Below are 70,611 nucleotides of genomic sequence, written 5' to 3'. Positions count from 1 at the left end.
ATCTTAGAGGTTATTATGATAAAGCTCGACCGCCAGCTATAAGCACAACTCGCTGAATGTAACATTAAGTGGCTAACTCAAAATAAGAATAGACTAGAGAGGGAAGCAATATGCGTAGCGTTTAAGATTAATAAATAATAACGGATTAATTTGTAATTGTTTCATGATTTCTGATAAGCACAGTTATTTTCACTGTTTTTTTAGTTCGTTAACTGCAGTTGTAGGGTTTTAAATCAAGGTTAACTTCGAGGTTATTATTGCGTAGAGAGTGCTGTATTTGAATTGACCTACTTTTCGCGTGTCCCTACTTGTTGTAAAAATATATTTTTGAAAATAAAGACAAGATTAAGATCTTTTAAGAAAAGTAAGTTTCGTCTGCCTTTACCTGCCTTTTTCCTTAATACAACCTATTTTTTTCATGCATTTTTAACAGAATGTGTTCAAATAGAGAGCTTTTTGAGGTATGGTTGACTGCACCATCAATCAAAGTACTCCATGTTTTCCAGTTTGTACTAACAAAATTAAATGTAGAAGGTATTTTGGAGCCCCAATAATGAAAATTTTTGAAATACCAATGGGACAAATGTCCGAAGATGCTCTAGAAGGCTTACACAAAACTTTTCGTCGACTTTCGTGGTCAAGTCTAGACCACGCTAGAAAGTCTTCAAGGTCAAACAATTGTAAAGACGTTATGAATCATTAAATTTTGATGTCGGACCCATTTCTTTCCTCTCAAAGAAAAATTAAACGAACAGAAAAGAAATATGATCCTGTAGTTAAAAAATATCTAATTTGTGATAAACACTTATCCTCATCAGATAAGGAAAATTAAGTGTTTTTATTTTTATATTTACAGATTTTGTTAAAAAAAAAATTAAAATATGTATATATTCATAACAAATAAAAAAAAACACACTTTAAACCTATTTTTCATTTTTTTCCTGGTGGCCCCTACACTCAACACACTGTGCGCCGTCTGGATAAGGACACGGGCAGGGCCGGAGTTAGAGGTTCAGAGGCCTCGGGGTAGTAAAAAAGCGGAGGCCTCCTAGGCCCAAATTTTGTTTTAAATAAATTTTTTTCACTTGAGTTCTTCATTCGAGTTTTTCAATAAATAATTTATTGTGAAACCAAGTAGATACCTTTAGTATTGCAACAAACACATATTCATATATATACGGAAAAAAGAATTATATAAAATTAAATTTTAGGGTTAACGAACGGACCCTTTCGAGCTTGTTTGGCCTAAAAGTAGTTAATGATTTCATTGAAATCCAGTTCTCGGAGTAAATCGCTTTCAATGCTTAGGAGCGAAAGCTTCGATAGACAGTTTTGTACCATCGTGTTTCAAAGCCTATTTTTTATAATTTTCATTTTTGCAATTTGTTACCATCAAAACCAAATGCATTCTCAATGCAATTTCGAGGTTTGGGAATGTAGCTCTGAAATTTAGATTTTCGAGAATTTAGTAATAAAATAGTTCCGGCAATTGATCTGTTCCATAGTCCTTTAAATTTTTCTTTGAGTCAATGAAAGACACAAATTAAACCAACTCCATACCAAGACTAGGCTCTAAATCATCCGAATACACTCTGTTACAGCGTGCAAATTTTCAGCATCCATCTTCTCGATGTGATTCAGGAATTCAAATCTCGAACGTACAGCTTCATAGGGGTGCAATCTTGCAGTAAGAGATAGCTGGTCAATAACTGGTATGAGGGCGGATACTTTGTATTTTTCCTTGTGTGACAGACTTACGTCTTGGGTTTTCACGTAATCGATTGGATTCAACCTCACATTTCCGCTTCTGGTGCGGGTGTGTGATTGTACATATTCATTAGTATGGGATATTTTTTTTGCTGCTTCCTCGTATTTATAAAAATATATCAAAATCATTTCGTTTGGATTCCACGAATGATTTCAATGATTCTAGTGCACGCATTGCCGATTGAAGCATTATTTTCGGGTCTTGCAATTTCTTGTTTTTAGCGTTGAATCGCTCCAAAATATCGCTGGAAAATGTTGCAAACAAAGCTGTTTCGAGACCACTCATATTCAATAGAAGGTGCGTTGCTTCATTCTTGGAGATGTCTTTCTGCTCTTAATTGGAAGGCATGCTGGTTAAAACTTCTTCGATTTCCGAATAGCCGTTGACTTAGGCTTTCGTACCATTAGCTTGACAAGACCAATGAGTGTCGCTGAGCTTTTCCAAAACTAAAAACTGGCCGCTTTTCTTCTCCGATAAATTCTCAATCAGAATTCGGTGCCGCTCTGTACTGGCTGTGAAAAACGTGCACAAATTCTGCACGACATCAACAGTCAAATTACCAATTAGTCAATAATAATTGATTTTTCCAAGAATTGAAGAACAATGATTCTTCATATACAGCAATTAATGTGTATCCACATATATATATAAAAAAAATGTCCAGGCACGGAATCAAATGAACAACCTCCGAGGTTATGGGCAAGTACTACCCCACTAAGCCATTAAGCGATTGCGACTGAAGTACTCCCTCATTATGGTTAGTGAATTGGAAGTGCTTCTTATCAGGGCCATTTTAAATGTTGATATTTGACTGATTGCCTGATTGGTGTGAACAAATATAGATCAATGATTTCTGTCATTTAAGATTAATATAATTAAGTATTCATGTACAAAGTGCTGTAGGTAAAGGTAAAAGAACAAACGAAAAATATATATCAAAGGAAAAGATCTTTACTAGTATTTACTAGTTTGAATTTAAAACAAAAATTTTCCGAAGTATCTATTGTGGAGGCCCCGTTTGTGGAGGCCAAGGGCTTCCACCCTGGTTGCCTTCCTCTGAATCAGGCCCTGGAGACATGCTTTAGTGAAAACACCTCACCTGATCCACTAGTTGATATCTTATCCGGAAGAATACAAATAACAATTTAATGTATCAAACGAGCTCGATGCAGAATTGTCAAATACATGAAAATGTCTGTATACCACGCATACATATTATATTACAATGCTTAGATTTCATTATTCTTAATACTATAAAGTAATAACTTTACCTTGTTATCACGCCCTGATTTTTCGATTTGTAACTTGAAGTTATAGTAATTACTTTTGTTAATTGAAAATTTTAAGAAATTTCGACGTTTCGAGGTCAGTAGAGTCTAAATCGAAGGTTGTTAGAAAGCTGTCAAAATTAATTAAGTAACAATAAAAGATAGAAAAGCAAATCGTGATTGTAAACATAACTTTTACAACTTTAAAAGTTTGGTGAACAAATAAAAAACAAAAAAGAATAAAAGAGAGCGAAAAATCAAAGTCGATCTTTCAATAAAAACGATAGTGTTCAAGTGCAAATCGAATCTATTTCAAAGGAATTATTTAAGTAGTTCAGGCCAATTAAAATGGCACATTTTTTAGGAAAAACTACCGGCTCACATGCAAACTATTTTATATTCTTTAAGTCCCCAAGTATGGAGTCAGCACTTCATGAACACTCACAAGCAGGACTTGTTAGTTATAATTCTTATACATGTGAGAAAAGGAAACAAGAAATAAAAAAAAATAGATGAAACCAAATCGATTAAATCATAATAATAACAAAAAAGCTATTAACTGACAACCTATACCATTCCAAAATTCCTCAAACTATAAACAGTATAATCAAAATTATCAAAGACCAAAATGAAATATGAAAATAGACATCAAAATAAACAATATCCACAAAAATTCTAACCAATGGACATAGATCCAAGTTTATCAAAAATTAGGCTGTTGAATACTTCAAAAATTTAGTTTTTTAATCAAGAACCTGACAAATTTTCAATATGTAGCCTCGGAGATACCAAACAAGGTTAACCCGATATAAAATTAAAAAATAAAACTCAGATATTAGATTACCAATAGATACTGCTGCAACAACTACACATTTTAGAAAAGTTGTTATTGCACAATGTACAGAAATATGATAAGTTTAATTTATCCTACAACAAACAATTTTGAATTTAACTGAAATTGTTGGTCACAAAATATGCTTGGAGGAAAAATATGGAGTAAAAACACCTTCATATATGTAAATAAATACCTTATATTTTATCAAACCAAGTTTTTTCAATATATACAAACAGATTTATATAAATAATAAGAAAAATCGAAAAAATAATTATTTTTAATAATTAAATTAGTGAAAAAATAAATAGATTAATCAATAAATAAATACATATATGAAAAATATGAATACAAAATAAATTAATAAATAAATCAATTGAACAATTAACAGTTAAATAAATAAACAATAATATAAGTTAATAAACAAATAAGACACATTTTTAACAAAAATATGTAAAAACTAAATATTAACAATGAACTGAAATAATAAACACATTTATTACAACCTCAAAGTTATCACGGTCGGGCATTGACCAGACCCAAAAAAGTGCATACGCGGCACACGAGCGACGGATGTCGTCGAACATTGCCACCGGGAAATCTGAGGCGAAGATATGCATGGGAACTGCATATCGGCAGAATAAAAGTAAAATCAAGTCAATGTAATGTAATTTAGAATTTAAGTTGTGCATTCGAATTTGGTACCTTGAGCAGTGCGGTAGCGCTGAAATAAATATTGTAAAGTTATTAGAAAAAGTTACGTTTCATTTATATTCGGACCATTGGAGGTCAGAAGAAATAATATTTTTGGACTTCGAATATTGAAAATTCGTTAATGGCGCCCGAGCAGGGACATTCCATGATTAACAAAAAACAGTGAATAGCTTAAACAAGTAAATAAAACCGCATAACAGTTATTAATAAGAAACAGCGAACCGCAAAACAGTTATTAATAAAAAACAGTGAATGCAAAACAGTTTTTACAAAAGAAAAGCTATTAATAAAAAAAAAGTGAACAAACCACAAGACAGTAAATAACTTGTGAAAGAACAAATCGAAAATTAATGAAACTAAAACTCATTAAGTGACAACAGAAGAAGGCTGTTACCCAATTGAGATAAGAAGGAGCATCTGTAATCCTGCAACCTCTTGTTAATAGAAGGAAGAACCTTAGACAACAGACATCAACTTTAAAATATGAAATGATGTGGCTGATTATATCTATGTAAGAATACTTAAAGAATTTGATGGTCGTGAATTGACTTCTAGCATACATGCGTATATAAATACTTTTACAAACATTTTTTTACTTTTATGATTGATAATTTCCTTCTTTTCTCGTATATCCTATAACATATTTGACAACGAGTGAAAAGAAATAAAAAGGGTTCTTTCGCTGCACTATGCAGACAAACGGGACATAAGAACTCTCTAACACCAACTTAATCAGCTCAAGCAGGGAGCATCCAGGGTGGACGACTTTTATGCCACAGTTAACCACCAATTTTCGCTCATAATAAATAAGGTCAGAGCGGAGACATATTCAAATGAAACGATTAATGCCTTGGTAGATACCTATCGGAATCGAGCATTGGACGTTTTCGTGAGGGGTCTGAATAGTGAACTTTCGTAGCTTTTGATGATTCGAAAGCCTAGAACATTCCACGAGGCCTATTCCGCCTACCTTGAAATACAAAATCTCAACTTCAGAAATAGTTCGGTTCATGTTCAAGGACCGAACGCAATATCCACACCTGTGCACTATCCCTTCCATATTTTATTTATTTATTTTATTTTATTTCGTGATTGCTAAATAACTGTAAGATACAATATCTTATAAGATAGTTATAAGCTAATTTTACAGAGTTGAGCAAGCAATTAGTTAAATTAATATTAAAATTGAATCAAATATAATTAAACGATAATGAGAGAGAGAAAAGAATATATATTTATGTATAATACAATTTTTAAATTTCATTTAAGTATTTACTGAAAAATTACTTTTTAAAGCCTTTTTAATTCTTGTTGTGTTTTGAATTTCTTTAATATTGCGTGGTAAGGAATTCCAAAGATGGACTGAATTTACAAAAAATTGGCGCTCGGATGTTAAAAACGAATAGCGAGGATGAATCAGTTGACGAGATCTATGCGAGGTAGAAAAACTAATTTTGTCAAAACAGTATTGTGGTTGGCGTATAAGCAGTATGTCAGAGAGCAAGATCAAACTGCAAAGTTCAAGATAATTTTTAAACGGCATATCCAGCAGTAGCGTAGCAAAATCAGATATTCTATCGTATCTTCATAGGCCAAAGACGTAACGAACAGTACTATTAAAGGCAACATTGAGTTTACGTTTGCTTACGTAATTGCAGTTGCAGTATATTTCGCAGCCATATGTCAAAATCGGTAATATTAAAGTTTTGTCAAGAAGTAAACGTGTTTTTACCGGCGTAAAAGAATGAGTAACCCATAATGCACGTAGAACACCATATACTTTGCCGACAATTCTATTTATATGATTGTCCCAAGTCAAAAAGCGGTTAAAAGTCACTCCGAGATTTTTGGCAGTTTCAACATATTCGATTGGAGCATTGCTCAACATAATCGGCGGAAAATAATCAAGATCTAGACTCTTTCTAGATATAACTACACTTTTTGATTTTTTTGGGTTCAAAATAAGACCATTTAATTGGGACCAATTTAAAATTTTTTCAAGGTCTTCATTGACACAGAAAGCTCCATGCTCAATGAGTCCAAGTGGGCAGCTTAGGTACAGCTGAACGTCATCAGCATACATTTGACAAGAACAATTATCAACCAAGGATGGAAGTTCATTGACGTAAATAGAGAACAACAGAGGACCCAATATGGAGCCCTGAGGAACACCAGAAGCAAGCGGCAAAAAATTAGACAAGGTGTCACCAACTTGAACTGCTTGTGTTCTATTAGTCAAATAAGAATAAATAAGCTTCGTAGCACATGGTGAAAAATCAAACTTCTGGATAAGCTTTTTACGTAAATTGAGATGGTTAACTGTGTCGAAAGCCTTTGAGAAATCAAGCAGAACCAAAAATGTTACCTCATCCTTATCCAACGCTTGCCTTATGTCTTCAGTGACGTTCAAAAGTGCTGTGATGCAGCTGTGCTTTTTACGAAAACCAGACTGTTTAGGTGTAAGCATAGAACTCGCCGTAAGATAAATATTGATTTGTTTCTGCAAAATTTTCTCAAAGACTTTCGACAAGTAGGAAAGGACTGAGATAGGCCTGAATTCAACGCCTTTTGCGTTTTTTGGGAGTGGTATGATTTTGGCTACCTTCCACAGGTCAGGATACACTCCCGACATTAAAATCGTATTGAAAGCGAACGTAAGATATGGCAACACGATAGGCAAAATCATACACAAAAATTTAGGGTAAATAGAATCCAGTCCAACAGCGTTTGACTTAACAGACAGCAGACCTTCAATAACATCAGCAGTATCTACAGAGCAAAAACCAAAACCAAGATTATCTGACTTATCCGTAAATGGTAAAATTTCTGATGTACTCGACGAAGACACCAGTGTCGATGGCAAAGAGGCAAAGGTTTGGTTGAGTGTATTAACATCTACAACCTCAGCTGCCACGTTTCTTGACTTTCCAATACCAATATTGCGTAAGTTCTTTCACAATTGTCGCCCGTTCGATGAAGTACTAAGCTGATGAGAGAAAGTTTGTGATTTGGCTAATCGTATTTCAGCAACAACTTTGTTACCAAGCAAACAATACGTACGTCGCAACTCAATCAACCGATAACGCTTCCAATTGTTGTACGCATCATCCCGTTGTTGCATTAAGACTCGTATGTTACTCGTAAACCATTATTATTTGGTTTTAAAATTTTAGTTTTTAACGGTACGTGAGTGTCATACAGTAGTTGAAAATTTTGAGTTAAGAACTCCATCTGTTCATTTGAAGATGGCATATAAAGAATACGATCCCAACTAACGGCCCTAGTGTGCTCTTCTAAAAGCTGACCATTTACGTTGTTAAAATCACGAAAAGTGATTTTTTTGACAGAATAATCAAAGCTAAATTTTATCGTCAAAAAAATTAAATCATGCTTTGAGAAAGCAGGTGCGGAAAGCTGATCATACAAGGCTACGTCGTCTAAGTCACTAACAAAAAACAAGTCTAACAGTGAAGCATACCCACCGAGGTAATGAGTTGGTGTGCTAGAGTTTACTGGCCTTAAATTAAACATACGCATGCTATCAGACAAAATATTGTGCTTCAAAATGTTGCAATTAAAGTCTCCACATAGGACAATATTAGGAGAACCCAGCGATATTTCTTCTAAAGCCTAGTACATACTTCCACGTGAAGTGAACGTTCGCCAGTGGAGAAAGTGAACTTTTGACATTGCTCACTGGTACACACTTGTGAGTACACGTTGTGAACATGCGGAAACCAAATGTCAAAGCTTCACCGACAGTTCCCGTACATTTTGCACGTGAATTGCCCGTGAACGAAAACTCTCCACTTTGTTCTCCACTCAGCTTCACGAGCAAGTTCACGGGTGAACCAAAAACTGAAATTTGTATGGGTTCACGAGATGGTTCACAAGTATGTACTAGGCTTAAAAGTGAAAACAGGGGTGAAAAGTCAATATGTCGATTTGGCCTATAGATTGCCCCTAAAAGTAGGTTACCTTAATTTCCCACCAGATCAACGAAAAGATATTTCAACATTACTACCTGCCTCATATGATAGCTTAAGTTTGCATTTTATAGTCGCTTTAACATAAACACCGCCCCAATACGATCCTTTCTATTTAAGCGAAAAACGCGGTAACCCTCTAAGCAACACACCTCATCACTAAATTCATCCCTTAAACATGTTTCAGTAACACAAACAACATCTACATCCGACTCGACAAAGATATCACGAAATTCATCAATTTTCGGAGGCAAGCTCTGTGCATTGATGTGACAAACCCTGAGACCACATTTCTGCTTGCTCAGAACTCTGACCATAACGCAAAGTTCCTACCGTATTCATCACTGGTACAACAACAAGAAGAAAAAAGGCAAAGAAAAATAATTTCAATCGAAAAAATAAAAGAAACAAAAATATAATTTGTAAAGAAATAAATTTAAATCAAAAAGAAAAAAAACAAAATAAAAGTAAATAATTTAAATTTAAATCAAAAAGAAAAGAAAGAAAACAAAATTAAAGTATTAATTATAAAGAGATTGAAAAACTAAATATTATTTAATTGGTATAATTTAATTAATTGAAAATAATATCAAGATTCATATGAAATTGCTGATCTGTCAACGTCCTCAAGTCCCTCGATGCAGTCAACAAGCACAGCTGTGTCATCAGTTTGACGTTTAACATAAAGAAGCTGGAATCCCTTCGCATTCAAGTAATATAGACAGGTTCAACACCGACAGGAACCTCCGACGCCCGTACTCATCTTGGAACTCAGGTAACCGAAGCCGACAGTATCCACCACCGAGACCAACCGGCCCGAAGCCTCCGGTCAAAATGGAGCAAATGGAGCTAGGTAGCGTCCAAACCGGCAACGTTAATTACATAAACCGCACAAACAACCCGTTTAAGAGGGAAGCAAATTCGGACAGTTTCCCGAGGAAACAACAGCGGCTATTCAATATGATTGAAGACACACCTGAAAACAATATTACCACCGATACATATGTGGATACTGGGGAGCCAAACAGTTCTAATGTTCTCAATATCGAAGGAAACCAGGATGAGGCGAATTTTATGATAAGTGCCTCGATTCCAGCGTACCATGTATAGAATATGGTACGCGGGACGGGAAAACATTACAATTTTTCGTGCTTCCGAGTCTTACATCGTTCGATGGAATAATTGGCGATGAAACTCTGAAGGAATTAAAAGCAATCATAGGCAGAGATAGGAATGAGTTAACCATTAACTCAAAGGTAGTAATCCCACTTAAAAATAAATCCTCTAGTATAGTAAATAACCTTATTAAAATTGACCAGAACATTTTTGAATCCTCAAAGACAGGGGTTGAATCTTTATGTACTAAATTCAAGGAACTGTTCGTTCCAGTGGGCAGCGAGAAAGCTAGAACCAGTGTGAAGGCCGAGATACGTGCCTCCACAGAAGAACCAATCTATACAAAAAGTTATCCGTACCCGGCTGGCATGTGAGAAAAGGTTGAGAGACAGGTTAATGAGCTTCTGACGGAAAATATGATCCGACCGTCAAAAAGCCCATGCAACTCGCCTATTTGGGTAGTACCCAAGAAAGACAGACCAAATGGGGAAAAGCAGTTCCGAATGGTGATTGACTTCAAACGCTTGAACTCAGTTACCATTCCGGATACATATCCGATTCCTGACATTAATAATACACTCGCAAGCCTCGGAAACGCAAGGTTTTTCACCACTCTTGACCTCACGTCTGGTTTCCATCAGATTCCCATGAACGATAGGGATATTCCAAAAACGGCCTTTTCCACAATGAATGGAAAATATGAATTCTTAAGACTCCCCTTTGGGCTTAAGAACGCCCCCGCTATCTTCCAACGGATGATAAACGACGTGTTTAAGGAATTGATCGGGAAGATATGTTATGTCTTCATTGATGACATAATAATCTTCAGTAAAACTGAGGAAGCTCACCTTAGGGACATAGAAACGGTTTTCTTGAGAATTCATGAAGCGGGCCTAAAAATTAATTTAGATAAGACCCATTTCCTAGCAACCAGTTTCGAGTTTTTAGGGTTCGTTATCACCTCATCTGGGATTCTCCCGAATCCTGACAAGGTAAAGGCTATCGAAGCTATACTCCCTCCTAACACATTGAATGAATTAAAAAGTTTCCTTGGACCTCATACTACCGAAGGTTCATTAGGGACTACGCAAAAATTACGAATCCTCTAAGTAAGAGGCAATCAGTCGAGGAAAGTTCCTATCCAACTTGATAATGAAGGTCCTAAGGCATTCGAAACCCTTAAGCAGATGCTAATCTCTGCAGATGTGTTGGCCTTCCCTGACTTCAGCATACCATTTAACCTGACGACCGATGGCTCCGATTATGCTATAGGAGCCGTACTGTCTCAAGGGGAACCTGGTAAAGATTGACCTATCTCCTTTATATCTCGTTCACTCAGCAAAACGGAAGAAAACTAAGCAACTAACGAGAAAGAGCTCCGTGCCATAGTTTGGGCACTAGACAACTTAAGAAATTACCTCTATGGAGCCAGTAAGGTTAGAATATATACCGACCACCAACCGCTTACATTTACTCTTAGTAAAAGGATAATAATGCTAAGCTTAAGCGTTGGAAAAGTAGAATCGAAGAGTACAGCTACGAGCAGATTTACACGCCTGGTAAATCAAACTTTGTGGCTGATGCTCTCTAGCGGCTTTGAACGGAGGTAAATCACCTCTCAAGTGCAAGTTTTTCTTCTAGTACAGAAACTGCAAATTCTCTTGTTGTTGGTAGTTCAAGTACAGAAACAGCGGATGAATTACGAACTGGAACGACGGACAACGGACTGACTGGCACAGCCGACGAAGGACTATTTGAACGATCTTTTAACGATTCCAACACTGTACAAAGCGCTGAGCAGGATGGGTCAGATCTAATACATCATGTAGAGGTCCCCTTAAATGTTTTTAAAAATCAACTTGTCTTTAAAATTGACATTGATTTATATGCCCACGAAGAGCCACACCCTGGCTATCATCGGCACTTTATTTCTTACAAAACCTTAGACGATGTCAAGCTTATGGAAGGGCTAAGGGAAAATCTGAACTCTTATGTTATTAATGGCATACAAATTCCTGAAGAATATATGGGAATGCTTCAAAGAGTCTACCTAGGAAACTTTAGTAAATACAAAGTAAGGGCAACGCAAAGGGTGGTTGAGGATGTTGCTAGTGAGGATCGAAAGATACTGATAATAGAAAAAGAACATAGGCGGGCTCATCGAGCGCCTATAGAAAATAAGAAGCAAATCCTCGAAAATTTCTACTTCCCACAAATGATGGCAAAAATTAGGAAGTATACCAAATCTTGTGAAATATGTCATTCCAATAAATACGATAGGCGCCCGCATAACCCGGAATTGCAGTCAACACCTGTTCCCAGATATCCGTGCGAAATTATCCACATGGACATAATGGAAATACAAAATGAAAAATTTCTAACAGTTGTTGACAAATTCTCGAAATTTGCAAAATTTTTCCACATAAAGGACAGATCATTTATCTATTTACGGGAGAAAATGGTTAAGATATTACACTATTTTACAGTGCCCTTGATTTTAGTTACGGACAACGAACGAGGCTTCTTAAGCCCAATAGTTCTTAACTTATTTAAAAATTTGGGAGTAAAACAGTACCTAACGCCATCCCACAGAAGCGAAGTCAATGGCCAAATAGAAAGAGTTCACTCTACGGTTCTCGAAATATATCGATGCCTTAGAGCAGAATACTCAGACTTGAAGGTGAAGAAACTCGTCTATGTGGCTGTCGATAGGTACAACAATACTGTACACTCGGTTATTAATAGAAAACCCACAGAACCCCGGTTCACTTATAATTATAAAAATATAATTTCGAAGGTGAAGTTCCTCGTACCCTAGTAGGCTGTTTGAACTTTAAACCTTACAAGCCAAAAAGATAAATACGAACCTTCCCATCGGAAGTGACTACCCCGAAAATTTAATGGGCCTAACTCATTCAGACATCTAGGGACAAATAATTTGGTTTCAAAGAAAATAAAAAAAGAGAATATAAAAATATTAACTAATGTACACAAAAAATAAAAAAAGAGATTATAAAAATATTAACTATTATGTACATTAAAAAATAAAAAAAGGAATGTATAAAAAATTAATTATTATATACAAAAAAAAGAAACTCTAACTTAATAAAATGTATAAAAGGTTACAAAAGCGCACCCATCTATCTATGAATGAAATCATAAAAATACTATACGCCTACAAGGGCAAAGTACTTATTAATATTATAACATTAGCCATTAAGAAATAAAACTTGAAATTCCTGATTAATAAACTTTGATTATGTTACAGATTAATAAATTATTTCAATTCCATGAGAGCTTTGCATATTTTCGCTTATGATTCACCGGTGGTTACGATAAAAGAAGGTAACGCTTAGGTTACAGACGGGGACTTCAAGCTAGTACATGTAATCGATTTAACTAGGTACGACACACTACTAAGGGATACAGAACAACTAATGGTCAAGTACGTCAAGAACGAGGAGAGTAGATCTATCATAGACTATCACTTAGGACTTATCAAGACTCGCCTTGCTGAGCTGAGGGATGCGATGGCTAGGAAGACTAGGTCAATAAACTGGATAGGTAGCGCTTGGAAGTGGATACGGGGTTCCCCCTATCGGACTGGGACAAACTCTTAGAAAGACAAAACAACATTGAAGATAATAATAATGAACAATACGCAATTAACACAAAACTTTTCGCCACGACTCAAGAGATCGCGGACAAATTACATAAGGTAATAGACGGGTACAATAACTCTATACAAAAAGGGGAAACCGACAAGGTTAGCCAGGACTTGCTCAATAAGGTACTTATTTTGAAAGAGGGAGTAAACGAATTAATAAGAGCTTGCCAGATTGCTAAACATTGTATCGTAATAGTAATCTATTAGATTCAGAGGAAATCAATATTAATATTAACGAGCTTGAGACATTACCATATCAAAATGTTATAGAAGCTGTTGAATATGGTCAGCCTTCGATCTATTGCAACGGGACGTCGTCGTTGCTCAATATATTGTCCTTACCAAAGAATGATCCAAAGACTTATCATCTCGTGAGTTCGTGACTGCCCGCGCGGCAATCAGACAAAACAGACAAGTCGACTTAGAATTCTCAAAACTTCTGATAGCTCATGACAAAACATACGGTTTGAACGGACATAGTCTTAACATTGGAAACAACTCTGTATGCCGAGAACGTGACCTGAAAAAATTGACTAAAAAACTCATGCTTGCCTAGGTTACTTAAAGATGGCAACGCTCTTTGTGACTATAAAACAAATACGGACGAGGTTATTGAACTGATTGGCGAGAACACCATCTTTTAATCGAACTTCAGGGGAACTATAATAAATAATAATTTTTCTACTCCCTTAGAAGGTACCTACCTTGTTCAGATGGCTAACGAAACTGTTCAAATCAAGGGTAAAACATATCGCAGCCGAGTTGCAATCATCCCGCAGGCACTGCCCCCCGCGCTGTCTGATCATCACCAACAAAAAGACGATTCCCAATTTGGAATTTGTGCACCGTCTTAGTGCAAAAAACATTGAATTAATTAACGCCTTGCGTAGAAATCTTGATTCTTCTATATTCACAGGGATCCCGATAACTATAACAATTGTTCTTCTTCTTCCAGCGCCAAGACCTACCTCAAGGGCCGATGACCTCAACGGAAACCCAAGTTGCTGTCCTCGGTCAACATGTGGTCTGCGTTACGCAGATATTTGAGAGGGCGGCAGTTATCACGGTCGGGCATTGACCAGACACAAAAAAGTGCATACGCGGCACACGAGCGACGGATGTCGTCGAACATTGCCACCGGGAAATCTGAGGCGAAGATATGCATGGGAACTGCATATCAGCAGAATAAAAGTAAAATCAAGTCAATGTAATGTAATTTAGAATTTATGTTGTGCATTCGAATTTGGTACCTTGAGCAGTGCGGTAGCGCTGAAATAAATATTGTAAAGTTATTAGAAAAAGTTGCGTTTCATTTATATCCGGAGTTCCGGACCAGTGCAGGTCCGAAGAAATAATTTTTTTGAACTTCGAATATTGAAAATTCGTTATTTCAATAAAAAAAAATCAAGGTAAATACATATGTATATAAACGAAATAAATTGCTTTGTAGAGTAAAAATAATAGAGATATATCAATTTAACACATGGTGACTTCATGGGTCAACAAGACCAGACAAGTGCAGGATGAAAAACAACACCAACCCCGAAATAAGATCGTGATTATAGTAAAATGCATAATTTATGACCCAAGCCAACATCATACGTAGTAGATAATGAAATGGTTTATGTCCAACGACGCTGCTGATGGCTACCGCTATCCGAACCTTCGACGAGAGTAGAACGATCACAACGAGCAGTCTGATTCAAACCCCGCAACCATAAAGATCAATGTAAAACTAGAAATAAGTCTAATAATAAAGACTGGACACTTCATAGAAAGAAAAAGAAACCAATCTTAGATTGCCTCCACAGCATACATGTTTTGTTCGAAGAGCGATAATTTGTTTGTTGTTATGATTAAAATAAAATCAAAACAAAAAAATAAAATAAAGTCAAAATAAAAAGAACACAGCGCAGACGCAGATACATACATATTCTCTTTAACAGAGTGATGTGTCAACTTCAAAACAAAAAAAAAAACGCAACGAGTTCAGTTTTCTGTATTTATTTCATTGTGACTTATAATTACATAAAAGTATTGTTTTTTATCCGATAAATAGAGAAACTAAATTGTATATGATATATTGTAACGTGATTTCAAAGAAGTATATTTTTTGAAAAAAAATCCATTTAACGGTTTTTTTATAAATCAAAAAAACTGAGAAAAAAATTTGTTACCTCCAAAATTGTACGACTAAAATATGATTTCATCTCTAAAACAATTTTATGCAACGAAGAATAATGTTTTTGACATCTGATAAAGTTTTGAGAAAAATCGAATTGTCGTTTTTTTTATAAGAAATAAAAATCTAAAAATACATTACTCAAAGTTGGTAGAAACTGAATATCGATTCAAATATCTTTTCAAAAACTTAAAATTTAGGCTTCAAACTTATTTTTGTCACAAAAAATATTTTTTCAAACATTCTGAAAAATGTTAAGAAAAATCGAATTGACAGTTTTTTACAAAAAATAAAAACCTAAAAAAAAATTAATAAAAGTTGGTAAAAATTGATTTTCGACTCAAATATCTTTTCAAAACTTTGAGATATTGGCTTTAATTTACTTTTATCTTCCAAAAATTATTGTTGTCAACATTCAGTAAAATTTTGAAAAAAATCGAATTGACAGTTTGTTTACAAAGAATTAAAAACCAAAAAAAATTAACAAAAGTTGGTAAAAAATGATTTTTGACTCAAATATTTTTTTAAACATTTGTGATAATAGCTTTTTACTAATTTTTACTTATAAGAAATATTGTTTTCAACCTTAGGACAAATTTTGAGAAAAATCAAATTGACAGTTTCCTTACAAGAAATAAAAACCTAAAAAAAATTAAAAGTTGGTAAAAATTGATTTTCGACTCAAATATCTTTTCAAAAATTGTGGATATTGACTTGAAACTACTTTTATCTTTCAAAAAATATTGTTGTTAACATTCAGTAAAAACAAAAAATTAAAAACCTAAAAAAAATTAAGAATTGGTAAAAATTGATTTTCGCTTTAAATATCTTTTCAAAAGTTTGAAATATTGGCTTCAAACTAATTTTATCTTATATTATAAGAAATATTGTTTTCAATATTCGATTCAATTTTGAAAAAAAAAGAATTGACATTTTTTTTACAAAAAATAAAACTACAAAAAAACAATACTAAAACTTGGTAAAAATTTACTTTCGACTCCAATAGCTTTTCATAAATTAAAAATATTGGCTTCAAACTTATTTTATTTCACAGAAAATATTTTTTTCGATATTCAGTAATTTTTATATAAATATTCAACAGTCCGTTTTTTCATAAAAAATTAAATTTACAAAAAATAGTACGCAAATTTGGTAAAAATTGGTACGAGAACATATAGACAAACTTTTAAGCAAGACAAATCGACAGACGGGATGGGAAGTTATCAGTGTGGGTCGCATCCCAGCCTCTTTTTTTTCTTCTGAAGTTGATACATGTCTCATCTGTGTCTGTATTTGTGTCTGCGCTGTGTTCTTTTTCTTTTGACCTGTGGCATGTTAAATAGTTAAAAAAGTGGTTGTTAAATGAAAATTGAATTAATTTCAGTTGGTGAAAAATCATACAAACAAAAACAATTTAAAAAACATTCGAGAACTAGGAAACAGAAAGGAACACAACGACGAAGTACCCTTCATCCACCTAAACTACCTGAGCAACGGGGAACGACTAAAAGAAGTCTGCACTTCTGCAGACTTAAAACACCTGAAGCAAAGAAGGTGACATTCACATTACCCATCTGATCAGAGAAGTAGGTGCATCAGTAACCGAAATCTCAACATAATAGTACGAAAGTAAGAATATTTTTTATTATTTCAAAAGGTTATAAAATTCATTAAAAATTATATTGTATCAATAAGAAGTGGCTAGAGTTAAAAAAAAAAAAAAAAAAACAAAAAAACAATAATAATAAGTGTACAAATATTTCCATCAAAAACTGATAAAAAAGAAGATATGTAAAGAAAAAAAAAGAGGGGCAAGGACACCAGAAGAACTTTCGGCCAGAGAGAAAAAACTAATCGAGAGAGTCAAATTTCCTCGTCTCCGTCCCTTCGAAACCGCTTACTCTCATTTTTTATATCGTGTTAAATGATATCGGTGTATACATGTTTTCACCTCGGAAAACAGAAAGAGAATGAGACATTTGATATTTCTTTCTCTCTCTGGTTTTCACAAATTAATTCTAGCAACAAATTTTCGTTTGTCAATAAATTACAGTAAACCTTATAACGCTAGATCGTGGTGAATTTGTTTTTCCCTTCTCTTTCTCTGAGTTACAGATAGATGGCATTAACAACCAAAACAAGAAAAGATGTGTTCAGATTAGACTTTATTTGTATATATGAACGAGTACACATGATTTTTATAAATCGCACCCTTTGAATGAAAGTGACCTAACTCAAAAAATGCATTTTGAGGGAAATGAACAAAAAGTTTTCAAGAAAGTGTAATTTTGAGTAATTTTCATTTCTCACATACATATTTCAATGGAAGTTAATTATTTGCCAAATCATGTGAGAAATACAATTAAAATTATTCAAAATTACACTTTGTTGACTTTTTGGTCATTTCCATTTTGCTATGTTTATTTCAATAGTAATACATTAACTAATAACTTAACTATTTTATTATCTAAAAAATACTGCATCGAATTATAAATGCTGGAAATAATAAAGTTCTACAGTTTACCGGGAAAATTCATACAAAATATCATATCTTCTGCAATTGTGGTATCAATCGAAATTTTATGGAACTTAGTGTGAGCGTAATTATATAACTCAAAGATAAGATATAAAAAGTTAGAACTGGAAAATTATAAAAATGCTGCATAGGACTTAAATTTTGGTTGAAGAACAAATTTGTATATTCATTTCACAAAATCACTAGCGAGAATAAAAATATTTTTACTTTTGTACAAAAGTACTTTTTGGCTTATGTAGTTAAGCCTTTAAAAGCAACATACTATAGCTTAGTGGAAAGTAGTAAGAAAAGCTTATCACCTATTCACAAATCTTATGCGATGAAAATTGGCAACAGAAGTAACAAGTTGACGTTTTTTTTATTAAGTCTCTACTTAAATCACTTATTTTCATCATTTTGGAAATGTCGGTAACGTAAAGAAAATAAACAACGAGTACACACAAATAAAATAAAAATGTAAAAAGGAGTTGAGTACATAAAAATGTTTTCAATTTTCCTGCGTTGTTTTATTTTAATGATCCATGTTTACATTCTTTAACTCTCGTTTTCAATGTTCCAGCAACTCTCGCAGCCAAAATTAAGTCGATGAACTCTGAAAACTGAAACAAATCTGAGTTTTTATTGCATTTTTCATCGGTCTGAGCAAAATTGAAAGCATAAACGCAGCTAATAATACAAAAAATAATAGTTGTAGTGCTTTCAGAGTTTTATGTTTCTAGGTCCTAATTCTCATTGGACTGTTTGTTGTAATAATTAATATAATAGTGTTCCATTTAGTTCTATTCTGATTTATCATTGAACAACTCTTTTATCTTAGTCTAAAGCACTATCCGGATAACTATAATAAAAGCTTATTACAAATGTCATTTAATCTTATGTCAAATAATAAACTTTCTTCTCTTTTGAATCATCAAAGTACTCGGACGTCTTTTAATTGGTAAAGTAATCTGTGCACTATTTATCGATCATAGCTTTATTTTAAGACTGTTGCACCACCTAATTTATTTTACTTACTTAATGATCAAAACTAGCTTCAAATAACTAACTTACATTTGTCTAAATGCGTAATTTAGAATTATTTCTAAATCTTCATTGTTCTGCCACCTAACAAGAGTAATTAATTTCACTTCATATTCGAATTATATTACTTCCAAACGAACACAATGAGAGTAGGTACCAACAAATCCTTCATCCACAATTTTGAATTTTCTTTGAACACCTCTGAACAGCTGACTGCATCCGCCATTTTTCAAAGGTGCACGCCATTTTTTTAAATGTGGGGAGTATGCACATCTTCTTGCATAAGTATTCGTTCCCCACATTTTTTTATATGGAGTTAATACATATGCAAGTTTATGTGCAAATCGCAGCTTGTAGGCAAAAAGAGAGCAACCTCCGAAGTTGGTTCTCTCGTTTAGTTTTTTTCTCTCTGGGTAAACGTCCTATCTTCTCTGTACTGAAAATTGTTGCTGGACAGAGTATAGTAGTTTTCCGGTTGGCGTTGGCGTCAGCCACCAACCTACCCACTACTGTAGAAAGCAGAGAGAAAAAAATTAAACAAGAGAACCAACTTCGACGGTTGCTCTCTTTTTGCCTACAAACTGCGATTTGCACATAAACTTGCATATGTATTAACTCCATATAAAAAATGTGGGGAACGAATACTTATGCAGAAGATGTGCATACTCATCACATTTAAAAAATGGCGTGCACCTTTGAAAAATGGCGGATGCATTCAGCTGTTCAGAGGTGTTCAAAGAAAATTCAAAATTGTGGATGAAGGATTTGTTGGTACTCTCATTGTGTTCGTTTGGAAGTAATATAATTCGAATATGAAGTGAAATTAATTACTCTTGTTAGGTGGCAGAACAATGAAGATTTAGAAATAATTCTAAATTACGCATTTAGACAAATGTAAGTTAGTTATTTGAAGCTAGTTTTGATCATTAAGTAAGTAAAATAAATTAGGTGGTGCAACAGTCTTAAAATAAAGCTATGATCGATAAATAGTGCACAGATTACTTTACCAATTAAAAGACGTCCGAGTACTTTGATGATTCAAAAGAGAAGAAAGTTTATTATTTGACATAAGATTAAATGACATTTGTAATAAGCTTTTATTATAGTTATCCGGATAGTGCTTTAGACTAAGATAAAAGAGTTGTTCAATGATAAATCAGAATAGAACTAAATGGAACACTATTATATTAATTATTACAACAGCCTCACTAGTGTTTCATAAAAAAATTTATTAACAATTCAATTTATGTCTAAAAAAAAGTTTAAAGAAATTATTAAATAAAAAAAATATTCAAAATTATTAATTACAATAAAGTCCAAAATCTGAAATAAATTTGTTAAGCTTTGCGCTATTAACGGCCTTGGTCAATATGTCTGCAACCATTTCATTTGTTGACTTGTATTGTAAATTTAATTTTATTTCACCTTCGACGTCTTAAACATCAATATGTTTAGTGCGCGCATGATAATTTTTATTTTTCGCCAAACTGATTGCTCCCTGGTTATCGCAATACAAAAGAATCGTTTTTGATGCCTCCAAAAACATTGCGGTTTCAAAACGCTTTAACCAAAGCGCTTCTTGTATAGCTGCAACCATCGACATAAACTCTGTTTCGGTAAAAGACAAAGCTATTGTTGGTTGACGACGACAAGTCCAAGAAACTGCAGCGCCGTGTGACAAAAATACATAGCCAGTTGTTGAACGTCTTTTGTCCAAGTCACTTGCCCAATCGGCGTAGCAGAAGCCTACCACTTCATCGTTTTGCTTTGGAATAAACAATAATTTGAAATCGATTGTACCCTTCAAATATCGTAACACCCTCTTTACTGCCGACCAGTGTGCACGACCATAGTTATTGTTGTACCTACTAAGTGCACTAACAGGGAAGCAAACATCTGGACGATTAATCTGTGCAGCATACATAATGCACCCTATCGCCTCTTGATAAGGAACGTTTGCCATTTCTCGTTTCTCACCATCTGTTTTCGGACACAACTCTTCAGACAAGAGAACCATCCGCATATCGAGTAATATTCATACCAAGCAATGATTTCGCCTCACCTAAGTCTTTCATTTTGAACTGAGTTGACAATTCATTCCTTAACTTGGTACACATCGTTGCGTTGCTCGAGAGGATCATAATATCATCCACCCACACAGCCAGTATTATGGTATTTTGATTTGAATGTTTGTAATAGATACATTGATCTATTGACGATCGCTTGAATATAGGTACCCGAACGAGCACTTCATTTAACTTGTCGTTCCACACACGACTAGCCTGCTTCAAACCGTACAACGCTCGCTTCAAGCGACAGACCTTCGCCGTTTTATCGCTAAATGTCCTCTCTCAAATAGCCTTGAAGAATGGCAGTCACTGCGTCCATCTGGTGAATGATCAATTTGTACTTGGCTGCCATCGCCAACAAAAAACGAATTGAGCAATACCGAGCAACAGGCGAAAACGTCTCGTCATAATCTATGCGTTTGACTTGACTGTAGCATTTGATTACAAGCCGAGCTTTGTACCTTTCGATACAACCAGTTGCATCGCGTTTGACTTTGTAGACCCACTTACTATCAATTGCTTTTCGCCCAGCAGGAAGCTCACACAGCTCCCAAGTTTTATTCGCAACCAAGGCCGCATACTCAGACTTCATCGCTGCCTCCCACTCCTCTTTCTCATCGCATTGCCTAGCCTCCTCATAAGACTTCGGTTCACAAACGTCTTCCGTAGCTGCTGCAAGCATCGCATGTAAACTGAGAGCATCACGAGCTTTCGCAGCTTGTCTTAGGCTTTCGATCTGGTCGGCTGCTACAGGACATGGAACAGCGCATATCTCGCTGGCAGCAACGTCGAAATCAGTCTCAGCGACAGAAGTTAATGACGAATTCTCACTCTCACCAGCCTCACTGAATTCGTTATTTGTAGATTCATTTTCTTCCATGGTATCACTAATTTCTACGATTGTTTCATCTTGGTGGGGCGTAATGATGACTGAATCATTTGCATCTGCATAGTTCATGCAAACATTTGACGAACTTTGACTGTCTACTACAGCCACACCTATGCCCTCATCACCAGCCTCACATCATCATCACATGACTCATTCAATTCGCTATCTGATTCACTCTCCCCACTTGAATCGCTTTCAAATACATCACTCACATGAGTTTCATCTTCAGTAGGTGCCTTTGGAAGAAAAAAAGAACCATTAGAATTGAATTTTGATTGAGTTACCTTATCTTCGCTCGATTCGATGAAAGTAACATCACTGCTCACGATTACTTTTCTCGCCTTTTTGTCATACAGCCGATAAGCTTTGCTTTGCTCGCTGTATCCAACAAAAATGCACTCAACTGCCTTCGGTGCCAATTTGCTGCGCTGAACTTTTGGTATATGAGCCATAGCCTTACACCCAAATACCCTTAGCATTGACAAGTCAGGCTTTCGCTTCGTCCACCTCTCCTCTGGTGTTTCGTCTGTCATACGGAATGGTTCGACATGGAATACGGTTGATCAAATAAGCTGCTGTTGTCGCCGCTTCTGCCCAAAAATTGTCACTCAGATTACTATCGAAAAGCATACACCGAACTTTCTCCAGTATCGTTCGGTTCATTCTCTCAGCCACACCATTCTGCTCCGGCGTATGCGGTACTGTTCGCTGATGTAGGATGCCATGTTTTGCCGTGAAAGCATCGAATTGTTTGTTGCAATATTCGGTGCCATTGTCAGTGCGAAGTGTTTTTATTTTGCACCCATGTTGATTTTCAACAAATGTCATTAAGTTCTTAAAAATATCAAAAACCTCGCTTTTATTTTTCATCGGGTACAAGAACACCTTGCGGCTATAGTCATCTATAAATGTGACGAAATATTTTGCTCCTCCAAAAGAACGCGTGGGTAAAAATGCGACATCGCTGTGGACTAACTCTAGTACACTTGTTGCTCGGTTGTCACTTGCCTCAAAAGATGCACGTGTCAGCTTACCTTTGACACAAATTTCGCACTTATTGCCGTCACTACCCTCCGCAAAGTCCACACCAATCACTGCCGTCCGAATCTTCTTTAGGTTTGCATCACAAGTATGGGCCAAACGACGATGCCATATATTTTTGTCGGTTGCCATCATGGCAGTTGCAGATCGATCTGTGGAACAGTTTAATTTATATAAATCATTAACAAGAGGTGCAGTCGCAATTAATGATTTTGTTGAATCGTATATTCGGCAACTTTCTTTATCGAAGACCATAGTGTTGCCATGTTTAGCCATCTGACTCACAGACATGAGATTTGCACAGATATTTGGAACATGCAGTACATCTTTCACTGTGACATCGTAGTTTTGACGTGAACTTGTTCCAATTGACATTTTTATGTCCCCAGCTTGCTCCACAGCAAGATAAGAGTTATTACCTACGAGGATTTTATTTTGTATAGGTTCACGCACTTCTATCAAATTGACGTCACTCATTGTCATGTGCGCGGATGCGCCTGAATCGATGTACCAATCTTGTGACGAGCTTGATTGAGCCATGAAAGAACATATAAATAACGACTCGTCTTTATTCTTTCTGTTTGGACACTTGTTTGCGAAATGGCCTATCTTGTCACACACGTAGCATTTCACAGACTTGTGAGATTGTTTTTTTTGTTTTTTTGATTGAAGCGTTTCTTAGCATACAATGCGGTCTCTACACTTTCTGTGTTATTATAGGTTACTTCTATAATTGTTTTATTGTAGAGTTTTCGATTGCCATTACCATAGGACGAAATTCGTCCGACAAACCTGCTAACATAAGCGCTGCAACCACTTCATCACCAATCTCTCCTCCATAGAAGAACAATCCAGTTGCTGCAATCATACCAATTGCTTTAGCAAATCCACCCTACGACCAATACCTGTATCCTCGAATGCGGAACATATAAAATCCCATGCTTGTTTTTTTTTTTCCGTATATGTATAAAGAGCAGATGACAACAGCAAGTTCAGCATCTGAATCGCCATGCTTGTTTTGCTGTTGTGCACTTTTCCGTATATGTATAAAGAGCAGATGACAACAGCAAGTTCAGCATCTGAATCGCCAGAAAGTTTTTATCTGGATCTGTTTCTGTGCCATCGAAACATTTCCAGTGGCCTTTTGTGGCAAGATACGCTTTTGCCTCTACCTTCCACTCATCAAAATTTTTACGCCCTTCTAATTTCTTTGGTTTACCCATTGCAATAGAATCTCAAAGACATCTACCAAGTCTACCCAAAAATTTGCAACCAAAAAACCAAAATCTCTCGAAATGAACACGAATCCGTCTTATCAATTATTTAATCGTTACACTGGGCCCATAACCTCTTAAAATAAAGCTATGATCGATAAATAGTGCACAGATTACTTTACCAATATAAAGACGTCCGAGTACTTTGATGATTCAAAACTCAAAAGAGAAGAAAGTTTATTATTTTACATAAGATTAAATGACATTTGTAATAAGCTTTTATTATAGTTATCCGGATAGTGCTATTAGACTAAGATAAAAGAGTTGTTCAATAATAAATCAGAATAGAACTAAATGGAACACTATTATATTAATTATTACAACAAACAGTCCAATGAGAATTAGGACCTAGAAACATAAAACTCTGAAAGCACTACAACTATTATTTTTTGTATAATTAGCTGCGTTTATGCTTTTAATTTTCGCTCAGACCGTTGAAAAATGCAATAAAAACTCAGATTTGTTTCAGTTTTCAGAGTTCATCGAGAGTTGCGAGAGTTGCTGGAACATTGAAAACGAGAGTTAAAGAATGTAAACATGGATCATTAAAAGAAAACAACGCAGGAACATTGAAAACATTTTTATAAACTCATCTCTTTTTTACATTCCTATTTTATTTGAGTGTACTCGTTGTTTATTTTCTGTGATTTAAGTAGAGACTAAATAAAAAGACCATTAACTTGTTACTTCTGTTGCCAATTTTCATCGCATAAGATTTGTGAATAGGTGATAAGCTATTCTTACTGCTTTCCACTAAGCTAGTATGTGGCTTAAGGCTTAACTACATAAGCCGAAAAGTACTTTTGTACAAAAGTAAAAATATTTGTATTCTCGCTAGGTCAGTGGTTTTGTGAAAAGAATATACAAATTTGTTCTTCAACCAAAATTTAAGTCTTTTGCATCATTTTTATAAGTTTTCCAGTTTTATTATTTATTTATATCTTATCTTTCAGTTATATAGCGACAAGGAAAAATCTATGAGGGAAAGTTCTAACTAAGGTATTTCTGAAAGTGCATTGTGGTTTATTCATAGATGTTTGCTTAACTTTTTAGGCTATTCATAAATAAATGCAAATCTAAGTTAAGGGCTAAACCTGAATAACTATAAACATAGAAAATGCTGTGTTCAAGTAATTATTATCGCAACCAAATTTCATAATTAATTTTTTTGGTTTATAAAAAACCTTAAAAACTAAATCATGACAAATAAATGTTACGTTAGCACTAAGTTCCAGAAAATATCGATTAATACCGCAATTGCAGAAGATATGGATATTTTATATAAATATTCCCTGTAAACTGTAGACGTTTATTATTTCCGCCTATTATAATTAATTCGATGTAAAATAATTCAATGCAGTATATTTTAGATAAAGCAGCAGTTAATTTATTAGTTAAGATATTACTTTTGAAATAAACATAACATGCATTTATAAAAAACATATACTTGTTCATAAAAAATAAAGTCTAGTCTAAAAAACCTTAACCTTGGTACACTCTTTCTGAACACATCTTTTCTGGTTTTGGTTGTTAATGCCATCTATCTGTAACTCAAAGATAGAGAAAGGAAAAACAAATTCACCACGATCTGCCCTTATAACGTTCACCGTAATTTATTGACAAACAAACAGGCTAGATTCGAAAATTCTTTGGAACTTGGAATATTAATAAAATGGCTCGAAATGTTTATAAACGCGAATGTGTGAAAGCAAAATGTTCATATATTAAATCTAATATAAACTGTTGTGCTGGTGACCAGAAAGGCTTATGGAAGGTTTTGAAGAGTCAAATTCTAAAAACGGAACTTAATGAAATAAATAAGTTGAAAATCGAAAATCCGTCAATTAAAACAGAAATTGAAATTGCAAGAGCGTTTAGTAAACATTTTGTTAGAAGTGTCGAAGTTATTCATAATAGTATAGAACAAATTTTATACGTTGATAATATCCCAACCCATAGAAGTAGTTTCAAATTTAAATTGATCAGCATTCAAGAACTAGAACTGACAATAAAATATATAAATAAGAAAAAAGACTGTTTCGGACTAAATTGTAGTATAGCTCTAGATTGTTATGATGAAATTTTGCCAAAATTATTAATTTATCTATATTAAATGGTGAGTTCCCAGATAGCTGGAAGGAATCGGTTGTTATCCCGATTGAAAAAGTACAAAATCCAAAAAATTCTGGCGACCTATAAATATGCTTCCGATTTATGTAAAGTTCCTCGAAGAGATTGTGTGCAATCAACTAACGAACTTTATTGAAAAAGAAAATATACTGTGTTTAGAGCAATCGGGTTTTAGAAATGGTCACTCTTGCGAAACATCGATATGTTGGCTTATTAATGAGTGGAAAAAAGAAATTGATAGCGGTAAAACTATAATTGGTGTTTTTCTTGACTTAAAATGCGCGTTTGAAACTATAGACGGAAATATATTGATTGAAAAACTTAACAAGTATGGTGAAGTTGAACAAAAGTGGTTTAAAAGTTATTAGTCAGAAAGATTCCAAAAAGTGAAGATAAGTGAAACATTTTCCGAAAAAATAAAGGTTGACCTTGGCGTGCCCCAAGGATCGAAATTGGGTGTACTTTTATTTCTTTTGTATACAAACGATATCGTGAAAATTATATCTGATGTTAAAATGTCATTATTCGCAGACGATAACCTGATCTACGTTGTAGGATATGATTTCAAGTCTTGTGAAAGTGTAATGCAAAATCAAATTGAAAAAATTAACAAAAATAAATTAAAACTTAATTTAACTAAGACTTAATGTATGTGCTTAAATAATGGTGGTTTAAATGTCAATATATTTATAAATAGTCAACTTATCGAATGTGTGGATGGAATAAAATACCTCGGTGTCTTTATCGTCAATAAACTCAAATTTAGTCAACATGTTTATAATAAATGCGCTAAAATCTCTAAAAAGATCGGTTTTGTCAAAAGAATTCGAAATTATATAACTTTAAATTGTGCATTAACTATTTATAATACGATAATATACATGTCAAATATTGAAAATTTAAGAAAACTTCAAGTATTATAGAATAGAGCAATGAGAACAGTGCTTAAGTGCGAATATAGAACACCTATTTATGACATGCTTACGGTCCTCGGATGGTTAAATATTGAACAAAGACTTAAATTTAATGCGCTTGTGATGATTTTTAAAATAAAAAAATTAAATGTATTTAAGACGGAACGTGAGCTATATAACAAATTCGTTTTATAATCTAAGGAATACCGGTGTTTTTAGACTTCCATTATACAGAAGAGCTGCAACCCAAAACAATCTACTATACAAAGGAATTCAACTTTTTAATAGCCTTCCTAATTTCTTAAAGACTGATCAAAACCTAAATAAATTTAAATCTTTATTAAACATCTTTAAAAAAATAATGCTGTAAAATATTTTAAGTATTTTTTTAAATATAAGATATTATTGTTAAGAGTTTTTTAAACTAATAAATCAAATAAATAAAAAAAAATTGTGAAATATTAGAAAAAAATTTATAAATCCGCATGTTAAAAAAGAACTCAACCAAGATTACTGTAAAATTATTAAAAAAACAAACAATTTAACGGACCTTTTTACTAAATATAAAGCTAACTGTACAAAAATCAAAGTAAAAAAAGAACCTATAGAAATTGTTAACCTATAATATTGTATTAACAGGAAATAATATTGTAAATGAAATACATAAAACTAGCAGGAATCAACCTGGTTCAATTTGAAAATAATATATCAATTGATGGAAAATTGTATTTTAAATTAAAAAAAACAAATATTAGAACATATTTAGTTAAATTAACCATCCCAAATCCAAATACTCGAGTACATTGCTTCACAAGACGAGAATCTTATGTACACAACCTTAGATTACATACAACCATTTTTGTCCGTGGGGAATAAGTATAAAATATCTATTTGCATATTAATCTACTCTGCCTACAAGATTCACCGGTTACTGCGAGTGTATCAAACGAACAAGGCGAACATACCTGATCATGATCAACAAGTCGCAATAGAAATGGAAAATTTTAAGGACAACTCAAGATCAAGAGTACAGGAGACGTTAAGCGAAAGACTGGGACAATCTTCTTCCGACCAAGGGGAGAGTTAAGACATGGTTACCACATGGGTCAACAAGTGCAGTATATAAAACGACACCAACCCCAAAATAAGATCGGGATTATCGAAAAATGGATAATTGATAAAACAAGCCAACATCATCTGCAGCAGATAATGAAATCGTTGATAGATACCACTATCCGAACCTTCCACGAGATTACGGCGACCACAACGAGCAGTCTGTATGTGTCAATGTAAAACTAGTAATAAGTTGAATTTTGAATTAAATATATTTTTTATTAAAAATATCTGGTTGAAAAATTAATTTATCATGTAGAAAGTTAAATAATATATGGATTTTCACTGCTTTGGCATTGTCTTATGAATTTTTGTTTTGTTTCTTCAATTTTATTTTTAATGGCTATGGCGTAAGTTTGTTGGTACAATTTTTGGAGATATTTGCAACTTTTTAATATGCATTTAAGCGCATTTTCTATAGGCGGGAGATATAGTGAGTGTCAGGGCCGGACAAAGCATATGTGCAAAATGTGCCGATGCACATGGCGCAAAATTCTAGGGGCGCATTTCCAGGAGCAAGAAAATGTAATCTGATCTTACGCAAACAACTGTCCTAAGTTATCTCTTGCGCACTAACTAACATTTCTTTCATTCTTGCATTCATTGAAAATTTAACTCAAGATATCGCAGAACTAAAAATTATACCTACCTAATTTTCAAACATTTCAACCTGTTCATACAAGAGAAAAAAGAAAATATGTACTGTGTGTGTTTTCGATACAATAGCCGTGTTTTATTATCACCATGATCTGATCAGGATCATGGATTTACATGCACTACAACAACAAAACGAGATCCTGCTTTATGTTTGGATCTCATTTTGTGATCCAAAAATTAGTTCTCTATTTCACACAAGGGGTAAATTTCACATTGCAAATGTTGGTACTACTGCCAACAAATTAAAATAAAAACTGTGTTGCCATTGTATCATTTTTATCTACCCGAAATGAAATAAATCACCATGGCAATGTAATGTGTGTCAATCAAAGAGACGAAATCCAGCGTCTTGTTCTCTTGCAGACTTGGCATCTCAAACGTCTCTTCCACCACCAGCGTCTCTACCGCTAAATCAAACATCATCATCGGCCACCACGCCAACCTCCTCCAACACAACCACCAGCCTACGACAAAAAGATCTAACAACAACAACAAAAATCACTTTGGAAATGGTGTATGCGAAAGTAATTGCCATCGAAAACTTTCAACAAAATCATCTAAATGCACTCACAACTAAAAATAAAGAGTGCGAGGCAAATATAAAAGCTTTGGAACGAAGGGTCAACAACAGCTATTAGCCAACTGCATTGATATTGTTAACGTTCCCTGTGACAATACAGAATCATCGAGCACTGACATCGCTCTAAAAATCTTTCGTGATGGACTGAATATTAACATCACTGAGGCAGATATCGACCACTGCTATATAAAAACAATACACCGAAGCAAAGCTTCGGACGATGGTTCTCCAAATTGCAATGCAACAACAGCAGAGGCGACGACGACGGCGGCGGCAGAGACAGTGGCAGCAGCAAAAAACACAAACAAAATTTTGCATGTGAAATTAGTCTCTCGTTATTTAAAAGAGAAAATATTAAAAGCAAATCATGAAAAAAAACACAAATTGAAAACATCCGTATGCAGTAACCGAGCTTTGGAGGAGAAAATGTACATCAACGAAAGCCTGTCATACAACACACGTCAACTATTTAAAACAGCAGCAGCAATTAAAGTTTCAAAAAATTATAAATTTCTGTGGACACGGAATGGGATCGTTTACATGCGTAAAAAAGAGGGGGATAACTTTATCAAAATAACAAGCTCTTCTGACCTTATTAAAGTGCAATGAGTTCTCAAAATTTTTCGAATCTCCATGTAAACATTCCATCCTACCATAATAATTTAATTGTATGTAATAATGATATTAATATTCCCAATTCTGAAGAATCTTTTTGCATTCACCAAAATATCCGAAGCTTGCGTCAAAACTTTAATGATTTCTTAGTTCATGTTCAATCTCTTGAAAAATTGCCATTGGTTATAATAGTTAGTGAAATCTGGATTTATGAATATGAAATAGGTCTATATAATATTGATGGATACACTTTGTATGCCAATTGTAACGAATTCTACGCTGCTGGTGGTATAGCAGCGTACATAAAAAGTGAGGTTGTGTGTGATCACTCAAAAATTGAATTTATCAGTGCGGATATCATACGAATAAAATTTACTTATAAAAATAATTGTTATGCAATTATCTGCATTTATCGTTTACATTCTTTTAGCAAAAGTTTTTTTATTGAAGAGTTTCATAATGTTTTGAATAATACCAAAGATACAAATTTAATTGTTGCAGGTGATATAAATATTGATCTTTTGAATGAAAATGATAACGATACAAATTGTTATATGTCTTTGATGTCTTCATTTGGGTTAAAAAGTGTCATAAATGTGCCAACCCGAGTTACAAGTTCAAGTTCAAGTTGCCTTGATCATATTTTTGTGCGATTTTACAAAAATAACAAGTCAATCTTTTTTAGTGAAGTGCATGACTACAAAATAACTGATCACCGTTTATGTGTTTTAAAAGTTCGTGAGAACCATACTCCACAACAAATCGAGTTGGGAAAAATAAAATATGAAATAGATTTTGGTATTTTTCGTCAAAAACTAAGGTATGAATTTTGGGAAACTGCTTTATCTAAGAGCGATCCTTCTGAAGCGTATGATCAATTCATATCCATATTAAGTAGACATTTAGAGAGTTCTAAAAAACTATTAAAATTGTCAAACAAAATAAAACTCTTGAAGCCTTGGATGACACATAGTTTGCTAAAGCAAATAAAACTTAAAAATAGCATCGCTAAAAAATGCAAAAGGCATCCACTTAACCTAAATTAAAAAAAATATTATTCTCAGCTCTGCAAACGTGTAAAAAAACAACTTCTGAGGCACGCGATTCCTATTGTAAAAACCGCTTAAATCAATATAGGGGCGATGTGAAAAAAGAATGGAGAGTTGTTAATTGTATTTTAGGTAAGCAACATAAACCAAATGAGATTTCAAACATTCTATGCAATAATGTTGTTACTTCTGATCCGAATATAATAGCGGGTAGTTTTAATGATTATTTTGTAAATATCACCGATGCTCTGAAACCTCCTGAACCAAACCACCTTTGCTGCAACTGCACCATCGCTGATAGCATAAAAAAAGACAAAATGGAAACTAATAGCTTCTACTTTCAAGAATTTTCCCCTGGAGAAATACATATGCAAATTCAAAGTTTACAAAATAAGAAATCTTGTACTAGGGATGGCATCTCTGCGGTTATCTTAAAAAAAGTATCTTGGGAAATTGTTGATATACTATGCTATATTTTCAACTTAAGTATAAGTTTTGGGAAGCTCCCTAATGCATTGAAGATTGCAGAAGTTATCCCAATTTTTAAAAAAGGAGATCATAAAAATATAGCTAATTATAGGCCTATCTCCCTGCTTCCTACGTTTTCCAAACTTTTTGAGAAGTTAATTAAAACACGCATGCTCTCATTTCTCGAAAAAATCAATTTTTTTTCCGAAGTTCAGTTTGGGTTTCGATCAGGTAGAAGTACGGAAGATGCTATTTTAAAAGTAAGTTGTGATTTATACAAGGGTATAAACGAAAGTAGTACCCGTGGCATGATGGTTAGTGCGTTGGACTGTCATGCAAGGGGTCTTGGGTTCAATCCCTGCCTGTGCCACCTTAATTTAAAAAAATTAATTTTCGCGGGTACTGCGTCTTGCGAGGAATTGACAAATTCTCCAAGAGTAATTCTTGTCATGAAAAAGTGCTTTCTCAAACTAGCCGTTCGGATTCGGCCTTAAATTGTAGGTCCCTTCCATTCCTGACAACAGTACTCGCACACAGGAATGGTTGAGAGTTGTAAGTCACTAGGCCCTGGTTCACAACGGACTGTTGCGCCACTCCATTTGATTTTGATAAACGAAAGCCACTCAACGATGGCGCTGTTCATTGACATGACAAAGGCATTTGACATGGTCGATCATGAAATACTTTTAAGTAAGTTATATAATATTGGTTTTAGAGGTATAATATATGAATGGTTTAAATCATATTTGATTGGAAGGGAACAAAGAGTATTTATTAATAATGTTTTCAGTAATGTGCAAACATTAAAAAATGGTGTCCCACAGGGCTCTGTTTTAGGACCTTTACTTTTTTTAATCTACATTAACTCGCTGTTCCTTCAAGATTTTTCTGGAAATCTTATAGCCTTTGCAGATGATATAGCATTTACTTACACTGTTCCGACTTATTTTCAATGTCTTGCCAACTTAAATAAAGACTTACAATTACTTAGGGTGTGGTTTGCATATCATAAACTAATTATTAGCGATAAAACAAAAGTTATGTGTTTCAAGCTAACAGATGACTTTCCTAAGGATTTTGAGTTGTATTTCCACTCGTATGATTGTCAAAAATTCGTTTTACCCTTGCATGTATGTGGTAGATACAATTTTTTAAATAATAACCAGTGTTCCCCAAACTGTTTTCAAATTGAACGTGTTGACTCATTTAAATACTTAGGAATTATTTTCGACAGTAATCTAAACTGGAAATCTCATGTTAATTCACTTAGAAATTATATGAATCTTATTACGCGTAAGACTTATCTGTTAAAACCATTTTGCACTAAGAATGTTGTAACTATGATCTACTACGGACTTACTCAGTCTAAATTGCAATACGGTATAGTTAGTTGGGGGGGCACTTTTATGAGCACTTTTAGACCCATTTTAATTGCCCAAAAACATATTATTCGTATTATTTGTGGTAAAAATCAACGTACACACAGCTGGCCTCTTTTTTGCGAATTAAAGATACTTCCGTTGCGTCACCTGTATGTTTTTAAGGTCTTAAAAGAATTCTATCAACAAAGTGGTAATATTCCCAGCAGAAATTCTTCAATATACAATTTAAGGGTCAACAATTTAGAACTTGTCAGCACTTCGATTGCACATAAAACACATTTTATGAACTTCTATCTAATGACATCGCGAACTACTTTCAACAATCTTCCATTTGGAATAAGAACAACAAACAATCTCAACTCTTTCTTAAGAAAAATTAAAGAATGGCTTTTCACCATGGATATGAGCGACATTGAATTGGTTTATAAAGTACGACAGTAAATGCAAAAGGATTCTTTTATTTAAACCAATTTTTCAACTTTCTTTAAATTAATTGATATCTAAATTTTGTATTTTTGACTTGAATTAATTAAAAATTGCAGAAAAGAACAACTGAAAGTACCCCACGTCAGTTTTTCTCTAGTATGCTTAATTTTAGCCGGCCACTCAACACTGACATACACATGTTACTGAATGGCTCGGATCTTATTCTCTTTTTTTAAAACTTATCTTCTTGAGTATCTAAAAATATTGTTATTATGTTATTCTGAAGTGAAAATTGAATAAAAAATGATTGAAATTGAAATTGAAAAAAAAAAAAAAAATATTTCTTAAATCGATAGCGAGAAACGACATATTTATTTAATTTTATTATAATCCTTAAAATAATGACAAATTTTAACAAAACCAAGCATAAATTGGTGAAATTAAAATAAATAAATGCTAAAAAAAGTATATTGTACAAAAAGCATGTTTTATTTTTCTCTAAAAAAAGAACAAAAAAGTAACCATTGAACGAAATGTTCATAAGGCAACTCTGCCTTAAACGTCAAAAAAGTAATTAAATTCGTGTATTCTGCTGCAAAAATGGAAGCCAATTCTAATAAATTGTAAGTTTTTATTATTAAATGAAATAATTTTAGTCTAACATTCATCAAATTTGATTTTTATTTTAGAACAAGAAGAACATGGACAGCAGAAGAAACCAAAGCGTTTCTGGATGCGTACAGCAAGAGGCAATTTGAGTTTGAAAGTGCCAAACTCAAAAAATTTGCCATGTAAAACGTTTTGGAAGACCTAATTGCACTGGGAGTTTTGGTAATTTCAATAAGTTTAATGATTTTGTTCATATTTTTATTTGTTTTCCACAGACACAGCCAACAACTGTAGAAATGTTGAAAATTAAACTAAAAAATCTATTGAGGTCCTTTAAGACCTCAATAGACAATAATAAAAAAAAGGGGCATCTCTCATCCGAGCTACATTCGAAGCGGAGATGATGGAAATCTTCGGCTCGCAGCCCATTATAAACAATAGTCATTCCCTGAATTTATCTGACAGACAAATTCAATGCCTGCCAATGGGGAGCTTTTCAACAAAAGAAGGTATCATCTTTGCCTGTACAAACATATATATGTGCATAAATAAATACAACATTTTTTCTTTTGTCTATAGATTCAAGCCCGGCAGCGTCTATTAGTTCACCCACACCAACAACATCTGCCAGTGCAATGGGGAACGCGTTGGAATGCCCGACAGTATCTCCTGCGGCAACGTCGAAGAGAATGGGCCCAAGGCAAAAATACTGGCAGATGAGAGAAGAAAGGGCTGCCGGAAAGTATCAACTTTTAAAGGAATATACTGCCAGCAAATTAAAAAAAATGGACGAAGCGGAAAAAGGAAAAGAAGCAAGGTTAGTAAGGAAAGAAAAATTGCTAAGGGAATTATTTAATAAACCATAAGTTTTATTTGAATTTACATAAAGCTGTGGTTCATTAAGTAATTCTTTTAACAACTATAAATTTATATGTTTAGTTTCTTTGTTTTATATTTTTATATTTTTAATGTCAATATGTTCCTACAAGTGAATTTTTTGTGATTTTTAGTTTGTATGTAAATATGTTCCTAGAAGTGAATTTTTTGTGATTTTTAGTTTTTATGTAAATATGTTCCTTTATATACATTTGTTGTGATTAATGAAATGTGGTTTTTTGAAATGTATGTAATAGGTTGTTTCTGTTTATTTTGAAATATATGTTATATGTTTATTTTGAATGCAGTGAATTTTCTTATTTTGTTTTGATGTTTGTTCAAATGTATGCATATGCATAAATAAAACACGCTAGTACTTTTGTGAATGAATTTTTGTTTATTTTAAATTTAATAAAACAAAGTTTCTTTAAGTAAAGGAGAGCGCAAGTTCATTTTTATATTTTAAATTATATTTCTATTGATTAAATCTTCCATTACGATTGTAGCCTAGAACTATTTGAAGTTCCAGAATGAACATCAAGATCTGGAAAAGAGTCAATCTGATGGCCTTCCTCTAATTCATCGTTGTTGTCCACACACATGTTATGGAGGATGCAAGCGTAGATAACTAAGTTCACAGCAGAATTAATATTTGTTTGTTCCGTAAAATGAAGAATTCTTTGAAAACGAGTTTTAAGTAGACCGAAAGAATGTTCAACTACGATTCGTCCAGAAGAATGTATTTCGTTGAACTTACGTTGAGCAGCAGACATATTTCCATTGTCTTTAAAGGGCGGAACAAGCCAGTCAAGACATGGATAGTCAGAGTCTCCGAGAAGAAATGAATTGATAGGAAAAAGCTCTTCGGTCCTTTCGCACGCGTCCCTATATAGTTCCGATCTTCGTAAAAGGCGACTGTCGTGCAAGCTCCCCGGTTCACCACAAAAAACGTTAATAAACTTTTTTTTAGCATTAACAACACCTTGAAGCAAGATGCTATAACTATGCTTTCTGTTGAAATAGTTCTCTTTATTTAAAACGGAAGCCTTGATTTTTATGTGCGATCCATCGATACAGCCCAAAATGCCTGGTATTTTAGTTTTGGCTTCCATTGCTGCCATATTTTGCCCAACTTCTTCTCTGCTTGGCCATTTAATATATTCATACCCGATGGATATGAGCCATACTGTAACTTTTTTAACTACATTCCACTCGGTTGAACGTGATATGCCAAATAAATTAGATATTTCGCGGAACGTGTTGGGATTTGCAATATACCATAGAAATATATCTTTTTCGGCTGAAATTCTCGGCAGCCCTCTTTTTGGCGTGGAATCGCAGCGTAGTAATAAGCTATACCGATCTAGAAATTTTTTTTAAAAAATTGCATGAATATGTATGCATGTAATAAGAAAAACTAATTGTATACCTATCAAAACGTTCACTGTTGTTCTTTCAAGTCGAAAGTGGATTTTAAAATTCGCATCGCAATAATTACGAATTATATCCACAAAATTTTCTATTTTTTGGTGATTCGATGGAATATTTTCAGATGATGAGTCTGAGCTTGTATCGAATCTGGCCAAATTCGAAATGCTTGATATGCTGCTATCATCGCTTTTTGTTTGTTTTATTTTGAAATGTCACTTTGAAGGAAGGAATTTCACACAGATACCAAACTTGAAATAATACAAATATGATGATTCAAAGCTGTTTTATTATCATGATCTGATCCGGATCAGATCATGGTGATAATAAAACGCGGCTAATGTTGGCATAACTTTTTTTCAAGTTCCACAACTAGGTGGGATATTAAAATATAGAGGAAATCATAATTGCAGAATCGTTATGAAATAATTTTTTTGATTTTACATTTATATATATGTTGCCTGCTTATTTGGTTTGATATCTTAGAAAATAAAAACAAAACTAGTAAATATTTGCCAAGTCCATCCGTTAATCTGTCAACTGGCATATACTCGTAAGTTTTAGAAAATACAAAAAAACAGTTTGATTTTAATGCATTCCGATGAAAAATTTAATGGTTAGGTATGTTCAATTAACCGAGCGTATTGCTATTTCCCTAGAAATACTAAATATGTTTCATGAAGCTTCATCATTGCGATCTCAATGGAAAAAAAGATTTTACGCTGATGAATGTCCTGAAAGTATAATAGCCCCGAAAAAAAGATTTAAAGTACATTTTTTTTCAAAATACTTAAAAAAGCCATTCAATCAATTACAGAAAGGTTTGAAAAGATTCATCATCAACACATCAATTTTTCGTTTTTAATAGATACAAGCGAATGTTTAAAAAATTGTTTTAAGAGTTAACCGTTAAATTCCGTGGGAAATTTAATAAATTTTATTTTTGTAGAAGATTATTTTTTTAAATAATAAATAATTTTGAAGATAAATCCGAAAAACCGTATGTTTCTTTATCCTGCTGCTAGAGTTATTTTATAAACTATAAGATATACGAAAAAATTCAGCAAAGCTTTTTTAATAAAATTTAATGAGCTTTAATTTTGCTCAAAAAAAAGTTTTTGATACGACAAACAGTTTTCGAGATAAACGTGAAAAACTGAAACAAACTCCATGTTTCTCTTAACTGCCGCTAGAGCTCAAGTCGGATTCTTGGGGACTTTTTTTACTGTTTCCACTGTCGTCTGCTTTGAGTTTCGGTCGTTCCCTCTACTATATGTGTTACTTGAGCTATCAGTTATCCTATTACTACTTGGAAATTGTTCATCATTCCTGTCATAGAGGAAATATATTATCTAGAGTCCCGACCGGTACCCGTCCTACCTGAAACACCCTCAAATTTTATTCGAGGTGAACTCTCTCAAATTCGAGGTAAACTCTCTCAAATTCGCTATCGGTGAATACATGTGAGTGGAGAAAAAAAAAGCAAAATGGGGGATTGGGCTTAAAAGAAACTTATGGAATTTTTGTGACCTGTCAAAAATGACAATCAATTTTGCAAAACAAAACAATAGGTTTCGGATTTTAAGAGTAAGTTTTTGTTAATTGTTTTGATTTTTAATATTATTTGATATTTTTCAGACCAAAATTCTTTATGATGAAGAGGGTATATACAAGTTTACTTCATTGAATAAAAAGTAAGTCAAATTGCAGTGAAGGAGGTGCAACAATAATCAATTTTTTATAGTCTATCTTTTCATTTTAGATAGTGCGAATAACATACTCTCATACAGGAAGCAATTTCCCTAAGAAATCTGTAAGTCCAAGCACACAAAGGGCTGATTTGCCGGAAGTTTTTTTGTATATTATATTTCTCTTAGCAAAATACTTCTCAAGGGCCATAGCTGCCTCAGGCGTTGACGGTGGAGGTGTCACCATCTCTACCAATAGTCAAACGCATTCAATGCAACAAAACCATCAGCAACAACACTACCAAGTCAATGATGCAAGTTTAAGTTTTGCCATTCAATATTCGACCGTTAACGCCTTACTCCCAGCAGCTGAGTGTTGGTGTTGAAACAAAATAACAGCACCAACTGGCAACTCAATATTCATCAGCTGCCAAGAAATAAAATGCGAGCCGTTCAAAAAAAAACGACGATGTGTAAGTAGGAATCAAAACATTTATATCGTGGTCAACTCCCTTAATCTTCATCTTCTAGGTGTAAGGAGTACTACCAGCTGGTAGCTCTGCAAGAAAAGCAGTAAACATGAATACAATCGAAACAAGACTCCAAAATCGCATAAATTCCAACCTTGACTGTAAGTGAATCAAAATATTAAATCTAAAACGAATACAATCATTTTGCTCTTAAGGATCGCACTGGCTTAACGGTGGCAATCATTCGGAGGCAAATGACCTGGCCCGACAGGAATCCCCAAGAAACCAAACAGATTCAGATCAGTCTCTCGACAGCTACTGATGATGTCGGCGAGTTGAATCCATCGATTTTCACACAGAAAATCAACATCAAAAAAGTAAGTCAACTTCCATTTCAGATATCCTTATATAATGAAAATTAACTTCTTTATAGTCACGACAATTCAGCAGCGTCATGGTCAACCTGCCGATCAACCATTCACAGTGAACAACCTCTATTCGTAGCGGAAGCGATCTCTGCGTTGTCGACAATGCGAACACAATGTCATCAAGCCGGAGTACCAACCGGGGCTCTTACATTGCAACAGTGCGCGGACATCAGTGTAAATGCGAGGCAGCGGCTACTGCTGTAGACGAAGCTGACACCGCCTACATAGAAGAGGTGATACGAATGCCGCTTTATAAGGAACTTGTAGCGACAATATAGTACCTCCTAAATGATGGGAGTCGGAAATCATTGGTAAGCCTTCTTAAAAAATGAACTATAAATAAATTAAATACAAAATAATCTGAGCAGTTTTGTATGTACTATTTTAGAATTCCCTGAGTCAACTTTGATTCGAGATTTCCTTATATAATGAAAATTAATTTTTTTATATAGAAGGCTTATGATGGCAAGACAACTACAAAGTAAGCTTCACATAAACCACAAACTTTAAAAGCACTACCTAATTGATGTGTTTTTTTTCAGCAACAAATCGAAGCGGTATTGCAACAAATCCTGAAGTGAAGATGATTATAGTCGACGACATGCTTTCAATCGCATCCTTAATAATCAAGGTTCGCGGCGCAGCTAGTTTTTAAATACATTTGTAATTATTTTTCAAAATTGTATGTAATTTAGTATAATTTAATTTTGTTTTAAATTCAACGCTAATAATGTATTTGCACTTAAAAAACAATATCTGTCTGTTAAAATGTAACTTCTTGTTTTTGAATAAATAAAAAAGATATTAAATGTACTTTTTTCAAAGAAAAATGCTTCTTTCTGGTTTTCCCAAATTTGATCCGCTCAGGTCAATTATCAAAGCGGATTATTCCTTTTTTTATTCTCATAAGTCTCTATTTGACTTTACCTGAAGTTTTGAAAAAAACTAGATTGTAATTTTTGTGTGGACATAAATAATAAATACTTCGTTTAATTTTTTATGCTGATTACGAAACCCAACTCCGATTTTACTTTATATTAGGTATATTATTTATTTTTGTATTTTTTCAATATATTACATGAATTTGATGTAATAATCTTAAGACTACAAATTCGTTATAGGAAATAGTAAAATATTGTAAAGGAAGAAAATATTGAAGGCATATATTATAGATTTTAATAATCATAAAACATTTGTTTTGAAAAAAAAACTATTTTATAAAATTGATAGCTTCGAAAAGCCCTTTATGTATGTATATAATAGCTTTCTAATTACAAACAGGATAATATCTCAAGAGCCTAAATTGATAGATTAGATTTAAATTAGAAAAAGAGAAAATTAAGATAGTTCTTATTTTATTATTTATAAACACATCCTCACCAAATACATCACAGAGTTGCAAAAAAAAATGTAAAAGAAGATATTCAAATGTGAATTTCTGCTAAAATAACGAAACAGATCAATTGGCGAATCCTCGGTGGTAGGTACTGTCTTGAAAAACTGACTGTAGATTAAATTAACTATTGTTCACATGATGAGGAAGGACTTGCATACACTGCGATCTTTCGCCTATCCGTAGCTGGCTGAGAGAAGTGCTTTGCATTGTAACATTACGTGAATGTGCTACACACGCTGCAATTGATTCAACTTGTATTTGGCTTGGCTATGAATGCCCACCAAGTAAAGAGAATCCTCAACTTTATAGCAACTCTCGAGTTCTCGACTTGTATAGCTAAGCGAAGCTTTCAGTCTTCTGCGACATTGATCCCTTCGCTGTAATCGGCCTTTCTCATTCCTACAGGGTTACAAATGAGGATATAAGCCATCAGAATAGAGCGATTTGATTGCCAGGAACAAAGTCTTGTAGAGAAGTGTAATTTTAACTAAAAAACAAAACAAAAAAATATTCATATAATTTGAGTCTAAAATTAATATGAACACATTTACCTTCAATTTGTACATATTCACTCCAGAATAAATATGTCGACGTTGCTGGCTTCCTACTCTGGGCTTCCACTTTTCTTGTTGCAACGTTATCCTTGGTTTCTTTTTTATCTGAGGATTAAATTAAATTCATTACATATTTTTATTTCAATAAATTAATATTTTTGTTTTACCTTCATTTGCATTATTGATACCTACTGAATTTTGTTTTGTTTACATTTTCGTAGAATTGTCAAAATACTCACCTCCCTGTTAATCTGTCAAAACTTGACATAACTCAAATTGGGCCACGTTAGCATTACAGTTCTAGGGCGCGCTTATACTTTCAGCACGATTTTTTCTGTTTTTAGCGAAATTTTTCATAAAAACCATAAAATTTGTGTGCCAAAAGCATTTGAATATTATTTTTAGCACAGTTTTCACTAAAAAGAAGTTGTAAAATTCATTTTTCTAAAAATATTGCATTCATTTTTCAATTTTTGAATTCAACGGATTTCTTTTTTGAACGTCTGAGTTCACCTCATATTGTTTTCCCCCTAATTGTGCAAACTTCACCAAAAGCCCATAACAACTACATAGAATCTGGATTTTCCCATAAGAAATGCACGGGAGAACTAACACATGCTTATGCTAACGGGCAAAATTCATTCAATTTAGTTTGTAGGCCGAAAGAGAGCAAACCCATTAAGTCGGGACTCTAGATAATATATTTCCTCTATGATTCCTGTTGTAATTAGAATTTGAATACTTGGGCTTCTTTTCAAAGACATTTTTCTCTTGAACTTCCTTTTTACTATTCATGAACTTAAAATTTGTATAATAATTTCGTATAAAATATGCAGCGATGCTTCTAATTTCACATTAGTTTTATTCACAATGCAATAACCTAAGGAACCTGGCACTACTTTCTATTACCCTCTGAATAGCCGCTTTGGCAGATAGCCATCGTCATTCTATCTGTACAAAATGAAGAATATTCTGAAATTTATCAGCTATCTCAGCTAAGTTGTCATTAAGCTCTAAAATACTGTTTACCTTTAAAGACATAATTTCATTGGTGAGTGTCATCTGGTCCTTTCTAGGTCTGTAATGAGTTTTCAGCCTTTCCTCGCATTCTTTACAGGTTTCTCGTGGATTGATTTTTAGAAGGTTCTTTGCTGCTCCAGAAATTGTATAATGGTAAATTATTCCAAAGGCTGTCTTTGTCTTTTATTCACCATTTAAGTTTTTGTTTTTGTTGATGATGTCAATGAATGATGGTAATTCCCCTGGTTCTCCTTTGAAAACTGAAATGAATACCAACTCTTTTTGGATTCTGGTTCACGATCTCGAATTCTGTACTATTAATTATGTCAGCATAGTTATACACTGTTGAAGTTGTTCTTAATTTTGAGCCATTTTTTTTTCTTTAACAACTCTTTTCTTGTTTATTAAAATCACTTCAATTTTTTTCTATTTATTTGCTTTGACTGATTTTTAGTGTGCTAAATCACTAATTAAAAAAAAATGTTTATATTTTTGTTTTGTTTTTTTCTTTCCCAAATCTTCCGATTGTTAAATTCAATAGTAGAGATAGGAAAGTAATTCCAAAATAAAACAAATTTGCTTAAGTTTCGTTTATTCACGATTTGTAATCTTACTTAAACCGCTTCGTTTCCACTGTCTTCTTTTTTTTTGCGTTGTTTCGTTTTCGGGTCTTCTTTGGTTCAGGTCAAACAATAACTGAATCTTTATGTTCTATTCTTATGTCTCTAACTATAAAATAATAGCTGACATACGAAAATACTTAAAATCATGATGACGGCATGGCGAATACAATGCCATCGTTATTATAATGTACATATGTACATCGGTGTCGTCGTACGATTGAAAACTGATTCACCAGCACAAATATATTCCAAACAATTATTGTATATTGGGAACGGTAAAGCAACCATTTTAACTGGAAAGTTTAAAGGAAAAGTGGTCCTGTTGCCTCGTATAGCAATGATACCATCAGATTCTATCATACCCTTCAGAAGGTTACAGTTTTCGATTCGTTGAGCTTTTGCCATTTCTATTAATAAGTCTCAAGGCCAAACAATGCCAATTTAGGGTTTAAATTTTGCAAATCCATGTTTTTCTCATGGGAAACTATGTGTTGCATGTTCACGTGGAGGAAAACCGCACGTAGCTAAATGTATTTTTTATTAAAATAATACATATTTTTGTTGGAAGATTTTAAACACCAATCATACGGAGTTTATCCTTCATGGTTATAGTTTAATGCCATTATTCTTTTCTCGCCATGGTCTAGCCGTTTACGTCCGTAATGATGTTGGCTGCCAGCTTCTGCCACAGCATGGCCAATGTTTTAATACAAATTTCAATTACAAATTTCAAATTTACTGTTCAAAGGCGCATCATTCATACTTGTTTTATTTATCGCAGCCCAAGTTTCGATAGTAATTCGACCTCAAACGAATTCAATTCGCTGTCCGACTATATCAAGAGAATTGTATCTCATTTTCCATACAGGAGATTGTTGTTACGGGCGATTTCAATGTCACAACAGACAACATCCCAAGGAAGGTATGTCGAGATTTTTGCTGAGTTAAAACACCTCATTAGTTTACGAGCCAACTCGGATTCTTGATGTTGCAGGTCAATCCGCCAACATTCTAGACTTGTTTCTTACCTCTGATCCTAATAAATATACTTTCAGTGTATTATTGCCTCTAGGCACATTAGGCCATCGTGTCATATCTGACAATTTCTCATGCTAAAAAACACCAGTAAAAGTTAAAACCCCTACCAAATGAGACGGTCTCAATGAATTCTTCAGGAACTTTAACTGGTCATGGGCCCCAGCAAAAATACTGGGAATTGTTTTTCTGAACTTTTTTTTGATCAAAAGTCACTTTCGTTATATAAATAAATACGAATTTAGGAAAATTTCTTTTGCGGCTTTTGCCGTCAAAATCTGTACAAAAGTTCAAATGAAAAACTTTAGATCACTGAACACACTTCTGTTCGCATAAAGTAATCGTACACGACTTCATATTATGAAGACATATTTTAACCCCACACTATTTTCAAACGCATAACATTACATTAAGAGATTTAATGTTCATTCGAGGTTCCGCCATTTTGCGTAATGACAACATAATTTTTATAATAATGATACTGATACCAAATGTTTGTAACAAAACGCATCATAAAATGTTATTGGAACCTATTCCAAATAAAAATTATTTAGAATTAGATATACCTTATAGAGAAATAATATTGAGTAATGACATCTGGTACGATTACACATAAGTATAAACAAATTTTATTAAAAAAGGGATAAAAGAAAATTAATGATGAATGTATAAATAATTTATTGAAAGGAAACCCAACTTGCAATCTTATAATTATTATTAACATCGCCATTGAAATAAAACAATTAAACAATAATTTACAATTTACAAACAATTGACATATAATTGTGGCACACATGAAATTGTATTATTTGGCAAAACCTTAATTAATTTTGAAAATTGTAAACTAAATATTAATAATAATGTTTATGAAAATATATTTATAAACGAGAACTTTTTAAGATGTAAAGGTAAAAAATATATGTGTAAACATAAGTTTACCAGAGCTCCATTATGAAAATATTAAAACACAAAAATTCTTGAAGAAATCAAGGTCAATCACTTTATATCAAACAGTTTAACCTTCAGTACGATTGTAAGAATATTAATTGCATTATAACCATTATACTTTTGCTCCCTTTCAAAATAAAAACAATAAACAATGTTATAAACGAAGAAATTGATTTTTATTAAAAATAAACAATAATATTCAACGTCTCACCGAAGAAACACGCGATCATTTAAGAAAGAGGGGAGTTAACGTATTCGCATTACATTTAAAATGCCACCGAAAAGTTAAGATTCATCATATCATATCTTTCAACAGAAAATACCTCACCGTGCATGCAGCATACAGATACCCATTCGTCGAGTCAACGTCGTCAATCGGAAACAGATCAATTTCATGCACCCACGCAATTGTACTATCGATACGATTGATTAATGTAATTATTTTAAAATGAATATTTTGTTAGTTAGTTTTTAGCCGTTACCCATAAGGAATATGAGATCAAAATAAAAGAGTTGTTTTATTTCTTTTTAAAAACATTTCCCGGCAACATAAGTAATTAATTCGTACATACGCATGAAACGTCGAGAAATGACACAATTTTCAACTCGATAAATCAGACCCATTACAGAAACTTCCTAAGGAAATTTCCAAACAAAAATTAATACTTAGGCCCAGCTAAGTGCTATGATATTAATAATATTTACTTTTAGTAATTAATGATAAAAACGTTTGTTTTCATTTAACGTGTAAATATAAACATCAAAAGAAAAGATTTCCCAAAAAACACAAAAATTCATTGCTGTTTCGTAAAAAAGAATCTAAAATTAGGTTCTAAGGCATTCTTAGCAGAACCGTTTATCTTTTGTATTTGGAGCCCGATAAATAAAAGATACACATATTTAAACTTAAGTAACCTCCAACAATTTAAAATGGTTTCTCATGAAAAATGCGAATATGGTGATAGATAAATGACACAAGTTATATGCAAACAAAAAATAATCTTTAGTTTGATCAGTAAAGTTATAGACCTTAAGCCGGACGCAAAGTTTTTGAGTCCAGTGACAACCAAAATTCCTTAATGAGAATGAGTACCTAGATATACGCATCATTATATTAAATTCAACGGTCTGATGGCAGATTTCTTTCAGCCGTGGTTGCGGGTAATCTATTAACTTCAAATAAAATCAACTGATTTCGAAAATGGGTGTCCAAGACGCTTTACTTTCAACGTTCTGTTTGCCAGATGCAACATAAGGTTTTTCAAATGCATTTTTAAACTTAAGACCCCGATAACGTTGTTCCTATAAGGTACAACCAAAATAATTATATGCCAAACTATCAGAAAACTTCCCGTCACAAATATGTTTGACCAAGATGTTTTGGTTGCAGAATTCTACTTGCCAGTCGCACTTTAATAGTTTTTCTTAATGTGTATGTTAACATAAAACCACAAGATCTTTTTTGCTATATCAGAAAAATTTTCCTAATTAGAATGGACATCTAAGATGATTTTAGGGCTGCATATTTAATTTTAGGCAAAACCAATCAATACAAACATCAACAAAATAAAACAAATGATAGTGAAGACATTGATTTTTGCTATAAAATCAATTTTTAAATAAATTGTTTGATTTTCATTTAAATAAGTGATGTTATGTGATCGGAGAAAGTTCTCTAATAATCTCTTATAAAAAAGTAGTTGTGGTTTTAAGTTAAAAATGCATTTGAAAAAGTTTAAAATGCGTATGGCAAGTAGAATGCTGAAAGTAAAACATCTTGCACACATAGTATTAAGAGACCAATAGAATAGGACAGATTGAAAAGCTAACGCAGTGGTTTTGCCAGCGTTGAAGAACACCTCTTCAGGACCAAAGCGGGGATACTATTTGGGCCAGCGGATTTGTGGATGTCAAGAGTTTTAAGTACTATAGTAGCTGAACGACCATCGGGTGCCTAGTACCTCAACTGGAGATTGGGTTCCAACCCCAGTGGAAATTTGTTGGGGGCAGCAAACGAGAGATGGGGGGAGAGGTGTTTCCACTAAGGCACCTCTCCTTATCCAGGCGGCAGCGGACGAATTCTCGAGATTGAATCAACGGTGGCGTCTACAGTTCCAGTAAGGTTGAACTACTTAGTGAACACCTTATACTGCTTCTTCGACATATTCGTAGCCCAGGCCTATAAGGAGCGGTTTATCCGGCTCCCCTTCCTTGGAGTTATACTAAGGATCTGACCCTCCAGGTTGGGGGTTGTGCCGTCGGGGTGACTTCCTGGCCACGTAAAAGCTTTCATAGTTGCGAAGCACCAACAAGCCTCGGATACGGACGGATTCACTGTTGACAACCCACGCAAACGAAATAAGGACAACGAACTTCGTGAAATGTTAGGTCATTTAACAGACCGAACAATTACCGGAAGCCATAAACTGCTGCAAGGCAGATATTACCGCCGTCCAAGAAAAGCGATGGGATGGACCGGGCAAACGCAAACTAAAAGACTGCGATATCTACTACGGCGACTGCTACCGAGAACAAAGACAGCGTCTATTTGGGTGTGGATTTGTTGTTGGAACTTGGCTCAGGCAAAAAGTCTTGAGTTTCGACAGTGTGAGCGAGAGCATCACGACAATCCTCATCAAGGCAAAATTCGCCAACATAAGCGTAATATGCCCTCAAGCCGCAACAGAGAAGACGTTCTGGTAGCTAGTACGCAGCTCAAACATCCTCAATATCCACAGGGGGATATGGAAATCTCCTGATCAATCAACCGTCAACCAGATTAACCACGTTGCGATCTACGCACGACACTTCTCCAGTATACAGGATATCCGAACATTCCGAAGGGCCAACATTGACTCGGACCACTACCTCGTTGTAGCCAAGGTACGTCTACAGATATCCCGATCCAAGCCGAAACAAGAAAGTACTGTGAGAAGATTCGACGTTAGACGGCTACAATCGCCAGAGACTGTCATGTCCTTTTTCGATCGAGTCTCTAATAACCTCTTGGTGGCAACATTGCCTTGCAGCCATCAGAGATGCCGCCTCTGAAGTGCTAGTGCCACAGCGAAACCCCTGGTTTGACGACGAATTCCGGCAAGCGCACGCAGTGAAACAAGAGGCATACAAAACGGCGCTGCACAATAGGACAAGAGCTGCTCGCGACATCTACGAGCAGAAGAGGAGAGAGGAACACCGGCCTCTTAGATGGAAAAAAAGGGAGCATGAGAAGTGCGCGATCGAGGAGATAGAGGGATGTCTTAACGGGAGTGAGGTTCGTAAATTTTACAAAAAGGTAAAAAAACGTCCCAAGGGTACCAGCCACGAACCGAAGCCTGTAAAGACGATCAGAGGAACATCGTAGTAGAACCGCAATCGATGGTGAGAATATGGAAAGATCACTTCTCCAAATCATATAATGGCGATGACGAACCGAATTCCGCTGTGAGGGAGATAGAACCACTCAACCTCGGCGACGCAGATCAACAATTCTTAAGTCAAACAAAGCTGCTGGAGGTGATGGCATCGCTGCCGAATTATTCAAAGCAGCAGGCGATGACTCGGAAGGGAGCATGCACCAACTTATCTGCAAAATATGGTCGGAAAAAAGCATGTCCGATGAGTGGAATCTCAGCATAGTATGCCCGATACATAAGAAAGGAGATCCTCTAAATTGCGCCAACTACAGAGGCATCAGTCTCCTTAGCATTGCGTATAAGATCCTCTCTGGCGTATTATGTGAACGTCTGAAGCCATTCGTCAACAACCTGATTGGTCCTTATTAGTGTGGCTTCAGATCAGGAAAGTCCACTATCGACCAAATATTCACACTACGGCAGATCTTGGAAATATCCCAGGAACTTCAAATCAAATCTTTATTGATTTGAAAGCCGCGTACATCTATAGGGAAGAGCTCTACAGAACAATGTCTAGTTTTGGCATCCTTGTCAAACTTATCCGTTTGTGCAGAATGACGATGGAGAATGCACGCTGCCGTATCAAGGTCGGAAAAGATCTTACCGATGCATTTGATGTCAAAAAAGGTTTTAGACAAGGCGATGCACTGTCATGCGACTTCTACTTCTTTAACATCGTTCTGGAAAGAATTGTGCAAAACTCAACCGTCAACACTAAAAACACAATCTTTTAAAGGTTCATCCAATTACTCGGATACGTAGAAGATATTGACATAATTGTATGATCAAAGCGTGATTTCATTGGAGCGTTTTTGAGCATTGCAACGGAAGCGAAGAAGATGGGTTTAGTGGTCAATGAGAGCAAGACCAAGTATATGCTGTCATCAAAAAAGGGCATTGAAGAACTACGTCTTGGACAAAACAGCACCATGGACAGCTACAACTTTGAGGTAGTTAAGGACTTTTTCTACCTAGGCACCGCTATTAATGCAGACAACGACACCAGCGCTGAAATCAAACGAAGAATAACTCTTGCAAATCGCTGCTTCCTTGAACTTAGAAGGCAATTAGTAGTTAAGTTCTCTCTCGTGCAAATTAAACTTATTTATATTAACTTTTATAAAAAAAAATGCATTTTTATTTTATCAAAGTAGAACTTAAACTAAACTACATTTATTTTCCTAACAATAATGAAACCTATGTTTGCCAGTTGTAATATTAATGTTCACTTTTCCATCATCACTGCACCTGCATGATTTTTCTTGGAAATGTTGGTAACGTTAGTTCTTTCGGGGAATGAACTTTTTTTGCGTTAACTCCTCCCTTCTTAAAATAATGCGTCCACGCATTACATGATATTGAAGATACTGGAATATTTATGTAATTTGTTATCGCTATCGCTGGTGGTGTTACAATCGGGTTATTGTTTGATTTTCTGGATTTATAAAGTATAAATATTAATATAAGTAATATGGATGCAATTATAACGCAAGTTGTTATCTGGTGTAATTGTTTCTCAAGTTGAATATTAGTAAGTAATATGCTGCGTATTTCTAGTATTCAGTTTTTTCATTAATTTTGAAAGTACCTCTTCGACTGCTAAATCTTCTGAAGTTGGGTGCAATGTATATATATGAATAGATCTTATAAATCTGTTTTCTTGCAGAGAGATATATCTTCTATTTTCTTACAATTATTTAACAACCCATAGGTTTGTGTTTTGTTTCTTAAAATATTTATATGTGCTATTTTATTTACTAATCAATTTTTCTTTATAATTGGTATAGGTGTTAATTTTCCGTACATTTCTTTTTCCGTTTTAGGAATGCTTATAATATAAAGTAAATATTTAGAATCAGAGGCAATTTTTACATTTGCAAACTCTATTACTTGTTTAAAATTTGCGTAAGACAAAATTTCTTTGTCTATTTTACTTATTATTGACTTTATTTCATTTCTTAATAATACATTAAAATTAATTACATTTTCTTTTGCAAGTTCTATTGCATATAAAATATTTGATAGCTCTACTTTTATGAGTATAATCTAATAATAAAACAACATTACATAAATTGATATTCAGTTATACTATATTTTTTATCGTGTTTACAATTTCATTTGTTATAATAAAATTTTGTATTCTTCGTTTATTACTATTTGTTCATTATTATTTTCAATTAAATTGTTTATCTTATTTCATCGTGGTCCGGTGTACCGGCAATCCACTTCCATCCGGTCCCTATGATACCTAGGGACCGTTTTGATCTATTTATTTTTAAACTCTTAATTATATCTATGATTTGTTTTATTTCGTGCTGGATTATTGGGAAGAAAGGATTGGTAATGGGAACGAAACGAAGTTTTCATATGGAGTAAGTTCTATTTTTACATGGCCAATTTTTAGGATGATGATGGGGGAATTGGAGTAATCTAGGATGTTAAAGGATCCTTTGATAGGGTTAAGTAGGTATCTGTTGGATAAAGGACAAGAATAGGAAATGGGAATTAGTTTCTAATATTGGTTTTGTTAATGACTCTGCCTGAATGGGTAACACAGTTGTGAATTCATTTTCCTTTACTTTTTCTTTTTTATATCGAGTTGAAAGCTTGGAACCTAATCGTTAATTAACTTTGACGTAGATGGTTTTTCCAAAGGGAGTAGTCTTTTAAATCAAGCCTTTTCTTATATCGGTTTCTTGTTAAGACTTTAATTTAACTATATTTTTTAAGTGTGCATCTTTGATTTGTGCTGCACTTGCCGTGTTTCTGCTGAAAAATAAATCGATTGGCTAAAGGTTATATGCATTAACAGCTGCTTCTTAGAGTTCCGTAAAGGATTCGTAATTTTTTTCAGCTTTTAGACATCACATAATCTCAGCGAGAGTTGAATTTCGCCGGGATATTTGGGTATGGGAGTAGATTGTATTGGAACTTTATTGGGATGAATATCGTATTTATTCTGTTTACAAATGAGACAAAGCTTCATAAATTTTTTTAAGTTTTTTACTAAGTGAAGGAAAAATTTAAATTCTATTTTCTTTTTGGTTTCTGTGAGCGCTATATCACTATATCCTGAACTTGAATCTGAGTAAATCGGATTCTTTGAGACGCAAAATTATCGTTGTAAATATTTTGTATTAAACCCATTATATGTTCGCCTGTTTTTTCCCATTTGTTATTGATGGGTTTGGGCACATTTTTAGAATTTGAATTAGGTTTGATTTGGGCAAAATAGGTTTAATGATAGTGTGTCTATGATATTTTGGAAAAATAATTTGGAAATTTTGGGTGGGCGGTGTATCTTCTTGGAGTAAAATTTGGGTTTTGAAACAATTTATTGGGGATTCTACGCTATAAACAAAACCATGCGATAACGATTCGTTAGAATCGTGGTCTAGAAAGTGTATCCGCTACGTTGTTGGTTCTTCCTGATTTATATTTTAGTTCTTAGTTGAACTCCTCTAAATATATTTTCTATCTCTTGAGTTTGCTGTTGTTATGTAAAGATAAGAACTTTTGCCGAACCGTAGGTAATTTTTGAGATAGTCCAATGCCCATACAATGGCAAGCATCTCCTTCTCGTTAGTGGCATAGTTTTCCTCAGCTTTATTTAATGGTAATAGGCTTGTCCTTTTGTGATAGCAGGGCGCTTATGGCGTAATTCGGAGCATCTGTTGTAAGCTCGAAAGGTCTTTTAAAATCAGGATATGTTAGTATTATATCATCAGAAACCAAGGATTTTTTAATTTATTGAATGCTTCGATAGCATTTTCGTGGAGATGAATTTATTTTTAATTGAAGTGTTTTTTGAAACACGGTCATCCTCTACTCTTAAAAGGGCTGTCAGGGGCTTAGCTACCTTCGCGTAGTGTCCAATAAAGCGGAGTAGTTACCTTGCAGACCCAAAAAAGAACATAGTTCCTTCAATGTTGTTGGAGGCGGAAAATTCTGTATGGTAATTGCTTTATCCGGATTTGTTTCAACGCCTTTGGAAGAGATAATAAATCCAAGGAATTCTGTTTCCTGTTAAAAGAAGTCGCACTTGTTGAGCTGGATTTTCATATGAGCATCATTTAAGGTTTGACAGACTTTTTGGATATTTACAAGATGAGTAGCCTCGTCCTGACTGAAGAAGATGATATCATCAATATACACGTAGCAACTTTTGCCAATGTGGTCACGTAGAATATCATAAAGGGCCCTCTGAAATATCAGGGTGCGTTCTTTAGTGAACTCGTATTTAAGATGATTAATTGAAAAAGCAGTTTTTTCCATATCCGATTCCTTTAAGAGAATCTGGTGAAACCCGTTTTTTAAATCAGGACTGTGAACCAGTTTTTCTTTCCTAAATTGGATAAAACGTCATTTATATCTGGAATAGGGTTTCCGTCAGTTATTGAAATTGAATTCAATTTTCAATAATCTATTACTAGTCTTAATTTTGTCTTTCCGGAAGCATCAGCCTTTTTTGGTACGATCCACACCGGTAAATTGTAAGGCAATCTTGAGCTGCGAATAATACCGTCTTTAAGGAGATCTTTTATTTGGTTTTCAACTTCTTCTTTTAGTTCCATTGGGTAGGGATAAAATTAAGAATACACAGTGGTGCACGAATGTTTATTATTTGGGTCATAGAATAAATTGGATTATTTGTTTATTAAGTTTTGGATATCTGTTTTTTGTTTAATGGACATGTGATTAGTTCTGATGTTAAATGATTGTGCAACTAGTTGTTTGGTTTTAAACTTAACCGAATTATTTATAATCATGAAGTTATATTTTATATGGATTATATCCGAGTGATCCTTAAGGCTGTCATTCCCTAGAATAGCATGAAAACATCTTAACTCAGGCATTAAGAAAAAATGAAAATTAATAACTTATGTAAAAGTCCTTTATGCCAAACAGAATCAAAAGCTTTATTAACGCCCAGCAACACCAAACCCGTACTTTTTCCTACATTAAAGTTACTTTTTATGTGTTTTGTTATGCGAAGAACCTGTTGCACAGTATTGTGACATGCACGGAATCCAAATTGCTCTAAAGGCAAAACATTATTTGAATTGATATGTTTAATAAGCTCCTTTTTAGTAGTACCCGTGGCATAATGGTTAGTGCGTTGGACTGTCAAGCCAGAAGTCTTAGGTTCGATCCCTGCCTATGCCATCTAAAGTCTTTTCACGTGTACTGCCTCTTTCGAGGAATTGAAAAATTCTCCAAAATGAAAAAGTGCTTTCTCAAATTAGCCGTTCGAATTCGGCATATAAACTGTAGGTCCCCTCCATTCCTGACATCATTACTGGCGCACAAGAATGGTTGAGAGTTGTAAGTCACTAAGCCCTAGTTCTCAACGGACTGTTGCTCCAGCCAATTTATTTATTTATTTTTAAGCTTCTTTTTAATGATTTCATTATATTTATATTTGTCCCAATTTACTTGGGTTTTAAACACAGATCTCACATTGTTTTTAAGTTCAGCTAGTTTAATTGTATCACTTTCAAGAAAAACTATGTACAAAATGTCATTATAATGTTTATATTGTTTTTAACTTTTTAATATTTTGGCATTTTAAACCAAGAGTTAATTGTTCATGTTTTAATTTTTCAATTGAAATTTATTCAAGGCCAAAAAGCACAACCTTAAAAGATCTGACTGATGAAAGGTCGTCTGTTAAAAATGGCCAGTTTAGGTCTTTTAATTTAGCAGAAATTTTAACATGATCGCTGATTGCACAATTTATTTTAATTCCAATTGACATTTTTTGATGAAATAATTATTAATGAGTAAATCTCTAAGTTTTTTGCAATAAACAGATGGATGGTATTTTAATTTTTTTAATTGGTTGAACAAAAATGTCATCAGAATAATGAATCCTGTCATCATCTTCAGAATGGGGAAGACATTGTAATGGAGAAAAACGGACAAAATTTTGATCATGAAAATTCATTTTGCGATTTTTTATGTTAAAAGATCAGCTCATGTCTTTAACCAGAGTAGGTGAACAAATTCTCTTACTAATGTTTGCTTTTGTTTTATACTGCACAGAGTATTGGACGTTTGCCCGCATAGGAAAAACCAAGAAGACTCAAAATTGCATCGAAATTTAAAACAGTTCCATGATATGTTAAACCGTCATTGGTATTTTTAACAACTTCATTTCACAAAACTGTCAATGCTGCAAAATATCTCCTCCTCCTGTAAGGAGCCATTGAATTGTTAGCAGCTTCCCGCCAACTAACATGAATTTTCATCACCTGCGAATTCAAGGAGTTGATAACGTCGAAGAACTCGACACAGTTTATATTATCATTTACTAATTCGGGTTTATGTTCCGTCAAATTTAAATTTGTCAGTAAGACAGAAAATTGATTTTTTAAAACTTCAATTTCATCCCGCAAAGACGACCTAGCATCGACTTCAATTCGAGAGATCAATGCTTCGTTATGTGTTGCCATTTTGCTAAATTTTTAAATTATTTCATCTAGTTTTATTTTTGTTATGTTTTCAATATAAAACAAATTAGGTTTTGATTTTTCACTAGATAATTTTTAAAAGTAAATTTCTTTTTGATAAATTAGTTACCAGTTAAAAATTCATTTAAGCACTCATACCAAGCTCTAGGACTTTCGCTTGATCCGTACAATGGCCTTTTTAACTTACATACTCTCCCAGAGTTATCATTATAACCTTCTGGCTGTTCTACATATACTTCTGATATGACTTCTCCATTTAAAAAGGCTGCCTCTACATCCATTTGATTTATTTTAAAGCTGTTCTGTACGCAGTACGATAGTAATATTTTTAAATATTGCGTTTTAACTACTGGCATATAAAAGTCATCTATAACCTCACTTTGTTGAAAACCGCGAGCTACAATTCGAGCTTTGAATTCATTATTCGCTTTCTTAGTAAAAACCCATTTAAAATCTATAACTCTTTTATCTTTTGGTCGTTCCACTAATTCATAAGTTTCGTTCTTATTCAAACAATTTATCTCTTTTTCCATTGCATTTTGCCATTGCCTACTTTCATTGCTTTTCATTGCGTCATCATAAGTTTTTGGTGTATTTGCACTAACGAAATTAACATAAATACAATTGTCTGGCCTATAAAACTTTCTCTGCTTTTTTTTTCTAGTTGATTTTCTTATTATTTCATTTTCGTTACTTGCCGTATTGTTGGTTTCCCTAACCTTTTCATTTTGAGGTTCATTTTCAGGTTTTCTAATTTCGTTTTTATTAGTATTCTCAAAGTTTTCTTTACTAGAAAAACCAATTACTTTCACATCATCCTCTACAATATCTACATGCCTAGGAACAATAATTCTATTACCTACCAAAACTCTGTAACCTACTCTTTCATATCCCACCAATATACCTACATCTGCTTTCCTATCCCACTTACTAGCTCTCTTGGCTTCTGGTACTCTAACAAAGACTTTGCTACCATAAATTTTCAAATTGCTTACATCTGGCTTTTCTCCTATCATTATCTCGTACGGTGTTTTTCTTTCTAGCGTGTTAGCAAGGGTTCTATTTTTTAAATATGCTGCTGTTTTGACTACTTCAGGCCAATATTTCAAACTTAATTTCGCGTCAGCTAACAAGCACCTAGCAGTATCCATTATGGATCTATTAAATCTCTCTGCAGTTCCATTTAACTCATGCGCATATGGCGGGCAAGGATCAATTATGATACCCTTTTCTTTAGCAAAACTAAGTACATTTAAACACATCATCTTCTTGGCATTATCACACCTTAATTTCTTTATTTGTTTTCCAGTTATATTTTCTATTTCATTTACATACCCGATTAAGTGCTCATAAAATTCACTTTTTGCAATCGGTGGTACCTTTCCTTTTCAGTTAAATTACATGCTATTGTGTTCATTGCATACGCCTCCTTAGGCTTAAGAGTACTATACATTTTATAAATATCATTTACATTATAAGCTATGCCGTTTAATTCTTTCGTTGCCTTTGTATATATTTTAGAAATATTTCCCTCTGAAACTATTTTATTCTCTTTTGTTACTTTCCCATAACTGATAAGATTTTTGTCCATTTCATAAACATAAAAAACGTTTTTCATAATATTTAATTCTAAATTATTATTTACATTGAAATAATGCAAAAAAAGACCAACTTTTATGGCTTTTAAGAATCTACCATCGCCAACTTTAACATTAACAGGTTCTTTTAATTCTATACAGTCATTGTAATAATTTTCATTATTTATTATATGGTCTGAGCAACCACTATCTTATACCCATTCAATATCAAAATAACTAGTGTTTACCTCATCTTCATTTTCATATGAGTCATACAAAACCTTTGTGTTGTAGGCGCTACTGTTACCATTCTCTTCACGCTGTTGCTGTCGATGCTGCTGTTGTTGTAGTTTTTGTTGCTGCCAGTCACCTCGTCCTCGTCCTCTATGGTAATTTTGGTGTGGATTACCTCTCCATCTTCCACTATTCGAAGTTCCATGGAAGTTTCCTCTCAAATTCCAATGTCCATTGTTCCGATATGTTGAATGATGTGTATTTGCTCTCCCATGCACACCTCCTCGCACTTGCTGATCGCTTCTTTAGCTGCTGTTGTTTCGGCTCCACGTTGTTCCATAAAATACATTTGTGTGCCATGTATTGTTCTTAGTATTCATCTCCTTTTCTTTTTCCTCATTAAGCTTTATTTTACTTTTTACATATTCGACAGTTTGTTCATCTTCTTTTAACACAATAATTAAGTCGCCAATATAACTATATGAGCTCGGCAATGTTCTCAATATATAGTTCAACTTTTCTTTTTCAGTCACTTTGGCACCTGCATTTTTTAATTCAATAATCAATTTTGGGAACTCACTGAAGAATTCACTTGTATTATCAAAATCTTTCAATTTTATCTTGTCCAACTTGTTTCTTACAACTATTTGTAGCGCTGTCGATTCTTTTAAATATAATTCATCCAACTTTTTTATTATTCCATACGCTGTCTTCGGCTCATCCACAAACTCGAATTGTCTATTAGTTAGAGCGCTGTAGATATAGTTCCTTGCTCTTAGATCTTTTTCTTTCCACGTGGTTTCATCTTCTTTGTCTTCTTTTTGTCTAATGGCTGGAGCTTCACATTTCTTTAGTTCTAATAGCACTAATAATCTTTTTTTCCATATGCTATGCTATCCTTGCCGTCAAAAATTTGAATATTAATTTTTATTTCATTTGCCATTTTTTTGCCGCTTTCACTCTTATCTTCCTGTAGCAATTTATAGATATAGTTTTTCAGAATTATCACCTTTTTTGTTTCTTTTTGAAATAATTTTCTTCACTTTTTATTTCTGCTTCTTTTTTACTTATCACGTTTTCAGTCATACATTTTTTTTTTTACCCTTTTTTAACTTTATTTCACATATATATATTTTTTATTATTAAACTACGTTCTGCTACCATGTTGAAATAATTTGTCTTTTATTTTATTAAAAAGTAAAACACTTATATTTTTAGTTACTTTATATTATGTTTTATTAATTATTGTTAAACGATGTGTCTTCATTGAGTACAAAACAGCAACTAACTAAATTTACATATATGTATGTACAATAATTCATTCGTATACATATACATACATATCTTTATTTGCATACATATAAATTCACAGTTTTGCCTTCATTAACCGTTAAACCCATTTTCGCCATATGAAAAGATGGCGGGTGTCGATTTGGTGTTCTTGGATTTTTTTCCAGGACTTGCCGTAATGTGAATATTTTATCGACTGTGGACTTTCCTGGTCTAAGACCACACTGATAAGGACCTATCAGGTTGTTGACGATGGGCTTCAGACGTTCACATATTACGGCGGAGAAGATTTTATAGGCGATGTTACGTAGACTGATTCCTCTATAGTTGGTACAGTTAAGAGGGTCTCCTTTTTTTAGGATATCTTTTTTTCGACCATATCTTACAGATAAGTTGATACATGCTCATAACCAACTTATCTCCAGTTGCTTTCAAAAGCTTGGCAATCAAGCCATCCGCTCCTACGGCTTTGTTAGACTTCAGCTTACTTCATCTAAGTCGGGAGCACGGGATTGTTGCTTTTCGTCGTCTATGTTGAATGAATCATCATCCTACCTGACAGCGGAATTCGGTTCGTCGTCGCCGTTATACAGTCTGCAAAAGTGGTCCTTATATATCCTCAGCATTGACTGCGGTTCCACTATGATGTTTCCACTTTCGTCTTTGCAGCCTTCGGTTCTAAGTTTTTGTACCTGTAAATTTCGTTTCACCTGTTCATAAAACATTCGAACTTCATTCCTGCTTTTAAACTTCTCAACATCTTCGATGCCGTCTCTTTTACCTTCTGAAAAGTCAGTAATCCTCTCACCTCTTCTGCTCATAGAGCTCATGAGCAGCTCTCGTCCTTTTATGCAGCGCTGCTTTGCGTGCCTGTTGTTTGGCTGCATTTGCCTGCCGACATTTCTCATCAAACCAGGGGTCCCTTGTTGGTGGCTGCTTGAAAACCAGCACATCAGAGGCGCATCCTCTGATTGCATCTTGACAATGTTGACACTGGTTTTCGAAACATTGTGTTGGAGGCAGAGAACTTCGAGTGAGGATACTTGTAACTCGGTCGGAAAAGGATTTGGCAATCTCTGGCAATTTTAGCCGTTCGACGTTTTACCTTTTCCCAGCACCTTCCTGTTTTGTCTGAAAACCCGAAGTTGTACCTTGGCTACAACGAGTTAGTGGTCCGAGTCGATGTTAGCTCCTCGGAAAGATAGGACATCCATGATGCTGGAATCGTGTCTGGCGTCGATCGCAATATGGTTGACGGTAGATTGATCTAGAGAACTCCAAGTTCCTTTGTGGATGGTGAGGTGTGAAAAACGCATACCGGCTACCATAACTTTTCACCCCGCAGCAAAATCTATGAGCCTGAATCCGTTGTAGTGCAGGCTGTTTTTCCCGATTATTCTACCAAAGATGTCTTCCCTTCCTAGCTTGGCATTTAAATTCGCCCAGGACAATTTTAACATCGTAGATAGGACACTGCTAATATGTTTTGTCTAAGAGCTCAAAGAACATATTTTTGGTGTTATCATCTTTCTCTTCTGTGGGGGCGTGCGCGCATATCAGGCTTATGGTGCCGAATTTAGCCTTGATGTGTATGGTTATGAGGTGCTTATTGATACGCCTATAGCTCGAGACTTCTTGCCTAAGTCTGGCTCCAATGACAAAGCCGCATCCAAGTAAACGCTGTTGGTATTCGTGGTAGCAGTCACGATAATAAATATCGCAGTTTTTCATCCACTTTTTGCCTGGCCCATCCCATCGTATTTCCTGGATGACAGTGATGTCTGCTTTATAGCAGTCTAGGGCCTCTGCTAATTCTTCAGCTGCACGTGGTCTGTTAGGGCACCTAATGAAACTACTGCAAGTGAACTTTCAGACTATGATGATGCTGATGACATGATGCAGCGTTCTGAATGGATTATGGCCCTGTCTAGGCCAACCTATACGTTCCATTGAAGATTTTTCGAATTGTGATGCTGAACTTTGTAGAAACGCGACGCAAGAAGAGTTTAACTCGTTACTCGGACGTTAACTGAGTTGCCGCTCGAAATGGGTGTTAAAAACAAAATATGATACTGAAGGTAAACTCATTCGACGGAAGGCAAGGTTGGACGTAAAAGGTTTTTGTAAGCAGAAAGGGATCGACTATACGGAGACCTTTGTACTTGTGGTGAGATACCCATTAATCCGTTATTTGTTGGCACTAGCGGCTAGACATGACCTTCTTGTACATCATATGGATGCTGTAACAGCGTTTTTGAACGTTGAGTTAAAAGAAGATATTGATATGACACAGCCAAGCTGTTTCGAAGATGGTTCCAATCGACTATGTAAGCTGCGAAGATCTCTTTATGGACTCAAGCAATCCAGTAGAGTTTAGAATGAAAAGCTCAGGCACAGCAATGTTGGTCAGTGCATTTATTACCCATATTCTGGAGAGCAGATGTTATTCGTTGCCATTTATGTCGATGTCCTATCGCCACACCTGTAGACTTTAATCAAAAGCTGTTTTCAGATATGTGTCCCAAAGATGTTAATGAAAAACAACGAATGAAGGATGTGCTTTATATATAGGCTGTTTGCTTTTTGCTCCTGAAATCACACGCCCGACATCTGCTTTGCCGTGAATCTACTGAGCTGATTTAGTACAAATCCAGGGAAGGCACACTGGTCAGCTGTAAACCGCGTGATGAGGTACCTGAAGGGTACGATGGAAAAAGGAATTGTATATCAGAAGGAAGCATGTGATATGTCGATGACAGGTGATCCACAACTGGCTATGTGTTTACATTTCAATCAGGTGCCTTATCATGGGCTACAAAATGTCAACAAACCTTCGCACTCTCTTCAACCGAAGCTGAGGTTATGTCAGTTGTTGCTGCTATCCAAGAGTCTGTCTGGCTTAAACGCCTCGAAGGTGAGCTATCTCCAGATCCACCAAAAACAATGTTAGTTCACTGCGATAATAACTACTTCAAGTAACTGGTATTCGCCGAGAACAAAACATGCTGATATAAAGACAAAATTTATTCGCGAAAAGTTAGAAAGTTCAGAAGTCAAGCTGCAATACCTTCCAAAAGACCAGATGTTGGCAGATATTCTTACAAAAGCCGTACCTGCTGCAAAACAAATTTCTTTTGTAAATGGTTTTGGTCTAAGATAATATGTACGGAACTTTGTATTCTTTTAATTAATTTTATATAATTAAAAACTTAGTACATACCTACCACTATACCACATATATTTTTTCAATACTTGAAATATTTTCTTTATAAATGAATTATAGTTAAATAACTTTCAGACCATATTTACATTGTTCAATTTATTTCATTTCATTTATTGGACAATAATGGCACGTACAGTAAGATTACATCTTTTATAGTACTTTGATATAATATGTTTACAAATTTACATTAAATTAAATACAGTATAAGAGAATGAGATTTTATTAATTTTAAAAGAATTCTTTGTCATTGAAGGGAAAAGGGATAGGATTATGGTTAAATTGGGAGACGAAAAGTGAAGAAACATTGCAGTTTTAAATTTTCTATTGTTAACAATTAATTTAATTGGAGATGGACGGGACGAGTTCAGATAATTGCCGAGTTGAGGGGTAATGATGATACTTCTAGCAAAACCTTTAAATAAGAGTTTGGTAAACATATAAGACGGAGCCTTAATAGGTATTACTTTATGCAAAAATAAACACTTACTTGCGTTTATGCTGCAGTGTGCAACCCAATATATTTTTAGAAAATTCCGAAACATGGTCATGGTCTACGTAACCCATAGACGTAACGGACAGCATCATTGAAAGCAACTTGCAGTTTTTGTTTAGATAGTGTATCAAGATCACTGTACACTATTTCAGCGTATGATATGACGGGAACCATTAAAGCAATTATTAGTTTACGTCTAGTTTCAACAGGGGTTAAGTATGCTGAGGGCCAAAGTTTACGTAAGCATCCATAAATGCGACCAATGACATGTGTCACGATCACTTAGCCAAATATTAGATAGAGTAGAGAGATGGAACTTTTTCTTCGAAATTGGAATGACTAGGGTCTTGGAAGGATTTAAGAATAGGCCATTTGCAATGGACCACGCATTAATTTGGTTAAGATCCTCTTTAATGGAGAGGGACAGTTCATTGAGCTGATGAAAAGGCCTGGCAAGGTGGAGTTGAACATCATCAGCATACAGGTGAACCGAAGAGTGCGAACAACACGCAAGCAGATCGTTGATGAACATACATAAGAGTATTGGACCAAGAATCGAACCCTGTGGGACTCCTTGCGTAACAGGTCTGAGAGCTGAGCTTTTCCCCCCAGAAAAAACCCTTTGTGATCTGTCAGATAGATAGTCACCAATTAGCGAGCATGCCCGCTCCCTGAAGCCGAAGAAGTTTACGAGTTTCCACTTTAGAATACTGAGATTAACTTTGTCAAAGGCCTTTGTAAAGTCGAGTAAGCAGAGCCGATTTATTTGACTCTTATCAGAGTCCACCCTAACATCTTCAAGAAGATTAACCATTGCAGTAGAGCAGCTATGATTTGCTCTGAAACCCGATTGTTTTTCAAACAGCAAGTTGTTAAGTGAAATATGACTTAAGATCTTCTTCTCAAAGACCTTAGAGAGGCAAGGTGGGATGCTTATCGGTCTAAAATCAGTTGGAGAATTAGAGTCACGTTTATTAACCGTTGGAGGAACTCTTGCAATTTTCCAAGAGCGAGAGAAAGTAGAAGTGACAATGCAACAGTTTATAATATGAGTTAAATGGGTTATAATTAGTGGAAGTATGAGTTTAACGAAACAAATAGGTACTTCATCATCACCAACAGAGTCAAACTTCATAGCCTTCATACATTTTAGAATATCATCTTAACTTTCAACATCAAAATCCTCCAGCCTAGGCAAATCATTCAAGGAGTTAAATGCAGTATTTGCTTCAAAATCAGGAACAGAAACCGACTCCATGGAAATAATCATTGAGCTCATCCGGGTCCAGAGAACATTGAGCTCCTATATCTTTGCAGAAACCGATCTTACCTAGGTTGCTTCACAGCTTTTTAGGTGGTAAAGAATAATTGAGTTTGGACGTATAATAGTTGGTTTTGGATGATCGGATTATAGTTGTCGCTTGATTACGGGCTACAGTAAATGCTCTCCAGTTAACAGGTGTTGGTCTACGCTTCTATCTACTTGTTTCTATTTTTGATGCTGGTTAACACGTTAGAAGTGAATCAAGGGCAGAGGTTATTTTGAATTCTTACCGTTTTAGTAGGGACACATTGATTAAAGAGTTGGAGCAACAGATGTTAAAACAAATTAACTTTATCATTAGCATTTGCATAAAGACGACAACTATGCCAAGGAGCCAATGCGGTTGACAGGTGAAGATAGGAGACGTCGATGGAGTCGAAGTATTTGTAGGTAAGCGTTTCATTGCTATTAGATTTTAACAATTTTATATGTACAATAACAGATATATGTACAAGGACAGAACAGAACATCATGATTTGAAATATAAAATGAAAGCTGATAATACAGATGTACCAACGAAGAATCAGAGACTATGACTAGATCAAGAAGACTTGGAGAGCAATTAGAAGAAAAACGTGTTGGGTAAGTGGTATTAACAATATATATACCAACTGAAGACATTAAATCTTTCATCTGAAAGGTACACATATCCTGTTTCAGCAGATCAGCATTGAAATCACCACAGTTTATAGTATGTTCATAAGTAAACTGAATTCTCTTAGAGCAGTAAAACGTGGAACAGCGGAACAGTTTCGTTTTTTGTTATAAACACATGAAATTAGACATTTAGTATAAGAGTCTCTGACTTGGATTATGATGAACTCTATACCAATCCCACTAGATCCAGCAATTACTTTTGCCTCAATACATGACCTACAATAAAAATCTACACCTCCACCACAGGTGTCAGTGATTCTATCATTTCTAAATAAATTGAAATTAGGGATGTCATACATCTGATCACAAATATCGGGATTAAACTTACACAAATAGCATCAACGCAAGAACCAGAAAACAAATATTTCAGATAATCCAATTTGCAAACATTAAGGCTACGTGCATTAAACCATCACAATGTTTAGATATAATGTTAACTAAAGTGGACGTTGATTTTTCATACATACTGTTACGCTCATTGGCAGACAAAATTATAGCAAGAATAATATTAATACAAAAATTAGAAGTGCAATATTAAGTTGAGTAGAAGGGGAAGCAAAAGAATAAAAAGATGGGATATAGGTATAGGACACAAAGTTATGATTACTTAAGCTAACAGTGTAAATTTAACCTTCCGACCACAACACTTTTAAAATATGCATACACCACAATAGGGGTGGCATGACACCCCAACCAGGAATAAATAAAAACAAAATACTTTAAAGGACAACATACATTTTTTATTCAAACATAACAATTCATATACTTTATTGAAAACATAAAAAAACTTAATTCATAAAAAAATAAATATTTTTACAAAAAACCGTAGAAAGGAGAATGAAGCAAAAATCAAAATTAAATTTAAAATAAAAATTCCTGGAGTATTATAGCACCCTTGTTGTGGTCGGAAGGTTAAAATAGAGAACAAAAGAAGAGAAAACAACAATGTTATCAATAAAAAGAGAAACAGAAAAAAAAATTACAATAAAATAATTATTATTAATTACTATTAACCAGAGATGGCAGAAATGCGATTTTTGTGATTTACTACATTTGCTACGTCTGCTACATAAATGAGGTAGTTCATGTAATTAAATGTAGTTAACGTAGTTAAATGTAGCAGACGTAGCGTTAGACGTCAAAACGTAGTTTGAAATGTCCATTGAACCACCAAATTGACAAATTGCATCTAAAAGATAACTGTGTAAGTGTGAAAAACTAACTCTCGTTTACTTTGCTTTTTTCTTTCATAAAACTTCGAATTACTGGATTTAGTTCATTTACGCAAGATATTTGGTTCTTATGTATAGTTCAGTGTTTTTCACTCATTAGTCGTTACTTATTCATTCGTTTTTTTAAATTCTTTTTGAAATTTAACGTTTTTGGTGAAGGTAGCACACGTAACAAATCTAGGGTAGTTAATGAAACAAATCAAACGCGTAGTTTATCTAATTAACTACACGTAGTTTACCGAGTAGATTACCTGACGTAATCTACTCTGCCATCTCTAATTGCATTTCGAAAGATAGAAATTTCATTTGTGAAACCTTGTCTGATAGAGTCAGCATGTTTGGATAGCTGTTCAGTCAGAAAATCAAAAGTGAGGGGAGAGTTGTTTGTTGTCGCCTCAGGGGCTTCAGGACGGGCGGAGAAGCCATTCGTCTTCTATTATTAACTGCAGCTCTTCTTATTTTATTGACGTTAGTGGACATGTATGGTGGACATGGACAATGAGAGAGAGATTTTTTTTATATTTTACTTTTTCCAATAGAATAGGTATACAGTCTTTAGTTTTATAAATGTGATTTGTATATGTTTAAACTTTCAGATTTTATTATTAACTTCTTTTTTTTTACAAATACAAAAATTAATTTCTTAAAATAATGAAACCTAGTTCTTCAGGGAAGGTGTTGAAAATGAAAACTATTACTGAATACGTTCATCAAACTATGTAATGAAGACATTGTAACACGACAACTTATGAATCCTGTCAAATAAACTCATTCTAATTTATAACCTACTGCGTGTTGCACTTTTCTTAACAATCGTTCTTTGTATTTTACGTACACTAAATTCACATTTATTTCAGTTTTTTTTTAAGATATTTTCAGAATAAACTTTTGATTTACGCACAATAGTTTTGATCTAACCGATAATGATGAGTTTTTATAACCGTTGCCCCACGTTGGAGGCTAATTAATTACTTAGGGTGCCGGGTATATCCCTTTTTTAAAAAGATATAAAACAATTCTTTTATTTTAATCTTATACGGCATTATTTAGGAACTGATGTGTTAATGATAGGTAACGGCTAAAAACTAACTTACAAAATATTCATCTTAAAATAATTACATTATTCAATCGTATTGTACTATCGATATATATTGCGTGGTTGCATGAAATTGATCTGTTTACGATTGACGACACACAGTGGCCCGTCTTGACTTTTTTGGTTCCAAAAATCATATTTCCTAAACAAATAAAGATATTAAATTTTTTTTTTTATCTTGATGGAAATTTCCAAGGCTATACTAATTGTGACTTTCAAAAAAAATTTTTTGCAGGTTGTTTCAGAAATTTGTGTTAAAATAAGAAGTTTTAACAAAGGTGATAAACAAAGCGGTATTTTAATAAGCAAAATCGTCAAAATCAATTTTTTAAGTAATCTAAGTGAATTGAAACAGTACAGCAAAAAGAAAAAGGACCAATTCGAGTGAAAAAGTGGGAAAAAAGTATTTTTTTTTAATTGTAAGGCATTTTTTTTTATTTTCCAGTATTAAAAAATTAAAAAAAATTATCATCATAAAAAATCGTCGCATTTGGCCTGCTCTATACTTTGGCATGCTCTTTAAGACACACCAATAACCTAAATTGAATAATTTTGTCGATTACTGGAGCTTTAAATATTTGTGAATCCAGCGAACTAAGAAGTTTTGCATTATAGAGCCACTCGAAAAATGAATATTGCAAGCAGTTTTGTATAAACGGGCCACTGTGCGACGGATGCATGGATGTATGGTGTGATTCTGTTGAAAGATATGATATGATGAATCTTTACTTTTGTGTGGTATTTTAAATGTATTGCGAATACGTTAACTTACTTACGTTAGTGACGTTTTTTATCTTAAGGTAAACATTTTGGTTAACCCTAAATATCTCACTAACAAATAATGGTAGTGACTTGAATTAAATTTTATTTTATAAACTTGAAAAAAATCCAATTCACGGTTTTTTTATAAATAAAAAAAAAACTGAAAAAAGAATATTTGTCACCTCGAAAACGAAGAATAGCGTGGTAAAATTTTTGAGAAAAATTGAATTGACATTTTTTTTTATAAAAAATAAAAACCTAAGAAAATTCAATGTTTTCAACATTCGGATACATTTTGAGAAAAATCGAATTGACAGTTTTTTGTACAAAAAATTACCTTAACCTAAACAAAAATAACCAAAGTTGGTGAAAATTGTTTTTGCGACGTAGATATCTTTTCAAAATTGAGATATTGGCTTTAATCTAATATCACCTTTTAAGAAATATTGTTTTTAACATTCGATAAAAATTGAATTGACAGTTTTCTGACAAAAAACAGAAATCAATACTACAACTTGGTAAAAACTTACTTTCGACTTAGATAGCTTTTCAAAAATTAAAAATATTGGCTACAAACTTATTAAATTTCACAGAAAATTTTGTGTTGATATTAAGTAATTTTGTTTATAAAAATCCAAAGTCGTTAAACAATAAAATCTACAAAAAATTATACAAAAACATTTGATAAAAAATTTGATGTTCGCTTTTCGATATCTCTTAAATTTATTTCATTCATCCAATTTGTTTTTGTTAATATAAGAAATGCAAAATTTTAAGAAATGCTACTAAAATTTGTAATTGTATTTGTTTTCGACTAAAAATCTATTAAACAAAACTAGATTTTGAAATAAAACTATTTCATTATATGAAAAATATTGTTGGTAAATTTGAAATTTTTAAAGAATAACTTAACTGAGAACTTTTTTTACACAACACGAAAACCTGCAACATTTTAAGCAAGACAAATCGTCAGACGGGATTTGAAGTTATCAGTGTGGGTGGCAACCCAGCCTCTTTTTAATTCTTCAATTCAGTACAACATAATCGAAGTTTGTCGATTTTGATAAGGCAAAACAATAAATTATACTATAAGTTTGCTTACCAGTGTCATCGATATCGCTTTCGTTTTCAATTTCTGTTTGAGATTCGCTTAGTCGAGCCAAATCTTCTTGTGTGTGAGTTAATAATGGATTATTTGGTGGCAATGAAGGCATTGACGTTGTATCACATTGCAATGACCCATCTTCAGCATCTCGTAAAGTTGACAAAACAGCTTGGTGAAACTCTAGCAAGTCATCACCTTTAAAATTATTTATGTATTTTTATAATTATCTATCGAATGGATATTCCAAAAGATGTTTACCTACTAAACGTTGAACAAACGCAGCTGGAACCAAGCCTCTTCTTCCATCAAGAAGTTCGGCATCTAAATAACCCCCTTGAGGTTCACCACCTGACCAAACTAGTAAATAGTCTCCTCCACTAAGAGACAGCTCGCCTTCAGCCTCTCTGCAATTTTTCGATTGCATAAAAGACATAAATTAATTTGAAAATGGGTTTCATGTCAACGACACCAAACAGATAAGATTTTATACGGTGATAAAGTTTTTATATTTGGAATTGAAATAAAAAAGGTATGTACACAAAAACAATGCTTAAAAACTACAAACACAAATATTAAAATTTTAATTTGATAAATGAAAAAAATAATAACCAATTAAAAACAACAAACGATTGTGTTTAGTAGAGAAGACGGTTAAAATAAGCGTTGAACTTTACAACGACACTACAGTTTTTCTGTACTGAGTTAACTCCGAGTTAAGCCCAGAGTTAGTTTACCCTAAAATCAGAGGTAACTCACTAACAAGTTTTTCAGTAGCGGCTTATTATTTAAAGGGTTATTCATTTTGCGGTTTCAAAAGTATAGAACTGGAATTCGATATCTGTCAAAGAAAGCTGTTAAACCAATTTATTTTTTCAGTAGTAGTCTGACCTTTACGAAAATGGACCGCTTAACTATCGCACTACGCATACAAATTGTTAAAAACCTTCTTACCCAGCCGAATATAGTGCTTTAAGATTAGATTATAGTTGAAAGTACGATAACTTGGTAAGTTTTTATAACGGAATTTTGTAGAGGGGTTAGATTAGGTTATAGTGGCTGTCCAAGATGGAAACGGACACACTTAGACCAGTTTAATACCACATGAATCTTGAAGCTTCCTCCTTAGCTCAATGGAACCAGCTTGAGTCCCTTACGAAACGTGAGAGGCTGATTATACCGATATGATTTAGATCCTTTAGATCGTTAAAGAAGAATTCTCCTAGGTAATTCTTGCGTTTTCGAGCTAGAGCAGGACATGTGCAGAGAAGATGAAGAACCGTTCTCCTCTTCCTCGTCTATACAGCTTCTGCAAAAGTCATTTGAGAATACGCCTAGTCTCGTGGCGTGCTTTCCTATTAGACAGTGTCCGGTTATGACACCTATTATCGAGCTTATATGCGATCTGTTAGAGAGAGCAAGCACCTTGAACGTTTTAAATCCAGTGTTGGCCATATGTTTTTTGTGACTTTACAAGTGGTGATGTTGTTCCATCTGGTGCCTGCCCTCCTCACAGCGTCTTGCATTAGTAGCAGTTTACAAGTAGCGATTGGTATGCCAGTACTTGCCAAACGTGGTAGGATGGGCTGTACTGTACCGTTCTTGGCGAGTTCATCTGCTTACAGTTACCTGGAATGTCCCTATGGCCCGGCACCCAGCAAAGGTGAATATTAAACTGTTGCGTCATCTCCATTAGAGATGATCGACAGTTATGGACTGTTATAGAGTTTGTAGAGACAGAGTCCATAGATTTGATAGCGGCCTGGCTATCAGAGAAAATACGGATATCAGATGTTGATATCACGTTTTCTTTGAGCCAAGATAAGACTTCTTTTATCGCCAATAGTTCCGCCTAGAACACGCTACAATGATTGGGAAGGCGGAATGAGAGACTTAATATCAGTCGTTCAGAGTACACACCTCCACCAACCCCTTCTTTTGTAGAGGGCTCAAAAACAAGTACTTTTTTATTTAGGATGGGGTGTCTATCATCATCATCATCATCATCATCATCATCATCATCATCATCATCATCATCATCATCATCATCATCATTTTATCATATCATATTATAATTATTATTATCATTATTATTATTATTATTATTATTATTATTATTATTATTATTATTATTATTATTATTATTATTATTATTATTATTATTATTATTATTATTATTATTATTATTATTATTATTATTATTATTATTATTATTATTATTATTATTATTATTATTATTATTATTATTATTATTATTATTATTATTATTATTATTATTATTATTATTATTATTATTATTATTATTATTATTATTATTATTATTATTATTATTATAATTATTATTATTATTATTATTATTATTATTATTATTATTATTATTATTATTATTATTATTATTATTATTATTATTATTATTATTATTATTATTATTATTATTATTATTATTATTATTATTATTATTATTATTATTATTATTATTATTATTATTATTATTATTATTATTATTATTATTATTATTATTATTATTATTATTATTATTATTATTATTATTATTATTGTTATTATTATTATTATTATTATTATTATTATTATTATTATTATTATTATTATTATTATTATTATTATTATTATTATTATTATTATTATTATTATTATTATTATTATTATTATTATTATTATTATTATTATTATTATTATTATTATTATTATTATTATTATTATTATTATTATTATTATTATTATTATTATTATTATTATTATTATTATTATTGTTATTATTGTTATTATTATTATTATTATTATTAATATTATTATTATTATTATTATTATTATTATTATTATTATTATTATTATTATTATTATTATTATTATTATTATTATTATTATTATTATTATTATTATTATTATTATTATTATTATTATTATTATTATTATTATTATTATTATTATTATTATTATTAT

At 33.7% G+C, this 70,611-nt stretch overlaps 3 protein-coding genes and 2 long non-coding RNA genes across 7 annotated transcripts; 3 read left to right on the top strand and 2 right to left on the bottom strand.

Annotated features, from left to right (window-relative positions):
- Window positions 1-20,524: 20,524 nt before the first annotated feature.
- Window positions 20,525-21,112, bottom strand: LOC129944539 (uncharacterized). The gene has a single exon (XM_056054045.1). It carries the CDS (start codon window positions 21,110-21,112, stop codon window positions 20,525-20,527), a length of 588 nt encoding a protein of 195 aa, XP_055910020.1.
- A 13,098-nt stretch (window positions 21,113-34,210) lies between these two features.
- On the top strand, window positions 34,211-35,593 carry LOC129941518 (uncharacterized). 2 transcript variants are annotated; one of them, XR_008780873.1, is made up of 4 exons: window positions 34,211-34,319; window positions 34,386-34,527; window positions 34,581-34,814; window positions 34,885-35,593. XR_008780873.1 is itself a non-coding variant. In XM_056050191.1 (2 exons), exons 1-2 carry the CDS (start codon window positions 34,706-34,708, stop codon window positions 35,169-35,171), a joined length of 396 nt encoding a protein of 131 aa, XP_055906166.1. In that variant the 5' UTR covers window positions 34,547-34,705; the 3' UTR covers window positions 35,172-35,591. The 2 variants fall into 2 exon arrangements, 1 of the variants encoding a protein (XP_055906166.1); XM_056050191.1 differs by lacking the exons at window positions 34,211-34,319; window positions 34,386-34,527 and having other exon boundaries at window positions 34,547-34,814; window positions 34,885-35,591.
- A 2,360-nt stretch (window positions 35,594-37,953) lies between these two features.
- LOC129941521 (uncharacterized) lies at window positions 37,954-38,761 on the top strand. The gene is made up of 3 exons (XR_008780876.1): window positions 37,954-38,196; window positions 38,248-38,303; window positions 38,354-38,761. It is a non-coding gene; the product is annotated as an uncharacterized LOC129941521 (long non-coding RNA).
- Window positions 38,762-38,812: 51 nt separating this feature from the next.
- Window positions 38,813-39,997, top strand: LOC129941520 (uncharacterized). 2 transcript variants are annotated; one of them, XR_008780875.1, is made up of 5 exons: window positions 38,813-38,928; window positions 38,983-39,144; window positions 39,201-39,506; window positions 39,564-39,676; window positions 39,738-39,997. It is a non-coding gene; the product is annotated as an uncharacterized LOC129941520 (long non-coding RNA). The 2 variants fall into 2 exon arrangements; XR_008780874.1 differs by having other exon boundaries at window positions 38,814-38,928; window positions 39,584-39,676; window positions 39,738-39,994.
- Window positions 39,998-67,501: 27,504 nt separating this feature from the next.
- On the bottom strand, window positions 67,502-68,101 carry LOC129942356 (uncharacterized). Its single transcript, XM_056051233.1, has 2 exons — window positions 67,912-68,101; window positions 67,502-67,848 (listed from the first exon to the last, which is right to left on the bottom strand). Exons 1-2 carry the CDS (start codon window positions 68,084-68,086, stop codon window positions 67,574-67,576), a joined length of 450 nt encoding a protein of 149 aa, XP_055907208.1. The 5' UTR covers window positions 68,087-68,101; the 3' UTR covers window positions 67,502-67,573.
- Window positions 68,102-70,611: the final 2,510 nt, after the last annotated feature.

The sequence above is a fragment of the Eupeodes corollae genome, chromosome 1 (genome assembly GCF_945859685.1).
Source record: "Eupeodes corollae chromosome 1, idEupCoro1.1, whole genome shotgun sequence".
Lineage (NCBI taxonomy): Eukaryota > Metazoa > Arthropoda > Insecta > Diptera > Syrphidae > Eupeodes > Eupeodes corollae.
The sequence above is the reverse complement of the archived record's forward strand: the minus strand, read 5'-3'. Positions and strand labels throughout refer to the sequence as shown.

Bases quoted from the DNA above. Each gene is read 5' to 3' on its own strand.
- LOC129941518 (XM_056050191.1), top strand. From the start codon at position 34,706: ATGATGGAAATCTTCGGCTCGCAGCCCATTATAAACAATAGTCATTCC. The intron at 34,815-34,884 runs GTATCATCTTTG...TTTTGTCTATAG, and splicing joins GAGCTTTTCAACAAAAGAAG to ATTCAAGCCCGGCAGCGTCT.
- LOC129944539 (XM_056054045.1), bottom strand. From the start codon at position 21,112: ATGCGGATGGTTCTCTTGTCTGAAGAGTTGTGTCCGAAAACAGATGGT.
- LOC129942356 (XM_056051233.1), bottom strand. From the start codon at position 68,086: ATGTCTTTTATGCAATCGAAAAATTGCAGAGAGGCTGAAGGCGAGCTG. The intron at 67,849-67,911 runs GTAAACATCTTT...ATAATTTTAAAG, and splicing joins GTTTGTTCAACGTTTAGTAG to GTGATGACTTGCTAGAGTTT.